The 70,472-nt window shown below is 40.2% G+C and overlaps 1 protein-coding gene across 2 annotated transcripts; it reads right to left on the bottom strand.

Annotated features, from left to right (window-relative positions):
• Positions 1-10,249: 10,249 nt before the first annotated feature.
• Positions 10,250-62,338, bottom strand: YWHAE (tyrosine 3-monooxygenase/tryptophan 5-monooxygenase activation protein epsilon). Of its 2 annotated transcripts, XM_034640605.1 has the most exons (7): positions 62,154-62,300; positions 40,745-40,842; positions 23,441-23,640; positions 19,212-19,318; positions 18,331-18,537; positions 15,698-15,834; positions 10,250-11,205 (listed from the first exon to the last, which is right to left on the bottom strand). In XM_034640605.1, the coding sequence occupies exons 2-7, from the start codon at positions 40,809-40,811 to the stop codon at positions 11,153-11,155; spliced, it is 771 nt and encodes a 256-aa protein (XP_034496496.1). In that variant the 5' UTR covers positions 40,812-40,842; positions 62,154-62,300; the 3' UTR covers positions 10,250-11,152. The 2 variants fall into 2 exon arrangements, with proteins under 2 accessions (XP_034496496.1, XP_002918088.2); XM_002918042.4 differs by lacking the exon at positions 40,745-40,842 and having other exon boundaries at positions 62,154-62,338.
• Between the last annotated feature and the right edge of the window lie 8,134 nt (positions 62,339-70,472).

The following is a 70,472-nucleotide window of genomic DNA, read 5'->3' as shown; positions in this document are numbered from 1 at the left end:
AGGAGCCTGATGTGGGGCTCGATCCCATAACGCCGGGATCACGCCCTGAGCCGAAGGCAGACGCTTTAACCGCTGTGCCACCCAGGCGCCCCAACATCTATATTTCTATCTGATATCATTTCTTCTCAGCCTGAAGAACTTTCTTCAGCACTCCCTATTGTGAAATCTGCTTACAACTAATTCTTCATTCTTTTATCTGAAAGTGTCTCTACTTCACCTTCATTCTTAAGGATGTTTTCACTATAGAATTCTGGACTGGCTGTTTTTCTTTGAACACTTTAATTTTGCCATTCCATTGTCTTCTGGCTTCAGTTATTTCTAATGAAAAGTCAATGATTTGAATCATTATTCCCTTGTATATAATTTGCCTGTCAATATGTATGCTATTTTCAAGTTTTTTAATTTTCAGCAGTTTCAGTATAATGTGCCTAAGTATTCATTTTCTTTAATTTTCACTGGGCTTCTTAAATTGTAAATCTGTCTTCTACAAAATGTAAACTTTAGTCATACTTCACATATTTTTTCCATCCCGTTTTGCTCTCTCCTTTCCTTCTGGAACTATACATATGCTAGACCTTTTCATATTATTTCACCAGGGCCCTAAAGCTGTGTTTTAAGATTTTATTTGAGAGCACACACACACGGGTGCACACACACACACGAATGGGGGGGGCAGAGGGAGAAGCCGACTCCTGGCTGAGCAGGCAGCCCAATGTGAGGCTCCATCCTAGAACCCTGGGATCATGACCTGAGCCACCCAGGCACCCCGCATTTTTTAAAAATTATTTTTCTCTCTCCTTCAGATTGGATAATTTCTATTGAGCTACCCTCAAGTTCAGTGATCTTTCCATCATTTAAGCCCCATCCAGTGAATTTTTATTTCAGATAAACAATTTTTCAGTTCCAAAATGTCCACTTGGTTAAGATTTTGAGAGAGCAAGAGAGCTCAAGTGGGGAGGGGGTGGCAGGGAGGGGCAGAGGGACAGGAAGAAGCAGACTCCCCACTGAGCAGGGCTCAATCCCAGGACCCTGGGATCATGACCTGAGCCGAAGGCAGACGCTTAACCAACTGAGCCACCCAGGTGCCCCTGGTTCTTTATCATAGTTTCAGTATCTCTGCAGGAATTTCATTGGTCACAAACACATTTTCCTTTCCTTCTTGAACATAATTATAATAATACATAACAGCTTTAAAATCCTTGTCTGCTACGGTGGGAAAACAATGACAATAAAACTCTGCTAATTTACATATCTGGCCATCTCAGGGATAATCTCCATCAGTTGTCTAGAGTATAGGTCACGTTTTTGTTACTTCATACGCAGTTTTGGATTGTGTCCAAGTTTATTGTAAGTGATGAGACTCTAGATTCTGTTATGCTCCTCTAAAGACTTAATTTTTATCAGGCAATTACTTGGCTGATGAACTATAAACTAAATAAACTATAAATTCTGTATCACCAGCAGTGGGTGGCAGCTGAAATGTCAGTTCAGTCAACAAAGAGATTTTTAGATGAGGAAATTACTTGGGTTTATCTTTTAATGTTGACTTTGTTTCAAAAAGCACAACATGGCATAATCTGTGGAACTGTTCTGTAATTTGCTCAGAGGATTCATTTCCAAATGTCAACACTGTTGAGAAGTTTCCAGCCATCAAAAAAACAAAGAACAAATGTTCCCAGCTGTCAAAGTTAGGTCTTAATTTCAATCTCTCCTTGAGAGAAGATTTGGCAGCACAAATGCTATTGTCTTCTCCTGCCTTCTTTTGGATTAATACTTTTTACAATTACATTTTAGTTTACATATTTTTTAGCTATACCTCTTTGCATTATTTTTATGTAGTGCTTGCCAAATATTACCATACATCCTCAATCTCCCAGGTCTTCACAGTTAATATTGCATCACTTCAAGTAAAATGTGAGAAACTAGCATTCAAAATGGATCCACTTACCACCCTCTGGCTGCCGTTTTATGCAACAGTAACCACATGTATGATGTACCTACATATGTTATAAACGTCACATTATAGTTACAATTTTTGTCTTAAACACTTATTTCTTAATTTCTTTAAAAATCTCCTAAGTCTTTTACATTACCTTCATATTTACCATAAATGTTCTTCCTTTCCTTCCTGCAGATCCATTGTGAATGCCAGCTGTTCTATACTGTCCACAGTGCCACAGAAGAAAAACTTTTGGTGCTATTAGCATTTCATCACCCCAGAACTTTCAGGTATGGACTCATGAACATGTAACACAAACAGTAAACAAATTTCTAGCAAATCAAATCTAAAAATATTTTTAAAGGATAATACGTAACAACTGGAGTTTATCCCAGGAATGGTTTAATATTCAAAAACCAATCCATTTAATTAATTATATTAACAAAGTAGGAAAGAAAACCCGTATGATCACCTCAATAAATACAGAAAAGGTATTTGACAAATCCAACTTCCATTCCTGATTAAAAAAAAAAAAAAAACTCTCAGCAAACTAAGTAAATTCCTCAAACTAATAAAGGGCATCTATGAAAAACTCAGAACTAACGTCATGCTTAATGGTGAAAGACCAAATGCTTTCCAGGAACAATACAAGGATGTTTATACCACTTCCATTCAGCATTGTAGTGGAGGTTCCAGCCAGGGCAATCAGGCAAAATAAAAAGTCTCCAGAATGGAGCAAAAAATAAGTGAAAACTTTATATTCACAGACAATATGATTGTCTATGAAGAAAATCTGATGAGATCTACAAACCCCCCCCCAAAAAACCCAAAACAAAACCAAAAAACCCTACTAGAGTGAGTTTAGCAAGGTTACAGTGTATAATATCAATACACAAATACCAAATTTATTCTATATACTAGCTATGAACAATCAGAAGTTGAATTTTAAAAAGCAGGAACTGGGACACCTAGGTGGCTCAGTCAGTTAAGCATCTGCCTTTGGCTCAGGGGCCCTGGGATTGAACCCCGCATCGGGTTCCCTGCTCAGTGGGGAGCCTGCTTCTCCCTCTCCCTCTATTGTGCCCCCTGCTTGTGTTCTCTTGCTATCAAATGAACAAAATCTTAAAAAAAAATAATGAAGTAGAAATTTACAAAAACATCAAAAATTATGAAATATTTAGAGATAAATCTGACAAAAGAAGTGAAAAGAGCTGTACACTGAACAGTACAAAATACTGCTGAAATTAAAGAATGCCTATACTATTAGATGTACCTTGTTCATGGATCAAGACTGTATTATTATTAAAAGACATTTCGCCAAAGATATACAGATGGCAAATAAGCACAACTTCATTAGTCATTAGGAAAATATAAATAAAAAACACAATGAGGGGTGCCTGGGAGGCTCAAATGGTTAATCTCAGCTCAATTCTTGATTTCAGGGTTGTGAGTTCAAGCCTCAAGTTGGGCTCCATGATAGGTGTGGAGCCTACTTACAACACACACACACACACACACACACACACACACACACACACACACACACGAGATGCTACTATACACCTGTAAGAATGGAAAAATCAAAGACTGACCGTATCAAGTGCTGGAGAGAATGTGGAAAAAGAAAAACAGCTTTCAGACGCTGCTGGTGGAAACATAAAATGGTACAATCACTTTGAAGAAGTTTGACAGTTCCTTTTAAAAAGCTAAATATACACCTACATACTATCCAACCATTCCACTTCTACTTACCCACAAAAAAGGGGAAATATATGCCCATATAAAGACTTGTACACAAACATTCACAGCAGCTTTATTTGTAACAGACAAAAACTGGAAACAACCAAATTGTCCATCAATAGGTGAATAAACAAACTGGGGTATATCGTAACAATGGAATACTTCTCAGCAAAAAAAGGAATGAACTGATACATGCAACATGTATGAATCTCAAAACAATTATGCTGAGTGAAAGAAGCCAGACACTCCCTCCAAAAACAAAAGAGAGTACATACTATATGATTCCATTTATATAAAACTCTAAAAAATGCAAACTAATATAACAGAAAGCAGATTAGTACTTGATCAGGAATGGAGGAGAGCAAACAACAAAGTACAACGGACACTTGGGAGGGCGAAGGCTATATTGACTCTCTTCATTATGATGGTTTACAGGTATATACACATGCCAAAACTTACCAAACTGTAGAGTCTAGTACATGCACTTTATATGTCAATTATACCTCAATAAAGCTGGACAGTTTTTTATTTTAAAAAGTTGTATCTTTCAGAAATTTTCTAAAGATAGGCAAGTACACATATAGAATATTTTTCCTGTTTTACATGCAAGATTACATATCTTATGTATCTTACTTTTCTCAGTTAACATATGCAGACATCTTTCTCTATTAGCAGAAATGGTTTAGCTCATTTTTTAAGCAACATGGTGTACAGAGCAAGGATGTACCATGATTGATGGGCTTTTAGGTTATTTCTAATTTGCTATAATGCTGAAATGGACATATTCTGAAATGGACAAATTTGTGAGCATGTGTCTAAAACTTTCATTTACATTGTCAGATAATCCTCTAAAAAATCTGTCTCAGGGCACCTGGCTGGCTTAGTTGGCGGACCACGCGACTCTTGATCTCAGGGTTAAGTTTGAGCCCCATGTTGGGTGTAGAGATTACTTAAAAATAAAATCTTAAAAAAAAAAAAAAAGAAAAGTCATAGAATCTACATCGAACTGTTGGAATTAATAAATTAACAAGGTCGTGGAATACAAGATAATATACAATAGTCAAAACTAAGTAGCAACAATACGAAAATGAAAAAATTCTCTTTAAAATAACATCAAAAAATTAAAAACACAGGAATAAGGCCAACAAAAGGCATCAGACCTCTACAATGAAAACTACAAAACATTGAAAAAAAATTAATGATCTAAAGAAATGGGAGAAATATACTATGTTCATAGATCAAAAAGATGTAATTGTGTAAAGATATTAATTCTTCTCAAATTAATGTCATAAAATGCTTATCAAAATCCCAGCAGGTTTTGCTGTTGCTGTTCTACTACTGAAATGGATAAGCCAATTCTAAAAAATATATGGAAATGCAAAGAGCCAAGAACAACCAATGCAATTCTGAAGAACAAAAAGCTGGAGGACTAGAATTACCAGATACTGAACATACAGAGCTGCAGTGGCACGAGGACAAATAGAGCAATGAAACAATATGTGGTGCTGGCTCTTCTGAACATCCATACGGGGAAGTATTATTTTTAACATCTCCCTACTACCGTATACAAAACAAATTCTAGATGACTCTAGATCTAGATATGCTAGGTCAAACAGTGCTTCCAGAAAAATAACATCTTGGGGTATGCAAGTATTTCCTAAATAAAATATATAAAACACTTACCTTAAAGGAAAATATGGATAAATTAGACATTAAAATTAAGATGTTTGTCAAAAGACACCAAGATCATGAAAAAGCAGGGCACAGAATACAGAAGATAATTGCAGTAACAACTCCAAAACCATACTCTATTCTTAATATATAAAGATTTCCTACAATCAGTAAGAAAATGGCAACTCAGGGTGCCTGGGTGGCTCAGTCATTAAGCGTCTGCTTTCGGCTCAGGGCGTGATCCCGGTGTTCTGGGATCGAGTCCCGCATCAGGCTCCTCCGCTGGGAGCCTGCTGCTTCCTCTTCCACTCCCCTTGCCTGTGTTCCCTCTCTCGCTGGCTGTCTCCGTCAAATAAATAAAATCTTAAAAAAAAAAATGACAACTCAACAGAAAAACAGGCAAAAGTGGGTATTTAACAAAAGAGCACATCCAAATGTCCAGCATATTTTAGTGTTCAGTCTCTTCAGTCATCAGGAAAATGCCAATTAAATCCAGAATGAGATTCCACAACATACCCACCAGAAGACTACAACTAAAAACAGTGACCATACCGAATGCCCATGAGGATGTGAAGCAACTAAAGATTCTCATACATTGCTGGCAGGACTGTAAAACTGCACAACTACTTTGGAAAACTATTTTGCAATTACCTACAAAAGCTGAACATTATTCCCCACGACCCAGTAATTCCATTCTCAGGTAAATATGCAACACCAATGCATATATGTATATGCCATAAGATATGTACAAGAATGTCCATAATATCGTTATTGGTAACATCCCCAAATGGAAAATAACCCAATGTCCATTGATAGAATACATAATGGTATACTAATACAACAGGATACTATATAACCATGAAAACCCACTATTATTACAGGCAACAACATGGAGTGATTGCACATAATTTTGAGGGGGGAAATGCTGTATGATTCGTTTTATATCAAGTTCAAAAACAGGCAAAACTAAATGTTGTCAATAATCGAGATACTGGTTTCAGGTGCAGGAGTAGGGTGGTAATTACATGACTGAGAAGGGAGCATGGGAGAGTCTTCTAGGATTCTGTTCTTGTTCTATTTCTTGATGTGAGTGATGGTTCAACAGTGTACTCCCTTTGTGGGAATTTACTAAGCTGTATGCTTTCGAAGTGTTTTCTTTATACTTGAATATAAAACTTAAATACCAACAGTATGAGAACGTTTCTCTACATCCTCACAACAGATTATTCTATAAACCAATTAATTGATTAATTGCCAATTAACGATTATAACTTTACCTAGGCAAAATTAGCATCTCTTAAATGTTCTGGCTTACATCTTCATGAGAACAAGGCTTACTGGGGGGAAAAATGCTCTTAAAGTTCTTCCTAGAATTCCATCAAAAGCAAATTCTGAAGGGACTCAGCAGTTACTATGGCCTGTTATCATGGCTACAAATATGCTATTAACAGGAAAGAAGCCTTAGGTGCGGTAATAAGCCCTATCCCAAACCTAGAAGCACCAGAATTTTAAATGGAAAAGGGTTTGGGAGAAGGAAGCACGAGTGCCAGGAGTTTCAGCACAACTGGAAGAATGGTCAATCGTAGCTTTGGAAGTAGCCCCTTGACAGAATACACACTGTGTACACACTCTTACTTCAATTATGAAAGAAGTAAATGTCCAAAAAGCAAGGCACTTCTTAAGGAAAACAAGCCCTCCCTTACACATAGCAGGCCTGTACATACAACCTGACACAGTGAGCTGATCCTACAAGAGTGCCACCCCACGGTCTTCCCCAAAGTAGTGTAACTGAGATAGCAGAGGGCCCGTTTCTTAAGGTGCATATTACAGCTTTCGAAAAGGAGCGTATCAGTTGTAAAACACATGATCTTAGAAATGTTAAAATACATATTTTAGTCACTTTAGAGAAACTATTTCAATGAAACATTGAGTTTTGATAAAGAGCAAAAAGGTAGAACGGCTTAACGGTTAAGAACACGGGCTCTGGGGGCGCCTGGGTGGCACAGAGGTTAGGCGTCTGCCTTCGGCTCAGGGCGTGATCCCGGCGTTATGGGATCGAGCCCCACATCAGGCTCCTCCGCTATGAGCCTGCTTCTTCCTCTCCCACTCCCCCTGCTTGTGTTCCCTCTCTCACTGGCTGTATCTATCTCTGTCAAATAAATAAATAAAATCTTAAAAAAAGAAAAAAAAAAAAAGAACACGGGCTCGTAGTCATACAAACCCAACTATGAATCCTGTTTGAATACAACTAGCTGTGTGGCTTTGGCCAAGTTCAACTTCTCCCTATCCACTATTCTATTTGTAAAATGCAGGTAACAACTCATTGAACTACTGACATTTACATGCTAGAGTAGACACTGCTTAATAATGAGCACAGTGCTGGGGCACCCAGGTGGCTCAGCCAGTTAAGTGCCTGACAATGGCTCACGTCATAGTCTTAGGGTCCTGGGATCGAGCCCCACGTCTAGCTCCATGCTCAGTGGGGAGGCTGCTTATCCCTCTCCTTCAGCCCCTCTCCCCTACGTGTTCGTGCTCTCTCAAATAAAAATCTTTAAAATTAAAAAAATTAGCACAGTGCCTGGTACACAGCCAACACTGAATGTTAGCTAAATATTAGTTATTCTATCAACTACAGGATTAGTAACTCAAATGATATATAAAACAAGATAGGGCTTGATATTGCTTAGCCGATTGGATCCAAAATCACTTCCTCTAAAAGCTCACAATTCCTTTAATGACCCATCCTAGAATTTCACCAGTGACCCTTATTACTTGTTACAATTTTCAAAACAAAGCAAGATTCATCTTTAAAATGCCATCTCAGCATTTTATACCCTGGCTTAATTAATCCTGGACAGATCCTACTGTCCTAGGATTAACAGCAATAGCAGCTGATTTAGGATCTTACTGAACTCTCAAGTGGCATTTGTCTGAGGCAGAAGCCAAGTTAGATGCTTACATTTATTCCATCAAATTCCCCTTACGATGATCTAACTTAAAGTTTATTCTCATCTTCCTTGAAGAAGTAAAACGTTAAGTTTGGATATTTGCTTTTCTGGCCACCAACCAGTTCCAGAACCCAAGCATGGGAACACACACATTTATTGGTGCTTCCAACATTTTAAAAAACCTCCAGGTTTAACACTTTTCAAAGCAAAACACTAAGAATTGTAACAAACATAAATTGCAAATTGTAATGACAACTTGAGTTTCTACTGAAACAAACTGATCCTCAGAACACTAAACAGAACCACCTTTTCAGACCACAGATAGAAGTGACACTGTTCTCATAGGTCTGTCACCTTTCTGCAGTCTTCCCTGGTTGCCTGTCTTCCAATTTTTTATAGGGACCAATCACCACAATCCTTCCCCAAGTGCCTTTAATGGTTCCTCTGGGCGGCAAGTTCTTTTCTCTCCATACTGAGACACTGCCACATTCTTGAGCACACTCATGGCATCCTAAGTTTGCTGAATACAGGAAGTCCAACCACAGAGCCAACTAGAGAACATTCACTAAACACGTGCCTGTAACAACATAACTTGACAGAAATCACCTCCACAAGCCAGACTATTTTGTAAAAACATTACGCATGTGTTTGACTCAAGTCCAGGCACTTGTGCCTTAGTGTTTAGTATGGGAGCGGACTGCAAAACCTTGAGTCCCATTATCTTTAAAAAATCTGAGAGAGTTTTAAGAATTCCTTCCTTCAGTTTTGGACCTTGATTTGGCCACTTTACTGTAAGAAAAAGAACAAATCAACCTGAAAATCTCTTGGACACAGCTCCACGTCTCTCCAACTATCTAATGGAATAGCAATACAAAACAAAACATAACAAAACCACCTTGTTTATTCTAATTATGGGCATACACTACTAAGGCACATCACTATTCTGTTAATTTCTTAAGTCTTTATTACTGAGAATTAAGCCAGGGTATACTTCTGGTATCAACATCTCATTTGGCAATGAGTCAAATGTGGTACCGGAGCTGATACTCTCAACACACTGCTGACTGGGGGTCGGGAGGACGACAGGATGCTATAAAAGTGGAACAACCCCTTTGGAAGGAAGGAAAAGGGCAGTATTTATCAGCTTAAAAGTTATATTCTCTCCCACAGGAAATCTAGAAACGTATCATATAAATACACGTGCAAATATTTAAGTGGAGACAGTTACAAGGATTTTTAATGCAGCACCATTTGTAATAGCAAGGCTGGAAACAATCTCAAAGTTCAAAAGGAGTCACCTAGTTTTAAAAAAAAATCAGAAGTACATCCATGTTACACAGTCACTCAAATTAGATCTAAATGCCTGATACAGAATGGTCTGTAGTAACTAAAACCTACACACACTGCGGTACACACTATTTCTGGAGGAAACTACTTAACAATGAGTGTCTCTAGTAAGGGGGTGGCTACATAGTTCTACCATGTGTACATGTACTACTGAGAATGAATGTAATTATTCTTTTCTGCTCCTGCCACTGACCTTTAGAAGTGGTGGTGGGGGGGTAAAGTAATTTTACTTCAGCCTAAGGAGGATTTTTCTGACACATTCAGCCTTATTGGGTTACACAATCCAAAATTCCATGCTAGAAAATGATCCATATTACGCCTTTTGTAAGTATGAATTTGTACTTTAATGATTAAAATAAATACCGTGTTGCTATCTGGTTGAAAAGACAGGATAGTAATGAATTGACTTGGGTGTTCTTACTCAGTGTTCTTCGACAACCAGGTTACAGGTTAAAGTTTTTTTCTAAAAATACACATCATCTTTGGGAAACACGAGTGACTGGTGGAAGAAGGGGGGAAATCTTTCCACATTCAGGCAAACAATACTGTCAATGTGTTTGGACTAGAGTTTATTTTAGAAAGATAAAGGATGGAGGCGCAGTAATATTTGGCATTTTTAATTTAGGTTTGTTTTATTTAAGTTTAATGTTAATTCCATGCTGTGTTTCAGTAAGAACAATACAGATTCTGTATCTGTGGCTCCAGTCAGATATCCAGTAGTACAAATTAGCTTCAAGTTACACATACTGAACAAAAGAGGTTGAGCGAGCGAAGGAGGGAAGGGGGGCCCCAAGGGGAAAGGGAAGGAGAAGAAACAAAGAATTGAACACGCATGCAGGCTTTTCCATACCACCTTCAATGCTAACCTGCTTTAGAGGGAGAGTAAAAGTAGGCAAGAATGAGCAGCCACGGATTGTTGAACTGTTACCAGCACCATGCTTTTCAGCAACATTTCAGCAGAGTTTGAAACACTTTTTACAGCAAAACCATTATAACTCTCCAAACAATCTTTAACCACTTCAAGCTAACACCCAATTAATTTTAAACATTGGTATAAAATTCAATTTAAACAATTAGAAAAAGGAAAAATGATACAACAATGCCTCTATAGTGTGATTAACCTCTCTCTTAGATGCTTGCATCACCTAGAAGTCTAATGGCTTTTGAATGTAATTTCCATTTCTAATGGTGATCTTGCCACATCTGGCAGGAGACAATACAGTAATGCTGAAAAAGCCTCTATGCAGTCCTGTTAGTGTCTTAAAGAACCTAAAAGCTGGGACCAGTAAAATCCACAGAAATTCACTCTTGCCTTTAAGAACTTTTGAAAACTGTTTTTAAAAAGGGAAAAAAAAAAAAAAACCAACAGGGCAGGAACCTAAATTCTGAGACCAAATGTAAAAGTCAGATTTGGTGGTTCTCAGTGACAACGGGGGAATTTCCAATGGGAGTGGGATGGGAAGGAATGGGGTGGTCAGAGATGGTTTCTCTTGTTGGCTTTTGTGTCTCACTGATTTTCATCTTCCACATCCTGCAGCGCTTCTTTATTCTGCTCTTCACCTGCAAAGAAGAATGAGTTAATTATTTTATACTGACTAAATGAGACTGTTGTGGTAACAAAGAAAGGTATCATTCCAAGCATAGACTCCTTATATGTGCTATAATTGGTATTACACACAGACAGCCAAAGACTTCTACCATCCTTGACACCCGAGATGCCTAAGCCAAGAAGTGCTGCTGGATCAAGGTCCTGAATGATCAATAGGATGAAAAAAACTGATGCACAGTAAAACTATTTTTATGCTAAATAAGCTCTTGAAAGTAGACAGCCAAGGTAACCATATTATTAAATGATTTTCAAGCTTTCATGTATATTTTGGGTCAAAATACTCTTTCTCAATAACCTCACCTCTTCAAGAATCAAGGGTACTTCATAGTTTTGTTTTGTTTTTTTTGCTAAAATCTACCCACAAGCTCCATGTGAAATGCTTCAGTAGAGAACTGAGCAGTAAAATGCTCCAAAGTAGTTCTATGGTTTTATAGGGAGGGTTCTGCTTTTTAAAGTGAGTTTACATTCTGTATCTTAGCCAGTCATACCAAACCATAAACCAGATTTCTTACTCCAGAGTGAAATGGCATGCTCAAAGTAAACCAGACCGCTGAGGTTATTAAAGAAGGGCATTTGGACCTGTTCTCTCATGCCATTTTTCTTTTCCCTTAAAACATGATGACTGGCCTGAGGAGTTTCAACTGCACTATGACATGCAACAGAAAGCCATCCTATTCACTGGAGAATCATCTACCTATTAATAAGCATTAAATAAGTCAGCCATAATAAAGAAAGCATGCAGGCTTTTGCTAAAAAACAATGAAACAGGTAAAAGTTACATTCTTTTGTGCTTTAACAAATCACTACAATTCCTATGTAGTTAATAGTTTGAATCAAAATAAATATCAATTAACTAATCCAACACCATTTCGACTCAGACAATCCATCCATTCATATTGCTTGTTAAATTACTTAATCAGAATGGACAAATGACACTAAGGCTGCCTACCAACATAAAGCATTTAACCCGAGGAGTGCTTTTTAAATAGTCTGAAAGACCTTGGTATGATAATGCTGTTATGGTAACAAGGATTAGGCAAACATAGTTTTAGACATTTTAAATTTTCTTCTCTGACAAAAATGTTTGATAGTGAAATGTGACTCTTAAAAAGTACTTAAGGTACATAAGGATTTTTGACATATATATATATATATATATGTGTGTGTGTATATTATATATATATATATATATATATATATAGAAAAAGACATGCAACGAAAGACAAAAAACCATTTACTGAGGAAAGAAATGATGCACCACCCAATGGTTCCCAAAATAATGTATTCAATCTTAGGAAATGATAGGAACATTCACGCTCATTTTTAACAGCAATACACTGCCAAAATATGGTTAACAAACAACAATAAAGCACACTCTAATTCACTTATAAGCAACCATTAGATTTGCCAAAAGTTCCAAGTAACTTTGGCATAGAATATTGTCAGATGAGTCACACCCAACTAGAGGTAGACAGGGGTAGCAGATCATAAATGTCTTACAGGTTTCACATCCTAGAATGTAGAACAGGCAGTTTTGTAAGCAAAAGGATGATGATATATGCAGGCATAATTAGTGAAGAACCAAAACTAAAAAGCAGAATTCGCTGTGCCATGATAATGACTTACAAAGTAGAGTTTTTAGGAAAGGAAGAGTTGGATTTTCCTTTAGGAATCTATATTGCAAGGAGAAAGGGAGGGAGAACAATCATATGAAAGCAACATTACAAGAAAAATAAACCGAGAGAGCAGGACAAAAGAAAACACCAATGATTTAGGGGAGTCGGATGTGGGTCTTTTTACTTTGTATAAACCTCACTCTACAAAGTATCTGTTCCTCTTACCTTTAAAAGGATGAAATAATATCCTCTTAAAAGGTATACAGAAGTGGGGAAAAAGGTTTCTTTGGATATGTATTTCTTTGCCCACTGTTTCCTGATTTGGGGGGGGGGAGGGAACAGGCAGAGAACACACATTTCCTTTCTATGGACTTGTGTATGAAACAGTCCTCTGAACACAGGTTAAGAGAAAAGGACTGAAATCAATTGATGAGAAAAAGTGGTAATGTTTATAAAGATGTTCCAACACAGAAGTGAACATACTCTGCAGTTAAAAAAAAGTAAAAACATCTCAGTAAAAGCTAGGGAATCACATACACACTTCTTCCTTTAGAAACCCCTAATTCAAGTGTTTTTTAACACCATTTTTCATAATAAAGTTAAAAAAGAGAAAACTATCTAAATGCTCAACTAAATCCAAACATCCTGGGAGACTGTCAATTTCATGACTGCAATTTTGCACAGATTCTAAGTCACAAAACCAATTTAATAAAGCATGTAATACTATACCTTTTAGGAAACCGGCAAATAAATTACTAGTACCCACAACAATTTGTAAATTCAGATAATTTAATTTTACTAAAATGTCCAGAAACTACTTAAATTTTTCACTGTTAAACCTATGTTTCATAATTTTACCATAAAGCTCTTAAATGAAAATTAGTCTGTTTCAACCAAATTTAATCAACTGTCCGATTTACAAAGTGATGAGAACTGAAGCAAGTGGATTTTACTACATTTAAATTAAACTGTTAACAGGATTAAAGAGAAATCTATAATGAAATGTAATAAAACATCTCTGTACAAAGAACCTTCACAACTATGTAAAGTAGTTTCAAGAAAATAGCCTACATTGTAAAAGGCAATGTATTTCACAATATGTTTGATAACCAAGAGAAAAAATTCTTCGGTTCTATGTAAAAACAAATGACATATAGTTTACTTTGATTCATCAATTATTGGTTACCAGTGATAATTTATAAGAGTAGCATTAGAAAATATAAACATTTAGTTTTATAATAATCTAGCAAGCTTAGTTATAGAAGTTGGCATGAAATGTCTAAAAAAAAGCAATGTTTCTACCCAGGTCACCTTCTTTGTTATTTTCACCCTCAGAAAAATGCTCCCAGAGGTCACAGGGGTATATACCTTAACTGAGGTCAATCCCGCTTACCAAACTCTCCACATGTTTTCCTTTTATCCCCTCAAATAGGCAGAGAGATACTAGTCTTCTCTGAGCTGAGGGTGACTGTGAAGAGTCCACAGCTGTTTGGCCATTCTTCTGAGCAGTTATTGTTTAGAATGCAAAAGAATGTTAAAGCTGGAAGGAACCTCAAGTCATTAGTTCAGACATGGTAAATTGGTTTTGAGTCCCACAGACTGGTAGCGATTGCCCAAAGTGCTGTGTTGGAAGTAATTTGTAGCTCCATCTGGCTTTGTTGGGTAAGTGTGCAAGTAGGTCACACGTGCCACATATCTCAAGCCAACCCTAGTCAAATACCTAAATATTTCATAATGCTAGTTAGCGCTAAAGCTAAGTCACCTAATTCTCACTTTAGTATCTAAGGAAGTCTAAAATCTGACTCTATCCTTCCAGAGTAAGGAAACTTACAACACACATGCCCGGAAAACCCACTTTCAGAGGTACATTTAAGAAGTACAATGCTTCCAAAGAGTCCAGCATGCTGGCTTGACCAACAGACATAGCTAGCCTCAAGCAACACAACATATGCTTCGGTTTGGGTAATATACTTTTAAAGGATCTGTAACTAAAACTGACAAACTTCTTACTTCCCATACCACCACCAACAACCGTAAAGCTATCTCATAAAATGGCCACATCACTAGTTTTTGCGCCCCGTGTCCTCCCCCCACCACTCAATGATCTATCATGGATTAAAAGGTTTCTTTGGAATACGTAGAATAAAACCTCCTTTAAAATCAACAATTATGACAAATTTGGGCATTCAGAATAAATATTAACCCCCATCACAAGACTGAGTTTTATAAAATACTATTTATAACTAAAAACAAACAATAACAACAAAACAGAGATTATACCAGACCTCTTAGGTAAGGACTAGGGGCAGGACATTCCATTTGCTCTATAAAATCGAGACAAACAAGTTCCTTCTTTAAAGATTTTCAGAGGAGGTGATTCATAAATATTTACTGACACCATCTAGTTTTAACCTGAGGTTACCAGTCAGCCAAAGCACTGATCATGACATTCAAATACAACTACTTAAATAAATCCCTAAAATTCAATCTGAGAAAGATAAAATGAGCTGCTTCCTGCCTCCACCATCCAAAACACAGTGAGAGAAGCAAACCAAGTTTAGCAAACATTAGAGACAAAACTTTTAAATCTTCGAATAAAAAAAGACCCCCTTTCCCAAAACAAGTCTTTTACATTATCATCATATAGCCCCAAATGGAAAATTGTACTTTGAGATCATTTGCTGTAAAGGTAATAATTAAAATTCAATAGTTTGGAGGATAGGCTGAGTCTAAACTGTAGCTTAATATGAAGAAATACCAAGGAATTCCTAAGAGTAAAAAGACTCAACAAATGAAAGAGATGCATTTAACTTCGGAGTTTCCTTACCATCACCCTGCATGTCTGAAGTCCATAGTGTCAGATTATCACGTAACAACTGCATGATAAGCGTAGAGTCCTTATAGCTTTCTTCACTCAGCGTATCCAGTTCTGCAATTGCATCATCAAAAGCTGCTTTTGCCAACCTAAAAGTATTTACATAAATATATTACAAAAACAAGCCCCAAAACAGAAATGACATGTTAGAAATCATTCTTTTTCTTCAGTTATCCTACAGTCTGTAATAGTGACACTGAGTATCTTGGCTTTAAATACTGAAATAAAGGAAAAACAGATATAACTGATGAAAATTAACTCTTTTATTTTGTAATCTAGCACATGAAGGCAGTAAAATTTTTAGAGCACTGTTTTTTGTTTTTTTTAACATTCTCCCCAAGGTAGAGCTCAAACTCATACCTAGAGATCAAGAGTCGCCATGCTCTACTGACCGAGTCAGCCAGGCATCCAAGAGCACCATTTCTTACTAAGCTTTTGACAAGACTATCAGGAAACAGAATATACAGACCAAATTTTATCCCGACCCACCACGAAAATCTATGCATAATAAAAGTATTACCAAGTTCCAGTCAACAGCTCACTTTTTTAATGTAAAAAGATGAAATGTTGGACAGCCCAGTTTAATTCCAAAGAATTTAATATTAACAGGGGAAAAAAAGGCAATACAGAACCCACAGAAATGTGATATATAAGCTATCTGCTAGAATTGAAAAGAAATAAAATCAACTTTTACTGGGTATGGTGTTGGTGTAGGATGAACACCAAGTGATGGCGGGACACCAGTGGAAAAACAGAACAAGGGAAAGAAACACTCCCGGTCCACAATGACATCTAGGAATAGAGAGGACTGATACATAAAACTATTATAAAACAAGTATGAAGTGCTACTCTGGAAAAAGTACTTAAAGAAACCCTAGAGGATGAGGAAGTCAAATACGAACTCATCTTAAAGGGGAGGAGAAAAGCATGAATGGAACACTAAAAATTAAAGCAAATGCATAGGGGCGCCTGGGTGGCTCAGTTAGTTAAGTGTCTGCCTTCGGCTCAGGTCCTTGGGATCATGGGATCAAGCCCCGTATCGGGCTCCCTGCTCAGTGCGGAGCCTGCTTCTCCCTCTCCCTGTGCTGCTCCCCCTGCTTACGTTCTGTCAAATAAATAAAATCTTTAAAAAAAAATAAAGCAGGGGCGCCTGGGTGGCAGAGCGGTTAGTCGTCTACCTTCGGCTCAGGGCGTGATCCCGGCATCATGGGATCGAGCCCCACATCAGGCTCCTCTGCTGTGGGCCTGCTTCTTCCTCTCACTCCCCCCTGCTTGTGTTCCCTCTCTCGCTGGCTGTCTCTATCTCTGTCGAATAAATAAACAAAATCTTAAAAAAAAAAATAAATAAATAAAAAATAAAGCAAACGCGTAAGAGCAAAGGCATGGAGAAGACTTAGATCGAAGTGATATGTGGGACAGCTGGACTGGAGAATGACAATGAAAGATCCAATCAATACTATCAGCTGAACAGATAGCTATTAACTTCTTCAGTTAAGACCTGTACCTGTTTAGAAAAACTCAACTGGGAATTTAGAATGTTTTTAGATGAATAAATAATGGTTTGCAGTAAACAAATCCACCTCCCATCAGGAAAAATCTCTCCTTTCATCTCTCCTTCCAATCTGACTCCTTTATACTCAAAGAAGACTCTAAGTTATTAACAACAAATACATTATTCCAATTATATGAGGCACCTAAAATAGGCAAATTCACAAAGACAAAGCAGAGATTAATGGGGGCAAGGGTGGGGATCTGGAGAATTACTGGGTTGTGGTTAATGTATTTCAGGTGATGAAAAAGTTTTGGAAATATCTTAGTGGTGACAGTTATACAATACTGTGGGTGTATTTAATGCCAATCAACTATAAAACTTAAAAATGGTTAGAATGAGGGGCGCCTGGGTGGCTCAGTCAATTAAGCATCTGATTCTTGATTTCAGCTCAGGTCATGATCTCAGGGTCATGAAATCAAGCCCCACGTCCAGTTCTACGCTGCTGGAGATTCTCTCCTCCTGTCCCCCCATTTACTCACTCTAATTATAATAATCTTTTTTTTTTTAAAAAGGTTAGAATGATAAACTTCATGTTGTATTTTATAATAATTTTTACAAGTACAAAGCTATGTACATAGAGCTAGCTAGCTCTTAAATTTCTATCTGTATCAAAAATTGGGAGCAATCTAAAATATATATAAATGCAGGAATTGTTAACATACGAAGACGGAGAACTGGTCATATTAAAATAGAAAATACAAAATACATATGCTAAGAGCATAGCTACATTAACATGCCTACAAAGACTAAAAGCTAATATAAAAAAAAATTCCATTATAATTCACTCTCCCACTAACAAGTTAAAAATTCTACCTACCACCAAAAATTTTCCCCATCAACATAATGCAAAACTGCTATCCTAGTGAACTGAGACAGGGTGTGTCTTAAAGTCAAACCAGTTTCATTAAGAGCCAAAAGAATTCTCTGTTACATGGCCAAGGCGGCAAAAGCAATCCCAGAAAACAAGACAATTTTCTTTTGTAACTTTTTCCACTTTCACAGTGAGAGTTTCTGTTTCTCTTCCATGACTTACCTGCAGGCACGGTCGGGGGAATTAAGAATTTCATAGTAGAATACGGAAAAGTTGAGAGCAAGACCTAAGCGAATTGGATGCGTGGGTGGAAGTTCTGTCATTGCAATATCACTAGCAGCTTTATAAGCCACTAGGCTGTTCTCCGCAGCCTCCTTCCTGTCATTTCCTGTGGCAAATTCAGCCAGATACCTGTGGTAGTCCCCTTTCCTAAAACAAAACAAATAAAACAAACAGAATTAGGAAAAATACTTTTTAAGTGAAAGTAAATGGTTAAAATTTTGTAATCTATAAAATGAAATATGTAACAAAAAATATATTTAATAATTAACACACATACTTCAATAATTTCACAGTGTCTTTCACCAAAGACGACTATTCACCAAAGACTGACTAGTCTATTCAGCTTTCCTCCTCAAAGGAGGAAGTATAAGCAAAATCCTAGAGAAATCAACTGGAAAGCCTAAAAAAAATCAACAAATTTTTCTTGATAGAATTAAACATACAAAAGTGGTTCTAAAAATGGCATGACAGTTTGTGAAGTAAAACTTCTACATAAAATGTTAAGATTGAACTATGTAATACTATTTATTACATTGCTACAGCTGATGGGTAACTCCACACAAAACCAAATGCAAACAGATAAAACCTAGTACTCTTAGTAAATAGTCTTACCATCTTAAATGCAACAATTGTTCATTAGCAGTGAATATGCAAAGGAGTACTCCAAAATTAAGTTTTAAAAATCATTCCTCCCATGTAACTACCCTTCTAACAATAAACAACTGTTCTTAAATAAAAGTTGAACACCTACACAAAAGAAGTGATAATTCTAAGGGGGCCAACATTTAATCTGACATTTTCCCTTCTAGTATAGAACCTACATTTTATAATAGAAAACCTTGGACTCGCCAGTGTTAGCTGCTGGAATGAGGTGTTTGTCCAGTACATCCAGAATGTCACAACAGATTAACTTTAGCTCAGTCTCAACCTGAAAAAAAAAAAGTCAAAAATTGTTTAAGTCTAAGAAATTACATAAATTATGACACATTCTCCTTCTAGTTTTGAGGAAGAGCCACAATAAACATAATACACATCTCTCTCCAAAACTTCTTCCCCACTCTTGATATAAAAGCAGAGAAAAGTTGTCTCCGGGTTATAGAAATTATCTTCTTTCTACATGCTGTTAGTTTAGTGCTTTAAGAAAAAAAAAAAAAAAAAAAGCCAAAAAAACCACCACCACACAGGGACACCTGGCTGGCTCAGTTGGTGGAGCATGTGACTCTTGGTCTCACAGCTGAGATCAAGCCCCGCACTGGGTGTAGAGATTACTTAAAAATAAAATCTTAAAAAGAAAAAAAAAAGGGAGAGAGAGAGAGAAATACCCCCAAACCAACAACCTCATGATGCAGCTACATAACAGAGTAATACTAATTACTACTAAGTGCTGTACATTTATATTAATTAGCATATTTAATGAGGTATATAAACTATGTCTACATTTACATGGGGAAACAAAGATTATGGTATTTGGCCAAAAATCACCAACTTAAACAACTTCAAGAGAGAGAGCTACGATTTGAACCCAGGCAAGCTTAGTCTAAAGCCTAAGGTCACAGTTTATAAGGGACAGAATAAAAATTCAAACCCAAGGTACAGTCTGCCTCCAATGCTCATGTTCCTAACCACTACTATACTCGATAGCCAATCACTCTAGTGGCTGAGATCCATAGGTTATGGCACCAAAAATCTGTATACTAAAGCAAATACTGCCACTTATCTAGAATTTATCACACTAAAAATGCATACCACCACCAAAGACACATACATATCTTGTTCTCCATTTTTCATTAATTCATGGTGACACTGCTGAACCTTTCCAAGTTCTTCTTATGCCCTCTGGAACCTTCTTTCCATTTTAAAGAATTGCCCCACTCCCTCTTCTCCTATCATCTCATCCTTATCCTACGTTAAACTAGCTCTTTCCTGAATAACTACCTCCCTTGTGGCTTTTCAAGTGGCAACTACTGTAGGACTAAGACAACTTTTTTTTTTTTAAGATTTTATTTATTTATTTGACAGAGAGAGAGAGACAGCCAGTGAGAGGAAACACAGGCAGGGGGAGGGGGAGAGGGAGTGGAAGAAGCAGGCTCCCAGTGGAGGAGCCTGATGTGGGGCTTGATCCCAGCACTCTGGGATCACGCCCTGAGAGCCGAAGGCAGACACTTAACGACTGAGCCACCCAGGCGCCCCTAAGACAACTTCTGAATTCTCCTAGCTCCCCACTGACTCAATATGACTGGCTACTATTACTCCAAATAGCTCCTTTGGAAGCTCATCCTCTATGTTCTAATTTCTAAGAATCTGTCATCAGTGGATCTCTACAGGCCTTTCATCCATATTCACGGCCTACCTCTCCAATTCCTAGTATCACAACCATGTTCCTTTCAACACAGTTCCTTGATCTCAACACTCCATGACCTTTTTTGTCAATATCCCTAACTGTGTTGTTCTATCCAAGAAGTCTTAAATTCTATTTCACTACTGGACTGTAACTTCCATTTTACTTTTTTTTTTTTAAGATTTTATTTATTTGACAGAGAGAGAGAGAGAGAGAGAGAGAGAGAGAGAGAGAGAGACGGTGGCGAGGGAACACAAGCAGAGGGAGCGGGAGAGGGAGAGGCAGGCTTCCCGCTAAGCAGGGAGCCCGACGCAAGGCTTGATCCCAGGACCCTGGGATCAGGACCTGAGCTGCCAGCCACTGCTTAATGACTGAGCCACCCAGGCACCCTCCTTTTTTACTTCCTTTATTCCTGTTATTCCTACTTAGGGACACATCAAGATACCAGCCTCTTGAATATTTCTTCTTCCCCCAATTTATCAGTCCCTCTCTTTGCTTGTTGCTTCCTTTCCTACTTAATCCAAATCCCACAATTCAGCACCAACTTCTCTCTCTTTAGCACTTTTTAGTTTTTTTTTTTTTTAAGATTTTATTTATTTGACAGAGAGAGAGAGACAGCAAGAGAGGGAACACAAGCAGGGGGAGTGGGAGAGGGAGAAGCAGGCTTCCCGCTGAGCAGGGAGCCTGATGCGGGGCTCAATCCTGGAACGCCAGGATCATGAACTGAGCCGAAGGCAGATGCTTAATGACTGAGCCACCCAGGCACCCCTAGCTTTCTCATTTCATCATCCTGCTGACACACCAAACTTTTCTACTGACAATCCATATTCTTATTCCAACATACTTGAGGTTAATGGACACACTGATATCCTTGTATGTGACCCCAGGTGTGTTAACCAATTACTCAGAACCTTAGTTTCCCCACCTATAGAGTAGAACAATAACCTATTCTTTACAGGGTCATTTAAATAAACACCCTACTTTGCACAATTATTTGTACTAATATCTCCCCATTCAAAACTGTGTGCAACAGAGGTAGAGATAATTAATAAATGTAGTTTCTGGAGACGCCTGGGTGGCTAATCGGTTAAGCATCCTGCCTTCGGCTCAGGTCATGATCCCAGGGTCCTGGGATTGAGTTCTGCATCAGGCTCCTTACTTGGCAGGGACCCTGCTTCTCCCTCTGCTTGCCACTTCCCCTGCTTGTGCTCTCTCTCACAAATAAATAAAATCCTTTAAAATAAAAATGTAGTTTGTTTTTCTTCTCCCTACCAATTTCATTCCCTGTGCTACTTCATGAGTCTTCCTGTAATTTCCCTCGCTGTATTCTAAATGTGTTTATATATGCCTATCTCTTCCACCAGGATGAGTTTCTCAGCAGTAGTCCTAATGACATTTTGGGCCAGACAATTCTTTGTTGTGTAGTGCTGCCCTATGCACAACAGGATATAGAGCAAGCAGCATTCCTGTCTCTAACCACTGGATGCCAGTAGCACCCTTCAAGTTGTGAAAGCCGAGAATGTCTTCAAAGGGGGCGCCTGGGTGGCTCAGTCATTAAGCATCTGCCTTCGGCTCAGGTCATGATCCCAGCATTCTGGGATCGAGCCCGCATCAGGCTCCCTCTCTCACCCCCCCTGCTTGTGTTCCCTCTCTCGCTGCCTCTCTGTCAAATAAATAAAATCTTAAAAAAGAAAAAAAAAAAAAAAAAAAGGAATGTCTTCAAAGATTGCCAAGTGTTCTCTGAGGAGCAAAATCACCTCTGGTTAGAAACCACTGACTAGTTCAATGGCTACTGTACTTTTCTGACCAAAACCCACAGTAAGAAAAATTACATATATTTATATACATATATAACAATAACATGAAACAATAACTTCATGAAATTTCCAATGCCCTCTAACATTTTCTATTCTGTTTAAAAAAAAAACAAAAAACAAAAAACGACAAGACTGAGCCTCCATACGGATAGTAACGTATATTTGTCTCATCTTTCCCCCCATAGCACTTAGCAAACCGTGTGGTTCATAAGAGGTACAAAAATACTTGCTAAGTTCTTTGCTAAATTCTCCTGAATGGTAATTTCAAGTCACTCAATGAAGCATTTTGCAGCTAACTACAACAAAAACAAAGATCAAATTAGTTCTCTACTTGTGTGGTGTTTAAAACTGAACGCCCTCTGCAGCTTCCAGGGAAAAATTCTTCACGTCTTTCCTGAAACATTGTATAGCCTGTATTTCCTAATACAGGTTAAGTAAAAAATGCAAATCCATTAAAATATAGAATATTATCACACATATATACAACACGTGTACTAGGCTGTGATCTAAAATGTCCAAAACCGGGGCAGCTGGGTAGCTCAGTCGGTCAAGCGTCTGCCTTCAGCTCGGGTCATGATCCCAGGGTCCCAGGATGGAGCCCCATGTCAGGTTCCCCGCTCAGTGGTGAGCCTGCTTCTCCCTTCCTCTCTGCCCCTCCCCTGCTCATGCGCTCTTGCTCTCAAATAAATAAATCTTACAAAACATAAAAAATGTCCAAAACCTAGGGCCCCTGGCTGGCTTAGTCAGAAAGAGCATGCGACTCCTGATCTTGGGGTCATGAGTTCAAGCCCCACACTGGGTGTAGAGATTAAATAAATAAAACTTTAAAATAAAATGTCCACCAACGCCAAGAAGGCATCTTTCTTTAAAGATGTCTAGGATATGTTAATCTCACCATTTGCCGATATTCCCGAATCATTTTTAGTTTGTCTTCTCCTCCCTTGTTTTCTTCTTTCTGTTCAATGCTGCTGATTATTCTCCAGGAAGCTCTTCTGGCTCCGATCACATTTTTATATGCAACAGATAGGAGGTTTCTTTCTTCAACTGTCAACTCCACATCCATCCCTGCCACTTTCTTCATTGATTCCACCATTTCTATAAAGGAAAAGAAAGATCAGACCTTACAAAGTAAGTTTTGTTACACAGTATCCCTTCACAGGTCTTTTTTTTCTGTCAAGCTAGTGTAAAAAGGCAAGAATTTTAACAAACATATAATCATCGAAAATAAGAATATGAGTAGGGGTGCCTCGGTAACTCAGCTGGTTGGGCATCTGCCTTTGGCTCTGGTCATGATCCCGAGGTCCTGGGATGGAGCCCCGTGCTGCTCCCCACTCAGTGGGGAGTCTGCTTGTCCCTCTCCCCCTGCCCCTTCTCTCAAACAAATAAATGAAACCTTTTAAAAAATGAGTAAAAAACTAAAAACATGTAAAAGAAAGTAAACTAAAAGCCTAGAACAGAGAATCTGTAATAAAAGATGTATGGAATCAAAACTTCATATAGTACCTACTGTAATTCACAGCATGGTTTGGAAGGATCTATCTCATTAAATAAGGGAACTGGGGGGCACCTGTGTGGCTCAGATAGTTAAGTGTCTGCCTTCAGCTCAGGTCATGATCCCAGGGTCCTGAGATCAAGCCCCGTGGCTTCAGCAGGGAGCCTGCTTCTCCCTCTCCCTCTCTGCTGCTCCCCTGCTTGTGCTCTCCCGCTCTGTCAAATAAATAGAATCTTAAAAAAAAAATTAAATAAAATAAAAAATAAGGGAACTAGGAAAGGACACCTGCCCATTTCTTGGTACAAATAACTGAGCTGGCAGTTTACACAAATATTAAAAAGTTACAGGCTCCAGGCACACCTAGGTGGCGCAGTTGGTCGGTTCTCCGACTCTTGGTTTCGGTTCAGGTTGTGACCTCAGGGTGGTAAGACCAAGCCCCGCACTAAGCAGGGGAGTCTGCTTGTTTCTCTTTCCCTCTCCTTCTGCCCCTTACCCCCGCCCCACCATTCTCTAAAATAAATAAATCTTAAAAAAAAAAAAAAAAGGTTACAGGCTCTAAAATGTATTTTCTTACAAATAAATCATTTCCCAAGTAAATACAAATAAACTGTATTACAAAGTCATGGGAGGAAAGAGCTATTCATACAGCAAACATACACATTTGAGCATTTGGTTAATCACAAACACAAACAAACTTACCTTTGGATGTTTCCATCCTTCCTCCTTTAGAAGGAAAACTGTCTACCCTCCTATGAATTCAATTCATGGGCAAAACTTTTGATGGTTCCTATTTATTACCACTAGGTGGCGACCAAAGAAAGGGACCCAGATAAATCTTAGGAGATCCCCAAGTAAAGGAAAAAATAGGTAACATAGGGGCACCTGGGTGGCACAGCGGTTAAGCGTCTGCCTTTGGCTCAGGGCGTGATCCCAGCGTTATGGGATCGAGTCCCACATCAGGCTCCTCTGCTATGAGCCTGCTTCTTCCCCCACTCCCCCTGCTTGTGTTCCCTCTCTCGCTGGCTGTCTCTACCTCTGTCAAATAAATAAATAAAAAATCTTAAAAAAAAAAAAAAAATAGGTAACATAATGCACGTGAGGGGACCCTGGGTGGCTCAGCTGGTTAAGCATCTGACTCTTGATCTCAGCTCAGGTTTTGATTTCAGGGCCATGAGTTCAAGCCCCACACTGGGTGTGGAGCCTACTTAAAACAAGGGGCACCTAGGTGGCTCAGTCAGTTAAGCGTCTGACTCTTGATTTCATCTCAGGGTCGTGCCCTGAGATCGAGGTCTCTCCCTCTGCACACGTGCTTGCTTGAGCGTGCTAATAAATAAATCTTTTAAAAAACCTTTAAAAAAAATAAAACAATGCATGTGAATGCAGAGGAAGAACCAAAAACAGCTCAATGAAAACCAACCTAATAAATATATTAATGAAAACTATGCTTTTAGAAAAGACTAAATGCCATACTGCCATATGGCTCTCCAACTTTACTGATTCAGAATCTGTGGTCATACATTAACACTCTAAACATAAGCAGTATCATCTTAAGGTATGATGCAGATGGTAACTTTATGAAACACTGCTTAATAGTTACATAATGTGTAATCCTAGGGAAGTATGTTTAAAAACATTATCCTTTTGGGAGTATCATGAAATCAACAGAAACATTAAGATGGTAATAAGATCTTTGGAAAACAGTTTGGTAGTTCTTAAACAGAACACCCTAAGACTCAACAATTCCACTACTAGGTGTTACCCAAGAGAAATGAAAATATATCTTCACAAAGACTTTTTACACAAATGTTCACAGCAACTTTTGAACAGCTAAGATGAAAACAACACAAAAGTCCATGTATACAATGGAATACTACTCAAGAACAAAAAATAAACCATGGATACAAGTAACAACATGGATGAGTTACAAAATCATGCTAACTGAAAAAAGCCAGACCAAAAAAGACTAATTCACTCTGAAATTACAGAAAATGCAAAACTATAAAGACAGCAAATAAGTGGTTACACCAAGGTATAGGGGTGAAGTGAGGGGAGCTTGTATGCAAAGGAAATTTGAGGAGTAACAGAATTGCTCTACTGCGGTGGTTATACAACTGGGTACATTTATCAAACACTGAATTGTACAGCTTAATTCTTGAATAACACAGGAGAGCAGAAGGGGCAGACCCACCAAGCAGTCACAGTAGTTGGAAATCTAAGTATACCTTCTGACTCCCCAAAAACTTTACTAACAGTCTACTGCTGACCAGAAGCCTTGCTGATAATTAACACGTTTTTGTATGTTGTATTATATACTGTATTCTACAATAAAGTAAGCTAGAGAGAATGTTATAAAGAAAATCGTAAGAGAAAAAATGTTCACAGTACTATATTGACTGAAAAAAAAATCCGCAGGTAAGTGAACCCACACGGTTCAAACCCATGTTGTTCAAGAATCAACTGTACATGTAAAAGAGATCTATTTTATCATATACAAATACTTCAATAAAGTGGATTTTTAAATGTAACTCTGGAACATTAAAAAAGAAGTATTAGGAGGCATCTGGGTGGCTCAGTCATTAGGCGTCTGCCTTTGGCTCGGGTCATGCATGATCTCAGGGTCCTGGGATCAAGCCCTGCATCAATCGGGCTCTCTGCTCAGTGGGAGGCCTGCTGTTTCTCCCTCTCCCACTCCCCCTGCTTGTGTTCCCTCTCTCACTGGCTGTCTCTCTGTCAAATAATTAAATAAAATCTTCAAAAAAAAATTTTTTTAAAGAGGTTTTACTTGACAGAGCGAGCAAGCACAAGCAGGGAGAGTGGCAGGCAGAGGAGAGGGAGAAGCAGGCTTCCCAAAGACAGAGCCACCCAGGCACCCCAAAATTTTTCAACATTTCAACAATATTTTTACAATAAGGGGGGAAGAATGGGGGATTGAAATATATTTAAAGCACTCGATGATATTCTATCCCAGATTCAATTAAATACAGCATTCTCATCATTTAGAAAGCCAAAACCAAGGCAAAGACGGCTGTGGTACAACTACAGAGGCAGCAGTTGTCCAGTTTTAGTAAATAACAGCTTTATTGATCTGTAATTCACATATACAATTCAACCATATAAATTTACAATTTAGTGGTAGTTTTAGTATATTCACAAAGTTGTGCAACCATTACCACAACCAATTTTACAATATTTTCATCACTTGAAAAAGAAATGCTCCATATCCATCAGCAAACACTCCCCACCTACCACCAACTCCCTCAACCCTAGGTAACCACGTACTTTCATCTCTATGCATTTACCATTCCGGACATTCCATATAAATGGAACCATATACAGGCATACCTTGTTTTAGTATGCTTCACAGAATTGTTTTTTACAAACAATGTTGGTGGCAACCCTGTGTAAATCAAGTCTATTGGCATCTTATTTCCAGTAGCATTTGTTCACTACATGTTTCTGTGTCACATTTCAGTAATTCTCTCAATATTTCGAACTTTTTCATTATTATATTTGTTATGGTGATTTGTTATGTTACCCCTGATGTTACTACTCTAATTGTTTTGGGGCACCACAAACCACACCCATATAAAATGGCAAACTTAATAAATGTGTTCTGACTGTTCCACTGACCTGCCTGCCATTCAGTGCCATGTCACGTCTCTCCACCCTCCGCCGTCTCTCCCTCTCCCCCGTCAGGCCTCCCTATTCTCGGAGACACGACAATACTGAAATTAGGTCAATTAATAACCCTAAAATGGCCCCTAAGTCAAGCGAAAGGAAGAGTCACACAGCTCTCACTATAAATCAAACGCTAGTAATGATTAAGCTTAGTAAGGAAGGCATCCTGAAAGCTGATACAAGCCAAAAACCCAAACCATCTTCCAAGTTGTAAATATAAAGTAAAAGTTCTTGAAGGAAATGAAAAGTGCTTTATCAGTGAACACAGGAGCAAAACAGCCCTATCACTGATAGTGAGCAAGTTTTAGTGGTCTGGATAGAAGATGACACCAGCCACAACACTCCTTTAAGCCAAAACCTAGACCAGAGCAAGGCCCTAACTTTGTTCTATTATATGAAGGCTGAGAGAGGTAAGGAAGCTGCAGAAGTTAAATTGCAGGACAGCAGAGGTTGGTTCATGAGGTTTAAGGGAAGAAGTCATCTCCGTAACAAGGTGAAGCAGCAAGCGCTGATACAGAAGCTACAGCAAGTTACTCAGAAGATCTAGCTAACATCATTAACAAAGGTTAAACTAAAGAACAGATTCTCAGCGTAGACGAAACAGGCTTATCTAACACTTTCACAGCCAAAGAAAAGCCAACGCCTGGATTCAAAATTTCAAAGGACAGGATGACTCTTGTTAAGTAGGGGCTAATGCAGCTGGTGATTTTAAGTTGAAGCCAATGTTCAATGACCATTCTGAAAATCCTGTGCCCTTAAAGATTATGCTAAATCCAGGTGTCTGGCTGGCTCAATCTATAGAACATGCAACTCTTGATCTCAGGGTTGTGAGTTTGAGCCCCACGGTGGATGTAGATTACTTAAAAATAAAATCTTAAAAAAAAGAAAACAGAATTAGGCTAAATCTACTCTGCCTGTGCTGTTTAAGGGAACAAAGGCTGAATGAGCACATCTGTTTACAACATGATTCACTGAGTATCTCTGAAGATTTATTTATTTATTTGAGGGGGGGCAGAGGGAGAAAGGGAATGCCAAGCAGACTCCCTACTAAGAGGGGAGCCAGATATGGGGCTCAATCCCATAACTGTGAAATCACGACCAGAGACGAAACCAAGGATCAGTTGGCTTAACTGACTAAGCCACCCAGACACCCTGGTTTATTGAGTTGAGACTTTACTAGTGTTGAGACATACTGCTCAGAAAAAAAGATTCCTTTCAAAATATTACTGCTCAAAGACAATGCACCTGGTCACCCAAGAGCTCTGATGGAGATGGACAAGATTAATGTTTTCACATGCCTGCTAACACAACATCCATTCTGCATCCCAAAGATCAAGGAATAATTTCGACTTTAAGTGTTATTATTTAAGAAATACATTTGAGGGGGCGCCTGGGTGGCACAGCGGTTAAGCGTCTGCCTTCGGCTCAGGGCGTGATCCCGGCGTTATGGGATCGAGCCCCACATCAGGCTCCTCTGCTATGAGCCTGCTTCTTCCTCTCCCACTCCCCTTGCTTGTGTTCCCTCTCTCGCTGGCTGTCTCTATCTCTGTCAAATAAATAAATAAAATCTTTAAAAAAAAAAAAAAAGAAATACATTTGAGGGGTGCCTGACTGGCTCAGTCAGGAGAGCATGTGAGGGGGCGCCTGGGTGGCACAGCGGTTAAGCATCTGCCTTCGGCTCAGGGAGTGATCCCGGCATTATGGGATCGAGCCCCACATTAGGCTCTTCCACTATGAGCCTGCTTCTTCCTCTCCCACTCCCCCTGCTTGTGTTCCGTCTCTCGCTGGCTGTCTCTATCTCTGTCGAATAAATAAATAAAATCTGTTAAAAAAAAAAAAAAAAGGAGAGCATGTGACTCTTGATCTTGGGGTCATGAGTTCAAGCCCCATGCTGGGTGTAGAGCTTACTAAGGAAGGAAAGGAGGGAGAAGGGAAAGGAAGGAAAGAATTTTGTAAGGGCACAGCTGCCGTAGATACTCATTCCTCTGATGGATCCAGGTAAAATAAATTGAAAAGCTTCTGGAAAGGAATCATCATTCTAGATGCTATTAACAACATTTATGATTGATGGGAGGAGATCAATACATTAGCATTAACAGGAGTTTGGAAGAAGTTGATTCCAACCCTCATACATGACTTTGAGGAGTTCAAGACTTCAGTGGAGGAAATTAACTGCAGATATGATATAGCAAAAGAATTAGAATTAGAAGCAGACCTAATCTGGGGCACCTGATGGCCCAGTCAGTACAGCATGAGGCTCTTGATCTCAGGGTCATGAGTTTGAGACCCAGAGTATAGACATTATTTAAATAAATCAACTTTAAAAAAACGTGGACCTGTGGGGTGCCTGGGTGGCTCAGTCGGTTAAGTGTCTGCCTTAGGCCTGGGATCGAGCCCCGCATGGGGCTCCCTGTTCAGCAGGGAGTCTGCTTCTCCCTCTCCCTCTGCTCCTTCTGTCAAATAAATAAATAAAATCTTTTAAAAATAAATAAATTTTTAAAAGTGGACCTACTCAAAACCAATATAGCTATATCACCTGTCAGAATGGCTAATATCAAAAAGACAAGAAATAACAAGTGTTCGTGAGCATGTGGAGAGAAAGGAATCCTAATGCACCTTTGGTGGGAAGGTAAACTGGTGTAGCCACTGTGGAAAACAGTATAGCGATTCCTCAAAAAATTAAAAACAAAATACCATATGATCCAGTAATTCCACGACTACTTACTCAAAAAAAAAAAAAGAAAGAAAGAAAGAAAACACTAATTTGAGAAGATATATGCACCCCTGTTTATTGCAGTATTATTTACAACAGCCAAGACAGAGAAGCAACTTAAGTGCCCATCAATAGACGGGTAAAGAAGATCCCTACAATGGAATAAAAAAGCCATAAAAAAGAATGAGCTCTTTTCATCTGCAACAACATGAATGGACACAGAGGATATTGTGCTATAGTAATAAGACAGAGAAAGACAAATACCATATGGTTTCACCTATATATGAAATCTAAAAAACAGGGGTGCCTGGGTGGCACAGCAGTTAAGCGTCTGCTTTCGGCTCAGGGCATAATCCCGGCGTTATAGGATCAAGCCCCACATCAGGCTCCTCCGCTATGGCCTGCTTCTTCCTCTCCCGCTCCTGCTGCTTGTGTTCCCTCTCTCGCTGGCTGTCTCTATCTCTGTCGAATGAATAAATTAAAATCTTAAAAACAAACAAAAAATAAATAAATAAAAAACAAAATAAATGAACCAAAAAAGCAGAAAGAGGCCCATAAATACAGAGAACAAACTAGTGGTTTCCAGAGGAAAGGAAAGTAGAGGGATGGGCAAAATGGTGAAGGAGAGTGGGAGGTACAGGCTACTCATTCCAGGGATGGAATGAGTAAGTCACAGGGATGAAAGGCACAGCATAGGGAATATAGTCAGTGTGCTGTAATAGTGTTGTACGGTGGGGCACCTGGATGGCTCAGTTGGTTAAGCATATGCCTTCAGCTCAGGTCATGATTCTAGGGTACTGGAATCAGGCCCCGCGCATCAGGCTCCCTGCTCAGCAGCGAGTCTGCTTCTCCCTCTCCCTCTGCCCCTCCCTCACTTGTGTCAGCACTCTCGAGCTCGAGCTTGTGCACATGCTCTCTCAAATAAATAAAATCTTTTTTTTAAAGATTTATTTATTTATCAGAGAAAGAGAGAGAGCACAAGCAGGGGGAAAAGCAGGCAGAGGAAGAACGGCAAGCAGAGGGAGAAGCCAACTCTCCGCAGGAGCAAGGAGCCTGATGCAGGACTCCATCCCAAGTCCCTGAGATCATGACCTGAGCTGAAGGCAGACGCCCAACTGACTTAGCCACCCAGGAATCCCAATAAATAAAATCTTAAAAAAAAAAAAAAAACACAAAAAACAAAAAGGTGTTGTATGCTGACAGATGATAGCTATACTTGTGGTGAGCACAGCATAATCCGCAGTCACTGAATCAGTATGCTGTAAACTGTAAACCTGAAACTAATGTTAATGTTGTAAGCTGTACCTCAATAAAAAAAATAACAAAATAAAGTGGGCCTGAAGGTTGACTCAATTGCTGTGATCTCATGATAAAACTAACAAAGAAGTTAGGTTGCTTCTTACAAATGCAGCAAAGAAAAGTTTCCTTTTTTTTTTTTTTTTAAAGATTTTATTTATTTGACAGAGAGAGGCAGCGAGAGAGGGAACACAAGCAGGGGGAGGGGGAGGGGGAGAAACAGGCTTCCGGCTGAGCAGGGAGCCCCATGCGGGGCTCGACTGCAAATCCTGGGATCATGACCTGAGCCGAAGGCAGATGCTTAACAACTGAGCCACCCAGGCACCCCAAGAAAATGGTTTCTTGAGATGAATAGTCTTAGACTTAGTTAATAAAGCAGTGGCAGGGTTTCAGAAGCTTGACTCCCAATTTTTAAAGAAATTCTACCATGTGTTGGGGCGCCTGGGTGGCTCAGCTATTAAGCATCTGTCTTCGGCTCAGGGCGTGATCCTGGCATTCTGGGATCGAGCCCCACATAAGGCTCCTCCATTGGGAGCCTGCTTCTTCCTCTCCCACTCCCCCTGCTTGTGTTCCCTCTCTCGCTGGCTGTCTCTCTCTCTGTCAAATAAATAAAATCTTTTAAAAAAAAAAAAAAGAAAAGAAATTCTACCATGTGTAATATGCCATCAAACAGCATCCCGTACTAGAGAGAAACTGCTCCCGAGAGGAAGTCAATCGATGCAGAAAAACTTCATTGTTGGCACACCTGCCCTTACCTTCAGCAACCACCACCCTAATCAGTCAGCAGCCATCAAACACAGAGGAAACACCTTCCACCAGCAAAAAGATGACTCACTGAAACTCAGATACAGTTAGCATTTTTAAGAAATAAAGTATTTTTAATTAAGGCATGTGATTTTTTTTTAGACATGATGTTATTCCATACTTAACAGACTACAATATATTGTAAACATAACTTTTACAGGCACTGGCAAACCAAAAAATTCATCTGACTCACTTTATTGTGATGTTCGCTTTATTGCGGTAGTCTGGAACCAAACCCTCAAAATCACCAAGTATGCCTGTAATATGTTGTCTTTTGTAACTGGCTCCTATCCCTTAGCATATCTCTAGGTTCACCCAGAGTGCAGCACCTAACAATATACTTTACATACTCCATGGGTATACCACATTTTATTTCTACATTTATCAGTTAATGGACATTTGAGTTGAATTTTCACTTTCTGGCTATTATGAACAATGCTGCTATGAACTTAAATTTATGCAAGTATGCTTTCAGGTCTCCTGCGTATATACCTAGGAGTGGAACTGCAGGGTGATCATAGTAACTTTTTGAAGAAGGAACTGCCAAACTCTTTTTCAGGAGGCATGCACTATTTTTACATTCCTACCAGCAATATGGGAAGATTCTAATTTCTCCGTACTCTCACCAACATTTGTTAATTTCTATAAAAAGGGGAGGGGGCACCTGGGTGGCTCAGTGGGTTAAGCCTTGGGCTCAGGTCATGATCTCCGGGTCCTGGGGTCAAGCCCCACATCGGGCTCCCTGCTAAACAGGGAGCCTGCTTCTCCCTCTCCCTCTGCTGCTCCCCCTGCTTGTGCTCTCTCACGCTCTCAAATTTTTTTTAAAAAAATCACCTTAGTGCATGTAAAGTTTTATCAGGTCATGACGTTGAGCATCTTTTCATGTGCTTAACTGGCCATTTGTGTGTTCCTTGGAAAATACTTTGGAGAATATTCAGATACCTTGCCAACCATTTTTTTAATGTATTTGAGAGAGAGGGTGTGTGCACACAAGCGGGGGAGGGGCAGAGGCAAAGAGAGAAGCACAAGCAGACTCCCCACAGAGCAAAACCTGACCTGAGCAAAAACCTAGAGTCAGACACTCAACTGATTGAGTCACCCAGGCCCCCTGCTTTATCAACCTTTTAACTGGCTTGTCTTTTTATTACTGAGTTGTAAAAGTTATTTACATACATACACACAAATATTTTTGAAGAGGGGGTACAGAGAAGGGGGAGAGAGAGAATCTCATGCAGGCTCCACTCCCAGCATGGAGCCTGACGCAGGACTCTTATCTCATGACCCCAAGATCATGACCTGAATGGAAATCAAGAGCCTGATGCTTAACCAGCTGAGCCGTCCAGGCACTCCAAGAGTTATTTACTTTATTTTTAAAGCCCTAACTACTCCTCTTAGCCCCACATCTTCAGAAATTTCTCCATTCCTGAAGGTAGCAGATTAACGGACAGTAGTAGCGTGAGTCAGGAAATGAAAGCACTTCCTACTACCCCTAGGAGTTCTATACCAGTGCTTTGTACCCATCTGCACAATTACTACAATGAAGCTCTAGAACACTGGTGCCATCCTTACCCCTTATAACACCAGCAACAGAAACATGATCCTGACTATAATGTATCCCAAAACTTTATGTGAAAGCTCAGATTTACCCAATATTGGCCACACCCTCAAACCACCACCAGCAGAGGATTAATTCAACTATATTCGCATAAAATTCTCAACATTAACTAGTATTTCATAAAATCTTTTTTTAAGATTTTACTTATTTGACAGAGAGAGAGCACAAGCAGGAGGAGCAGCAGGCAGAGGACGAAGCAGGCTTCCCACTGAGCAGGGAGCCCATGGTGGGGCTCAATCCCAGGATCTTGGGATCATGACCTGAGCCAAAGGCAGATGCTTAACTGATTGAGCCACCCAAGCACCCCTCTTAAAATCTTCTTTGCAGCAACTATTTTATCAATGTGATCTAAGCCATTTCTGGGATGGAGGATGCTGTCAAATCTGTTTGCAACATTTATGATCATAACTTACGAACCAGAAAAAGAAGCGTCAATGACTACATGTGGACGCACAGACAGTTTGGTACATAAAATCTGGGCCATAAAATTTTGGGGCCTTCCAGTTAGTTTGCGGACAATGGGTAGCTGACTGAAAATCACCAGTTACAAAAAAAATCTGAAATTTACAATATCCACAACTGAAAAGGCATCTTAATCAAACATACTAATAAGCCTGTTTTGGTTCCAGGTCATTTCCCCTTCACTGTGTAACAGCCTAGTTAGACATCCATTACATTAAACCAGCTTGCCTCTATTCATTACTGGAGTATCCTGCCAAAAGGAGAGTCCCGTTATTTTTCACCCTGACCTTAATTTAGCTTCAGTTCTTGGTTTTGCTCTTTTAAGTATTTGTGTAAATAGTTCGTTCAATAAACTCATTCACAAATAAAACACATCATGCCAGGCACTGTTCCAAATGCTTTGCACGCACTTATGTATTTAATCTTCTCAATAAACCTTTTTTTTAAAGATTTTATTTATTTATTCGACAGAGATAGAGACAGCCAGCGAGAGAGGGAACACAAGCAGGGGGAGTGGGAGAGGAAGAAGCAGGCTCATAGCGGAGGAGCCTGATGTGGGGCTCGATCCCATAACACCAGGATCACGCCCTGAGCCGAAGGCAGACGCTTAACCGCTGTGCCACCCAGGCGCCCCCTCAATAAACCTTTGAAGTAGGCAGCAGTATTATCCTCATTTTATGAGTAAACTGAATATGGAGGTTAAACTTGTTCAAAATCACAAATTCAGGAGATTACAAACCCAGACCATCTGACTCCAGAGCTATACTGTGATTTAATCATATTACCTCAAATCTGAATATTTATTTGAATCCATCTGAATAGGGATCTCTTTTTTTAATTAAAAGTTTAACTGACAGGATCCTTTGCTTTTATATTTTTTAAGATTTATTTATTTTTAGAGAGAGAGGGAGTGCACATGCAAGCGAGGGGAGGGGCAGAGGGAGAGGATCTCAAGCAGACTCCCCACTGAGCAAGGTGCCCACCATGGGGCTCCATCTCAGGACCCTGAGATCTGACCTGAGCCAAACCAAGAGTCAGACACTCAACCAACTAAGCCACCCACCCAGGCCACCCAGGATCCTTTGTTTTTTTAAGAACAGATGCAATAAATGCTTGTAATGATAAGAGACACAAGCTTAATACATTAAAACATGGTTTACTCCCATTTAAAACACATCTTTTTCCACCAAGTTAACCCTCCAGAACAATTATCTCCAAAAAGCTTAATGCCAATGCCTACCAGAACAGATACTCCCATGCCAATAGTATTTCTACATCAACATCCCAGTAAACATGATTCTCCCAAGACTGTCCCTGACAGCTGGTAAAGCAAGTCTGCTGAGATTCAATAGTCTTATAATCTTATAAAGCCAAAGTACAAATCTACAAGGGGGTGTGTTTTCACCTATTAGACTGACTACAAGTTACCACAAAGTCTAATTTCTACAGTTCCTAATGAGATCCAGGGTCAAGTCGCAAGCGAACTGTTCAGAATCAGTCATGGGAAAACGAGCAGGCACTGTACTAGCTGAAAGAATTAATATATCTTGTACTCAAGAAGCATACAGGGTCATAACCATAATTACTTCCAAACACAGAAAAAATACTGCCACTTTACAAAACGTAATTCTGACTTTAAAGACAAAAAAATGTAAAGCTGAATAACTTGCCTCAAGCCACATAGCTTGTAAGTTGTAAAACCAGAATTCAAACCCAAACAATCTAACTTAAGTGCCTCAACTCTTAACCATTACATTCAACTAACTTTCCAAGTAAAGTGCTCATGGAAACAAATTCCTAAGTCCAAAAACACTGAAAGTAATCACCCCAAGGGCCAAAAATCTTTAAAAAAAAAAAAAAGGGGGGGGGTGCCTGGGTGGCTCAGTCGTTAAGCATCTGCCTTCAGCTCAGGTCATGATCCCAGGATCCTGGGATCGAGTTCCGTGTCAGGCTCCCTGCTCAGCAGGAGCCTGCTTCTCCCTCTCCCACTCCCCCTGCTGGTGGTATTCCCTCTCTCGCTGTCTCTCTCTGTCCAATAAATAAAAATGTTAAAAAAATAAAATAAAAGGGCCAGAGTGTCAGACACTGCCTTAAAAAGGTTCTGTCACTCAAAGTCTGGAGAGATCTTTGGTTTGCTTTATGTGAAGATCCACCAGATGGCCAATGACCCTTCCTCTGTCTGGGAAACTATTCATCCCTCTGAATCAAACTCAAACATCTTTTCTGTAAAGCCTTCCTGTGCTTTCCAATCCATGTTCACATTTCTCTGTATTGAGGATCAGTGTTCTCCTTCACATCAAATATTACCTGGATAAAAATAATTAATGAATTACCTTCCTAAAAGGACATAAACTGTCTTCATCTGTATATTCCCAGAAGAGCACCGCATCTAATGCCACAAAAGGCACACAAACATTCGATGAAAGAATAAAGATGGTAAGACAAACTATGACAAATACATTCTGGTGAGCTTGACTGAATAGGTCAGAGGTAAATTAATCTTTAAGGATTCCCTCCCTAGGTAGGGTCCAGAGATTCTATGGTCCTTTCTTAGCCGTTTCAACAGAACTATTTCCCTGCACCCCGTATTATTTAGCAGAAAATTTAGGTATATCTGTCCCTAAAGAAGCCCCCTGAGATCCAAGGTATCACCCTGAAGGTCTGAGGTCTGTTCTTTGAATATGTAAGGGGGAATTTAACATAGTGTCCTATGTTAGTTCACTTCGGTAAAGTGCCCAAATATTATTTGAATATTCAAATAACATTCCCAATTAACAGGGCACCTGGGTGGCTCAGTCGGTTAACCATCTAACTTGTTTTCGGATCAGGTTATGGTCTCAGGATCGTGGGATGGAGCGCTGGGCACTGAGCCTGAGATTCTCTCTCTCCCCTTCTCCACCTGCCTCTCCCCCAACCTTGCTCTGTTAAAAAAAAAAGGGGGGGGGGACAATTAACAAGACTAAAGTATCTACAAGGGATCTGACCTTGCATACTATACACTGTATGACTAAAGGAAAACCAACACCATGTCGTAATTTACAAGAGTCAAAACATTTGGAGATATTCTGAGAACCTGGATTACCAATTCCTCTGCTATAGATAATCAAGAAAAGGCAGGCAGGAGGAGTAGGGCTGTAATTTGTCTTTTATAAAGAAAAGCAACTGGTTGAGGTAAAAAAGGGAGGTGGGTGGGAAATAAGTCCATCAAAGCAATCTATAACAGAGGGTTAAAATAAACACTTTTCCCAATCAAGAGCCCCCAGGGCTCATTTAGACCAAGAGAGTGAAGGAAAAATCCTAGCTCTTTCCTTTATCTATTTAAAAGACTAAGAATGCTAACTCTGGAAAACAATATGGAGGTTCCTCAAAAAAAGTTAAAAATAAGGGTGCCCGGGTGGCTCAGTCAGTTAAACAGTGGCCTTCAGCTCAGGTCATGATTTCAGGGTCCTGGGACAGAGCCCCACCTGGGCTCTCCGCTCGGTGGGAAGTCTGCTTCTCCCTCTCCCTCTGCCGTTCCCTCTGCTTGTACTCTCACACACTCTCTCAAATAAAATCTTAAAAAAAAAAAAAAGTTCTAAAAGTAGTTTTAAAAATAGAACTATCCTCCAATCCAGCAATCACACTACTAGGTATTTACCCAAAGAATACAAAAATACCAATTCAAAGGGATACCTGCACCCCGAAGTTTATAGCAGCATTATCTACAATAGCCAAATCATGGACACAGCCCGAGTGTCCATCAACTGATGAATGAATGAGATGTGGTATATATACACAATGGAACATTATTCAGCTATAAAAAAGACTGAAATCTTGCTATTTCCAACAACATAGATGGAGTTAAAGAATATTATGCCAAGCAAAATAAGTCAGAGAAAGAAAAATACCATATGATTTCACTCATATGTGTTATTTAAGAAACAAAACAAACGTGTAAAGGGGAAAGAGTCAGGCAACCCAAGAAACACACTCCTCTTAACTGTAGAAAATTGATGGTTATCAGAAGGGAGGTGGTTGGGGGATGGGTGAATAGGTGATAGGGATTAAGGAGTGCACCTGTGGCAAGCACCAGCTCGTGTATGGAATTATTCGATCACTATTTTGTACACCTGAAACTAGTATTACACTGTTTTAACTAACTGGAATTTAAATAAAAACTTTAAAAAAATAAAAGACTAAGGACGGCTACCACCCAAACAGAAAACAAGCACTGGTGGGGAAGTGGAGAAATTAAATTAGACCCTGTGCTGTTGGTGGGCAGGTAAAATGGTAAGCTGCTGTGTAATCAGTATGGTCGCTCCTCAGAAATTTTGTAAAACACAATTACCATCTGACCCAACAATTCCACTTCTGAGAATATACTGAAAAAACCTGAAAGCAGGGTCATGAAAACGTATTTGTACACCCACGTTCATAGCAGCATTATTCACAATAGCTAAAACATGGAAACAACCCAAGTGTCTATCAGTGGATAAATAGATAATCAAAATGTAATAAATACATACAATAAAATATTATTCAGCCTTAAAAAGGAAATTCCGCAATATGCTACAACATGGATGAACCTTGAAATTATGCCAACTGTAAGAAGCCAGTCGCAAAAAGACAAATATTGTATGACTCCACTTATATGAGGTACTTAGTCAAAATCATAAAGACAGATATTTTAAGAGCCTGGGGGTGGGAGGGACCACGGGGAGTTATTATTTAATGGGTATACAGTTTTGGTTTGACAACATGAAAAGAGATATGAGGATGGATGGTGATAATGGCTGCACAGAAATGTGATGTATTTAAATACCACTGAATTGTACATTTAAAAATCGTTAAGACAGAGATGCCCAGGTGGCTCAGTTGGCTCATCATTGGACTCCTTGATTTTGGCTCGGGTCATGATCACAGGTCCTGGGAGAGAGCCCCGTGTTGGCTCTGAGCTTGGCGTGAAAAGTCTGTTTGGGATTCTCTCTCTCCCTCTCCACATGCCCCTCCCCCAGCACGTGAGTGCTTGCTTTCTCTCAAATAAAGTCTTTGGGGGGAGGGGGCCTTTGTTGCGCAGTCAGTTAAGCCAACTGACTCCTGGTTTCAGCTCAGGTCACTTTCTCGGGGTCCTGGGATCAGGCCCCTCGTCAGGCTCTAGGCTCTGCGAGGAGTCTGGTTGGGATTCTCTCACCCTCTGCCGCTCCACCCAGCTTGCTCACTCTCTAAAATAAATAAATAAATCTTTAGAAGAAATAAATGACCTTTAAAAAACACAAAAATGGTTAAGATAGGGGCGCCTGGGTGGCACAGCGGTTAAGCGTCTGCCTTTGGCTCAGGGCGTGATCCCAGCGTTATGGGAGAGCCCCACATCAGGCTCCTCCGCTATGAGCCTGCTTCTTCCTCTCCCACTCCCCCTGCTTGTGTTCCCTCTCTCGGTGGCTGTCTCTATCTCTGTCAAATAAATAAAACCTTTAAAAAAAAATGGTTAAGATAAATTTTGTTGTGTATCTTAACACAATTAAAAAAAATAAACTAAGATGAATTAAGTAGCTATGTCCCAAACTCTAGTCCCCTTTTCAATGAAAAGTAACTTGGATGACAGACATGATGATAACAGTGGAATCTTCAGTTGACTGGACACTGTTGGAAAGAAACTCCTCCAAAGACTGGCTTGCATGAAGCAAGTTTCCCAAATCAGTATGTCAAATGGAAAGAATGCAAAGCTATCCTAGGGATGACGCAGAACTATCATTGAGGGAGGGGGTCAAGAAAAAAAGCAAGATACCTCTGTAAATTGAAAAACTGTAAAATTCACCTTGGTATAATTATAAAAAACATCTGAGTAAAAATCTCTCTAGACTAATTATTAGTTTTCAGGCCTGGCTGTTTGAAATTGCCTGAGATCTACCAGAATATATTTTATATGCATATACCAACAGAGAAGTCTTTACCTCCTGAGATAAAATATTTCTATGAAGAAAACTCCTACCAAAAAAGGAAAATCTACTGTACAATTTTATGTGGCACTCTAAGACCTGTACATCCCAATAAAATGCCATCATCTTGAGTTTTCCTTTATCACATGAGGGCTATAACTACCAGACATTTCACAAATAACTAAAACCTAAAAATAAGGACAAATACAATAAAGAAGACTTACCATCACAGAAAGCCATTTGCACTAGAAGAGAACAGCAAGAAGAAAGAGAAAAAACATCTTCCAGCATTTTCCCAGCTGCTGCAAAAAGGTATTTTATCCTTTGATGATAAAAAAAGAGGTGAACTTAGAAGGAGGAGTGTCAACAGCTTAAATTTCACAATGTTCCCATCTTGTGATTATCAGATACAATATTAACAACCAGAGCAGAGATCCTTGCATGATGATGAATGAGGTCTCCTGCACCTATGTAGGAAAAATATTTGTGTCTTCTGGGCTAAAAAGGGATTAAGCACAGCACCAAAGGAAAACCTGATGTCTGAATGGGGGGTGGAGTCCCAAATGAATAAAAAACATAAACCCAGACCTGCGCCAGCAAATGAATTCGGGGAACTGCAAGACTGAGGGCCAAAGGAAGAACTAAAAGACCTAAGAGAAAAGAGCTCTGGCTGGCCAGAGAACTTCAAAGTGAAGAACGTCTCCTTTTAAATCTCAGTACTTAGTTCTAAAAAGATATAGTTTAGAAATTAACAAATGAAAAGGAACTCTACCAGAGAAGCAGTCTACACAGAGACGTTAAGTGTCATGCTTCTATATGATTCATTCATGTTCTGAGGTTGCCACGGAAGTACAGTGTCCGTCATATGGCATGCACATATTTAACAGTCAAGGGACGATTTTCATCTTCAGAGAAGTTCCCACATAATTTTACACAATCCCCTAAGATTCTGGAAAGCAAAGTAGCCTGGATGTAATCTACTTAGCATCTCAAACTGAAAACACAGAACAGCTGTAAACATGTTTTAAACCTTTTCTAAAGAATTGATAAACCGGGGGGGGGGGGAAATATAACCCTAAATTGTGACTGCTAAGTCTGTATTCTCAAAGGATAGGATAGGAATGCTTGGGAACCAAATTACTCCCCAAATTTCAGAGATTTCACACAACAAAGGTTTCTTAAGTGAGGACCTATGCCTTTTGGTAGTTGAGGATTCCTGGTCAAACCAGAAGAGGGAAAAACAAAATAATCAGAAAAGGGGTTTTCACTGCTTCTACAATTACATAAGTTCTGCTCAAGTTTGAGAATAGCTCACAGGCCCCTTCCATCTAAGTACAGAAGTTGGGAAAAGAGGAGAGGAAGCACAGTGTGTTAAAAGAAAAGAAAAAGAAAAGCCAATGAAACCACACTAAAATAAAAAAGGCTGTCAAGTTAGGGAGCCTGGGTGGCACAGACAGTTGAGCTGCGGACTCCTGGGTTTCCGCCTGGGTAATGATTTGTGGGTTGTGAGATCCAGCCCTGAGCTGGGCTCTGCGCTCAGTGTGGCGCCTGCCTGCTTGAGATTCTCTCTCCCTCTCCCTCTGCCCCCTCACTCGTGCTCACTCCAGCTCTTCTCAAATAAAGAAATCTTAAAAAAAAAAAAAAAAAAAAAGGCTGTCAAGTCAGATCAGACATTATTTAAAAGAGATATACTAGAAATTATGAGCAATTAATTAATGAAGATCACAAATTTTGCCTATGGTTAACAACAATTAAAGCAACAACTTAAGATGTCCAAAGTTATGGGGTGTGGGTGTCTTAGTCAAGTAAGTAAGTGTCTTAGATTCAGGTCATGATCTCAGGGTCTTGGGTTTGATCCCTACAGCCTGCTCACTGCTCAGCGGGGAGTCTGCTTGTCCCTCTGCCCCTCCCCCTGCCTGTGTTCTTTCTCTCTAAAATAAATGAAATCTTAAAAAAATGTCTGAGGTTAAACTTTTTATTGCTATTTATAAAAAAGAACTATGCAAATTTATTGGGGGAAAATTTCCAATATACTTAGAAGAGAGACTTATACGAAAGTTTACTTAAAAAGGGAATAGTGACGGGAAATGTTTGACTAGATTTACATGAGAAGCAGTTTTCACTTGGATATTTCTGGTTTCATGAGGGCATTTCTTTTTCTTTTCTTTTAATTTTTTTTTTTTAAATGTAGGCTCCACGACATAGGGCTCAAACTCACAACCGTAAGAAAGACCCGAGCTGAGATCAAGAGTCAGACGCTTAACCGACTAAGCCACCTAGGAACCTCAGTTAAGCACCGGACTCTTGGTTTTGGCTCAAGCTGTGATCTCAGGGTTGTGAGGCTGAGCCCCAATTTAGGCTCCACGCTCAGCTTGGGAGTCTGCTTGGGATACTCTCCCCCGCTCTTCCTCTGCCCCTCCCCCTGCCCACACTCTCAATCTCTCTCTCAAATAAACCTATAATAAATAAATAAATAAATAATCTGCTTAGTATCTGCTTGAGTACACTCAAAGGTTGTGGTACCATTATTTTAAAGGCTATTTGCAGGGTGCGTGGGTTAAGCATCTGCCTCCGGCTCGGGTCATGATCCCAGGGTCCTGGGATCAAGTCAGGCTCACATATGTTTAGTTAAAACCCGCAAAATATTAGGATGGATGGATATATATATATTTTAAGTAAGCTCTACCCCCAATCTCAGATCAACAGTCACAAGCTCTACCAACTGAGCAAGCCAGGTGCCCCAGGATATGTATGGCAAGAGTCAGTCAAGAAGAATTATAAAGGTGCGCCTAGCTGGCTTAGTCAGTAGAGCAAAGGACTCCTGATCTTAGGGTCACAAGTTTGAACCCCACACTGGATGTAAAAATTACCTTAAAAAAAAGAAGACTTACAAAGGAAGAATTTGAACCGAATAATTTGAACTAAACTATTTGGCAAGATTTGGAAACTGCTCCTGGGATTTTTTCTTTAACCAGATTTTTTGGGAAGATACTACTTGTCAAGAGAGCAAGAGAGTGAGAAAAGCAGGGGGAGCTACAGGCAGAGGGAGGAGGAGAAGCAAGCTCCCCGATGAGCAGGAAGCCTATGATATGGGGCTTGATCCCAGGCAAATGCCCAACTGAATGAGCCACCCAGGCAACCCGCTAAGCAAATGTTTAAATGGCTTACAGTGGACAGGATTACAAATTCATTTAGAAGTACACTTTGTGGGGGCACAAGGGTGGCCCAGTCAGTTAGGCACCTGATTCTTTCAGCTCAGGTTCATGGAATCAAGCCCCATGTCCCGCTCAGCGCTCAGCTCATAGTCAGCTTCGGTTTCTTTCTTCCTCTCTTTCTGCCCCTCCCCTCCACAGGCACATGTGCTCTCTAAAATAAATAAAATCTTCACAAATAAAGAAGTACACTTTGTGTTGAGTACTATAAAACAGGATTTTTGAAACAGAAAATAGGAAGACCGGGAAGCCTCTCTAAAGAGGTCTTATTCTAACAACACTTCACTGTTCCTGCCAAATATACATTACCACTTGTACCCTTACTAGGTGGACCAAAAGAAACACTCTGAGAAACATAGCATGCTAGGAAAACACCACCTTTATAGCCAGATTTAGATGAGACTTTCATTCTGGCTTAGGTATTTACATACATGCTATTTGACCTATGTCACATAACCTCCATGAGACTGTTTCCTGTTCCCTCATCTACAACCCTCACTGGGTTCTGAGAATTAAAATGAAGAGTGCATAGGCACATTCTCTGGCACATAACAAAACTCAACGATATGTTAAAATGCTTTTCTTTGCTTGCCTGTCTTCCAAGATTTAAAAAAGGGGGAGGGAAGAATCCAGGAGGATATAAGCCCTTTAGAGGAATGTTAAAACAATGTGCTTGATGTAGTAATGAGCTAAATAAAGAACAGAGTTTAGAATCTAAACATAATAAATACAACCTTTTGAATAATCTGACTCCATTTCTTTTTTCTAGCCCAGATATTTCATTCTTAAGCCTCACATGCTTAATTCCAATACTGCACTTTTTTTTTCTAAGATTTTATTTATTTATTTGACAGAGAGAGGCAGTGAGAGAGGGAACACAAGCAGGGGGAGAGGGAGAAGCAGGCTTCCCGCTGAGCAGGGAGCCGGATGCGACGTGAGCCAAAGGCAGACGCTTAACGACTGAGCCACCCAGGCGCCCCCCAATACTGTACTTTTGATAATATATCTGAAAGAACCTCCCTCTCCCACCACCAGAATCTTACCCACCCCAATGCATTCTATCTATTCAGTTCTACTACTCAAACTTTCCCTGATAACCACAGTCCATAATGCCGTCAGTTCCCCTTTTCTGAAATTCCCGCATCACAGCAGTTAGCAAGAATCATTCTTGTTTTTAAGATTTTATTAATTTATTTAAGAGCAAGAACACAAGCAGGGGGAGAGAGAGCAGGAGAGGGAGATGCAGACTCCCCACTCAGCAGGCAGCCCCACGTGGGGCCTGACCCCAGGACCCTGTGATCATGACCTTAGCCAAAGGCAGACGCTTAACCAACTGAGCCACCCAGGTGGCCCTCATTCTTGTTTTTAGACACAATTTTCCTTAAACTAGACTGTAAGCTCTTCTGAATTAGGTATAATGATAAATTCTTTGATCATTCACAAGGGGAAACTCATTCCCAAAACTCACTAAATAAATACCTATTGATTAAAAAGACCAAGAATGGGGGCACCTTGTTGGCTCAGTAGGTTGAGCATCCGATTTTTTATTTCGACTGAGGTCCCACATATGGCTGCACTCAGCAAGGAGTTTGCTTCTTCCTCTTCCTCTGTTCCTCCCCCAGCTTGTGTGTACAGGCTCCAACACACTCTCTCAAATAAATAAAGTCTTCTAAAAAAATACAACAGACGCCAACACAGGGAAAAATGACAGAAATCAACAAGCTACAGTAAATGAAGGGAAGAAACATTAAGGAGACCCTAAGGCATGCGGTGTAACCCCAAAACAAGATCAATAATATTTTTAAAGTCAAGTTAAATTTGATTAGCATTTATAGCCAAATTTAAACCTAAACTTATATGGAGAGCATGGCTAGCTCAGTCAGTAGAGCACCCAACTCTCAATCTCAAGGTTGTGAGTTCAAACCCCGCACTGGGCATGGCGCCTATTTAAATAAATTTTTAAAAATAAAAAAAGTAAAGCTAAAGTTATGTTAAGTATTCCATCATTTGAAAGGCAGTAACTAACCCTGTAATACCACTCTTGGGCAACTATATCCATAACCATTAACCACTGTCTGTTAAAAGTTTAACAGACAAAAATTAGACAAAAAGCTATGCAGTACTGCTACACAGCTTCAAGTATTCTAAAACTCAATCCGTGGCAATTACCTAATTGCTGAAAAAACAGCTGAGAGCGCCTGCAGAAGGAAACACTACAAGGTCATCTAGTCAAACCCAGCTGTATTATACCCAGATATGCATTAAATTTAGAGTACAGACCAAACGCTTACATTTTTAATAAGCACACTCAGGGAGGCATATGAAAAACGATTGATTCCAGTGGTTCTCAACCCTGGCTGCACACTAAAATTCCGTTTCTTTTCTAGAGATTAGACTGACCTAGATTAACACACCTTTTGTTAAGTTTTCATGTTAGTCTGTCCAAAACCATCCAACTTGTTTTTAAAGTTTTTTTTTTTTAAGAGGGGAGAGGTGCAGAGAGAATCTTAAGCAGACTCCACGCCAAGAGTAGATCTCACAACCCTGAGATCATGGCTTGAGCCAAAATCAAGAGTCGGATGCTTAACCAACTGAGCCACCCAGGTGCCCCAAAGTATAATTTTTATAGTCACAATGTTTTGTTGAGGGAAAAGAGCATGTTGCTAAATAATATATATGTTCCCACGAAAAAATACGATACAGATGTGTACATCAGCTGTTTTAGGAAACATTTTTTCCATTAACATCAATGAAATCCAGATTTTTCTTAGTGATGTGTCTGTCAATGGAGCAACTGGCAGCATTTTTCTTTACTGGTGTTATTTAAAATAATTATGCATGTTAAATCAATAGCACGTTGGTGTCTACAAAATGATGTGTGTTTCTGCATTTATACTGCATTGGCAAACTGAGCAAAAAGAAAGTTCTCAAAGTATATTCAAACCATTAACAATAACAATAGTAACTACTGGCAGGGCAGAGTAGCTATCAGTATTTATTTTGTGGGGCTGTACAATTTAACTTTCTTTTTCTTTTTTAAAGATTTTATTTATTTATTTGACAGAGAGAGAGACAGCCAGCAAGAGAGGGAACACAAGCAGGGGGAGTGGGAGAGGAAGAAGCAGGCTCCCAGTGGAGGAGCCCGATGTGGGGCTCGATCCCAGCACCCTGGGATCACGCCCTGAGCCGAAGGCAGACGCTTAACGACTGAGCCACCCAGGAGCCCCACAATTTAACTTTCTTACACTTTATTTTAGATTTTGTAGTTCACAAATTAAAGTATGCATTTCACATTTTAATTAACATTTAAAATACTTAAATACATTAAGTTTTGCAGTGAAAAAATTATGCACTGCACATTCATAAACTGGTGGTACTGTAAAATGAAAAAAATCCTTTCGGAGAATAATGAGAGCACAGAAGCCAAAAGCTTTAGGTTCATTTACTTTGACCAGTAAATTCCACTATTCAGAATCTCTCCTAAACAAATAACCCAAATTACAGAAAATTCTATTTTGGATAGAAGTATTTCACTGCAGTTATCACTAGCAAAATACTAGCCAAAAACTTAACAGTAATTTGTCAGCGGACAGGTATATAGCCAATAAAAAATATTTATAAATAGGGGCACCTGGGTGGTTCAGCTGGTTAAACGTCCAGCTCTTGACAGCTCTTGATTCGGGTAAGGTCACCCGGAGATGGAGCATTGGGCTCTGCGCTCAGCTAGGAGTCTGCTTGAGATTCCCTTTCCCTCTCCCTCCACCCCTCCCATCTCACATAGGCACTCAGCGCACAAACTCTAAAATAATAAATTCTTTTTAAAAAATAATTACAGGGGCGCCTGGGTGGCACAGTGGTTAAGTGTCTGCCTTTGGCTCAGGGCGTGATCCCAGCGTTACGGGATCGAGCCCCACATCAGGCTCCTCCGCTGTGAGCCTGCTTCTTCCTCTCCCACTCCCCCTGCTTGTGTTCCCTCTCTCGCTGGCTGTCTCTATCTCTGTCGAATAAATAAATAAAATCTTTAAAAAAAATAAATAAATAAAAAATAAAAAATAATTACAAACAGTTCATGATGAAATAAAAATGTCCACGATACAAAATTAAGTAAAACTAGGGGCATCTGGGTGGCTCAGTCAGTNAATAATTACAAACAATTCATGATGAAATAAAAATGTCCACGATACAAAATTAAGTAAAACTAGGGGCATCTGGGTGGCTCAGTCAGTTTAGTGGCTGGCTGCCTTTGGCTCAGGTCATGATCCCAGGGTCCTAGGATCAAGGCCCACGTCTGGCTCCTTGCTCAGAGGGGAGCCTGCTTCTCCCCTGCCTGCCGCTTGTGCTTGCTCTCTGTGTCAAATAAATAAAAATAAAAAAATACTTATTGCTAATATGTAAACAATAACTCCTTACTTAAAAAAAATTAAGTAAAACCAGTGGCACCTGGCCGGTTCAGTTGGTGGAACATAAACTCTTGACCTCAGGATTGTGAAGTCAAGCCCCACACTGGGCATACAACTTACTTTAAATAAATAAATATTTTCAGGTGTTAAAAAAAAAAAAGTGCAAAATTAAGTAAAACTGGATATAGAGATATATAAAAACAATTAAAAAAACCCCAAAATGAAACAGCAGAACAAAAAACTACTGCACAGAAAACACCAGTTAATACAAGTTTTCTTCCCACCTTTGATTTTTTCAAATTTTTCACAAATACATAAATACATCTAAGCTGGAAAAAAATACAGAAAATATACTGAATAGATACTTTAACTGGAAAATATCCAAGTTGCTCAAGTTAATTTTAATGCAATTTAGCCAGCTACTATTTTTAGTAATGACTGACCTCCTAATTCCTCTGCTTTGCAAGTGTCATAAACTTAAAAAATCAGTTTCAGGGGTGTCTGGGTGGTTCAGTCAATTGAGTGTCTGACTTCGGCTCAGGTCATGATCACAGGGTCCTGGAATAGAGCCCCACGCCAGGCTCCTTGCTCAGCAGGGAGCTTGCTTCTCCCTCTCCCTCTGCCTGCTACTCCCCTACTTGTGCTCTCTGTCAACTAAATAAAAAAAAAAAAAAACTTAAAAAAAAAAGTTTCAGATTTTTAAGCTTAAAAACCTGAGTATCAAATAAAAGTAAGAGAAAAAAGTAAATCACTTCTTGATTAGTGAAATAAATCTACCTGATCCAGACTTGACCTGAAGGTCCCTAAAACAGGCACAAAGCATTCTCTTAATCTAATTATCTTCAAAGCCATAAAGAACTAAAACAAAATAGACTGCTATACATATACTAGTGTTTCAAAACTTTCAGCTTTTAGAAGTGGAGGAAATAAAATTGGAAAACAGTATTAACGCAGTGTGATAGACAAGAATAAAAGGTAAAAACAAAATGACTTAAGAAATGTTGGCAAACCAGCATTCTGAAATGCGAAAAGCTAAAAGTCAAGAAAGTCCTAACCAAGCTGCAGCAAAGATGAATAAAAGATGAAGGCATAAAGAACCATGTTAATGGCAGAAAAACTTAACAGCATCTAGTCTAGTAAAAATCCAAGATCCCCTGTGACCATTCCCCAGTGCCCCAAATTACATGCTTTAAAAGTCACATATTAGGGGTGCCTGGGTGGCTCCGTTGGTTCAACATCTGCCTTCGGCTCAGGTCTTGATCCCAGGGTCCTGGGATCCAGCCCCGCACTGGGCTCCCTATTCAGCAGGAAGTCTGCTTCTCCCTCTCCCTCTGCCTGCCACTCCCCCTAACTGTGCTCTCTGTCAAATAAATAAAATCTTTAAAAAAAAAAAAAAAAACCAAGACACATTGAAAAGGTACATAAAGAGAAGGGAGAAGGCCAGGGGGACCCGGCTCAGTCGGAACAGCACGCGACTCTTGATCTCGGGGTCATATATTCAGGCCCCACTTTGGGTGTAGAGATTACTTAAATAAAGAAAACTTAGAAAAAAAAGTAGAGGGCCACACTGCTGTATCGTTAAGTTCCCAGAGCTACTTTCCTATCCAGCCCTTTATAAAGCTTTAGTCTCACATCAAGAAGTTACAAAAAATGGTATTTTTCTTATGCTCAACATTGTTTTTAACTTCTCTCTTCCTTGGTTAAATAACATATGAACATATTCAGTAGCCATGTTAAAAGCTAGAAAGCTGAGAAATAAGTCAAGGATTTCTTAGAATTCAAAGCTAGAAAGAAACAAAGAATCTCACAATGGGGGAGGAGAAAGAAAGAAGATATCAGTTCTTTAAAAAAAAGTGGGGGCGCTAGGTGGCTCAGTTGGTTGAACAGCTGCCTTCGGTTCAGGTCATGGTCTCAGGGTCCTGGGACTGAGCCCCACATCAGGATCCCTGCTCAAGTGGGGGAGGCCTGCTTCTTCCTCTCCCTCTGCTCCTCACCGTGCTTGTGCACGCTCCCTCTAATAAATAAAATCTTTTAAATAAATAAAAAGAATAGAATAGGAAGAAAACTTCCACATTTATAAATGAGATTCTACTGGTTACGATTAAGGAAGCATATTACCACTGCATAATCTAATAAATCCAAACTTTTTTTTACAACTGCAGTTCATCAACTGTATCAGAGTCCAATTTTCTTCTGGAAAGAAAAGTGAGCATAGTGGTCTTTTCCATTCTCTTTAGTCTGACAACTAATCAAAAAGGATAAATTCTGGGCTGCCTAGCTGGTTCAGCTGGTGGAGTGTACAACTCTTGATCTCAGGGTTGTTGAATTCTAGTCCCTTCTTGGGTGCAGAGATTACTTAAAAATAAAATCTTTATGGGCACCTGGGTGGCTCAGTCAGTTCAGCATCTAACTCTTGATTTTGGCTCAGATCATGATCTCAGGGATGTGAGATCCAACCCCACATCAGGCTCCCTGATTAGAGGGGAATCTGTTACTCTCCCTCTGTCCCTACCCTCGCTTGTGCACTCGCTCTCTTTCTCAAAAAAATCTAAATAAACAAACAAAAATAAAATCTTCTTTTAAAAAAGATTCATTTTGAGGGAAAAAAAATGTATGTGCCACCTTTTCTCCAAAATTTTCAAAATATACCTGCAGTACCTGTTAAAACAATTCCAGAAGCTATACTACACAGTGACCCTAAAAGTGCTTCATTAAGAGAACTGTACAGGCATCTGGGTGGCTCAGTTAAAGGTCTGCCTTCAGCTCACGTCATCATCTCAGGGTCCTGGGATCAAGTCCCATATAGGGCTCTCTGCTCAGCAGGGAGTCTGCTGCTCCCTCTCACTCTTCCTTTGTGTTCTCTCTCAAAAAATAAAATCTTAAAAAAAAAAAAAAACCAAAAAACTGCAAACAGGGGTGCCTGAGTGGCTTAGTGGGTTAAGTGTCCAACTCAGGATTTTGGCTCAGGTTAATGACCTCATGGGTTGTGAGATGGAGCCCCATAGTGGGGAGTCTGCTTGGGATTCTCCTCTCTCCCTCCCCCTCCCTCTGCCCCATCCCCACTTGCACACATGCTCAGTCTCTTTCTCAAATATATAAATAAATCTTTAAGAAAAGAAAAACCTGGGCCCCTGGGTGGCTCAGTCAGTTAAGCTACTGCCTTCAGCTCAGGTCATGATCCTGAAGTCCCAAGATCAAGTCCTTCATCAGGATCCCTGCTCAGTGGGAAGTCTCCTTCTCCCTCTGACCCTCCCCCTCTCGTGCTCTCTAATAAAATCCTTAAAAAAAAAAAAAAACCTGCAAAAGAGCAAATTTAATCTGTTATCCTGAGGGGAAAAAGACAATAGACCTAGAAAATGAAAATAGGTAAAATCAGTTAGGTACAAAAAGCAAAACCAACCTCAGAAAATATTCATGTACAGTACCTCAATGACCCTGGTACTTCCTTAAAAGCCTAATGCCTTTTTGAGTATACTGAGGCCTCACCTTCCAGACCTTTCAACCATCACTTAACTTAGGTTGTACCATAGAAAATGATCATTTTTGTAGGTCAAAAATGAATGAAACTGAGGTACAAACTTCCAGTTATAAATCACAATGATAAAAAGTACATAAAGCATAGGGAATACAGTCAATAATACTGTAATAACTTGGTATGGTGACAGACAGTAACTACACCTATTGTGCTGAGCACTGTACAATGTATAGAATTATTGAATCACTACGTTATACACCTGTACATCAAATGCTAACTACATTTCAAAAAATGACAAACTGGAAATTTCATATAGTTTGACCTTGTAATTCATTCAACACAAATAGAAACATAAATGCAAATTTGGAGAATGGGAGTTTTCTATTCAACAAACCAGTAGCTAAGTTGGTTGGAGTAGAAACCAAAGTGGTAGATGTAATCCAGAGCTGAATTTAGATTTCACAGCTCTCCATCCACTGCCCACAAGGCAAATATTAAAAAAATAATAATTTTTAAAAATCAGCCTGCAAATTCATAAAATAACTTTCATACATCTATCATTACAGATGCGAAAAAGGCCCTGAAAGTAACATGTCTAAAAGGAAAGTAACTGAGATAAAATCTGGACATGACAGGCCTCCCCTAAATTTAATGACTTCTGGTCCAGTCTTTGTTCCTGCTATCTCTTGTTGCCTCTCCACTGGAAACTACACTCAATTTATATACCCTTCTGTCTCCTTCATATGAAAGAAAATGCTAAACAAAGAGACATTAAGTCAAAAGACTCTTCAAAGCAACTTTTAAATTATAAAATTAAAATCTAAGGAACAGAAATAGAGCTTCAAGCAGTTTAGACTAAGGTTTACATTCAAATATGAAGTCTTAATCAGCCTGGGCGTAAAAGAGATCCATCCTAGTGATGTTATCTATTACCTGTCAACTTTCTTACAGTTCTTGATCCTTACCTGTAAAATGGGTGGTATATCTACTTTGCAGGTTGTTTTGTTTTTTGTTTTTTTTGAGGACTGAGAGACTGATAAGCACCTGGCATATAGTTGTTAATAGTAAATGGTATTTATAATTATGGAGTTTTAGAACTACAGAGTCAATGAAAAATTTTTAAAGCTTTTCAATTTGTTAGCACCACTTGACAAGCAGCAGTCAAGAAAGCAAGCACATTTAAGGGGCTTCTGGGTGCCTCAGTCAATTAAGTATCCAACTCTTCATCTCTGCTTAGTTCAAGCCCCATGCTGGGCTCCATGCTGAGCATGGAGCCTACTGGAAGGGAGGGAGGGAGGGAAGAAAGGAAGGACACTTGTAGTTTTCTACAGTCTTTGATATGGGACAGGGATCAGCATTGTCTATATAGTGAATGTATGTGTAACTGAGTTAATCTGAATTAGTAACAACAGTTACTAAGAATAATTCTAAAAGTATTTATACATTCACTACAATATAAGCTCCTTGAAGAGTCCCTTTGTCCATTTTGTTTAATGATGAAGTGTCTAGAACAGTGCCTGGTACATAGTTGGATCTCAATATGCATTTGTCAAATGCCTTTGGAACTTAACTTTTAATACTCCAAATAAAAAGGCTTTTCAAAACACAATGATCTTGACATTCACGCACATACAATTTTTTTCTTCTGGTACCAGCCTCAACAGAAGTACCTCTCACTGTAAAATTAACTCCTGTCTTCCCTAGAAATGGGAAAATTTTTGTTTAAGCCTTCTAAAGAACTTCCAATTAGTTTGTTAGGCAGAAAAGAAGACAACCTTCTACCCAGATTCTGTAATTTTGACAGCAAAAAAGTACCTCTCCCATCAGTCTCAATATTGAGGGAGGTGGAGAACTGTCTCGTACTCCATCAAAACAGGAGATTTCTCCTTTCAGAGTTTAAGAGGATATTCCCTCAGGCAGCCAAACATGTTTAGCTGTGGTAGAACCAGAAAGATGAGGTGCAAAGAAAATAGAGGTAGAAAGTAACAGATTGGCAAGGTAAGTGACCTAAGACACTGATGTATGGGGAAAAAGGAAAAAGAGAGCTCAAGGTCTAAATTTCTTCTCATCATTTCTGTAGAATTAGAAGACACAAACAAGAAACACTAAAATTTTGTTCTGGAATACATCAGGGCAAAAAAATGACCAGAAATAACCCTTATACGGATACAGTTTAAGACGGAGGTTATAGGGGCGCCTGGGTGGCACAGCGGTTGAGCGTCTGCCTTCGGCTCAGGGCGTGATCCCGGCATTATGGGATCGAGCCCCATATCAGGCTCCTCTGCTATGAGCCTGCTTCTTCCTCTCCCACTCCCCCTGCTTGTGTTCCCTCTCTCGTTGGCTGTCTCTATCTCTGTTGCATAAATAAATAAAGTCTTTAAAAAAAAAAAAAAGAGGGAGGTTATAATATTCATTCAGATTTATTACCAATTTGACTTTTTCTAAGTCTCTGAGCAGACCAAGAAACCCTCATCAAAATTTCAGCAGTTTTAAAGTTGTGAGAAAGAAGTCTATACTGCACCAAAAAAAATTTCATTAATGAATTCCTTCTGGAAAATCTAAAAACAGTATCACAACTGTCAGTGATATTTTCTAGTCAAGAGCACACAAAGTTTTGAAATTTTCATGGTAATACTCTCATGAAGCTTTACTACATAACTTAAAATTTAACCTATTACCAAAAAAATCAATTAAGGGGTGCCTGGGTGGCTTAGTCAGTTAAGCATCTGACTTCAGCTCAGGTCACGATCTCAAGGGGATCTCAGGGGTCGGGCTCCTCCTCAATGGGGAGTCTTCCTGTCCCTCTGCCCCCCCCTTCTCTCTCAAAATCTTTTTTAAAAAATCAATTAATCAAAAAAATCAATCACAAATTCTTAAGTAGGACACATTTCTGCAACACAAAGGTGTTCACAATAACCATTTCAAGTTCCTACAAAGACCTCAAACGACTAACCACCAAGGATTAAGTAGTATTAACTGGTAACGTACTATTAATTAGAACCCATTCACTGCCCAAGACTTACCCTAAGCCTTTAGAATCACAATTCACGAAATTGGTTATACGTAGTATCATTATGTTCCTGGTCAGTAATCTGAGAATGCTAACAAAAATATTTTAACCCTGAATTACTTTATATTTTTATTCTATGGAACCTTTCATTCCAAATCCATATACAACAAGTGTTATATTTGCCAGGGAGATAAACATATTCTCCTGAATATTAACCTGAAATTAATATCAAAAGAACTATGTAGCAGCTCAACACGGCCAAACTACAGATTATACTGCTTGGGAATATAGCCACTTCACTTTCAGGATATGCAAATTTTCAGATCTGAGTTACAATTAAGGATTTTATTGTGAGAACTAATTTTTCTTTATGCAAATGTAACTCGGAAACTAAAACCACAGAGTACGCTTGCTAGAAATAACTGAAAAAAGGTAGGTCATCTTCTAATATGACCACAGTATATCAGCAACAAAAATATTTTGTGCGTCCTTCACACTAGAAAAAAGGAACTTTTCACAATAAATATTATTACCTGGCAAGTATTAAACTCTGCCCTTTACTAAACCATATAATTGAGTAACAACCCTGTAAATTAGCAGGCAAGACAGGTATCTTCATTGCCCTTCTATAAGACAGGGAATCCAGATGATTCCAAGGCCTTTGCACTACACTGCATCTGCCGAAGTATGAAATAGTCATAACCCTTAGTACAAAGTGTCTCATTCAAATTTTATATATAAAGAAATATTTCGTATCACTTTAGCTGGATAAAACCCTGACCTGATCACAAATCAAGCCTACCAATGACAGATCTGCCCAGCTATTGTGCTAGATCACTCAAAGAAGGGCAATAAATTCAAGATTAAATTTCAAACAAGATAAACCAGGATCATGGCCAAGTTTCTAAACTAAACAGAATTCAGTATTAGTGAACAGAATAGTCCTAACAAGGTATGGGTGAGACTATAAAAACGTATTTGGGGAAAAAAAGCTCTGAGCTTAGGGACAAACACTGCTGCTAACACCTAAGTATTTTTAAACACTGATCTAGCTCAAGGTAGACATACATAAAACCAACATACTTGGCTCTGACACTATCAGTCAGGTTGACTAGTTGGTATGCCAGCAAGCTCTATTTTCAGCAACTACCATATCCTTGACTTTTCAAGTTCCCAATTGGGGTAGAAGGGAGGAGGAAATCTTTCATTTTGCCTTTGATTTCTTTTATTTTCTGCCAAACATTAACTTCATTTCAGAAAGAACAGGACTTAAGTCTAAGATACCTCTGTGGTAGAGGTGATGGACAAAGCTTAAGAACTTTTGTATGAATCTAGGGTGCCTGGGTGGCTCAGTTGTTAAGCATCTGCCTTCAGCTCAGGTCATGATCCCAGGGTCTGGGATCAAGCCCCGCATCGGGCTCCCTGCTCAGCAGGGAGCCTGCTTCTCCCTCTCTCTCTCCACCTGCGTTCCCTCTCTCACGGTGTCTGTCAAATAAATAAAATCTTAAAAAAAAAAAAAAGAACTTTTGTATGAATCTAAATAAGATGAGTAGAACAAATGGTCTTAAGTATGATAACCATTAGGCAAGTTTGCAGCTCAAGACAATCCTAGTTTATGCTTACTGTCCCAGCACTACTATGAATTGGTACCCCTTAGTTTCAAGGTATCCTGATTTGAATGATAAATTACGATGACCCTTTATTATGGCAGTTATTATGACCCAGTTATTATTATGTAACCTCATTAACGTGAATAGTTAATGAGCTCAAACCTTAGAATTATGTTGGTAAACCAATTTGTCAACTGGGGTACATTGGTATTTAACTGTATCAAAACTGGTAACTGACCATTTCAGAAATAGACGTAACTTTTTGTTGCTGTTTCTCACTACCCCTTATTGGGTTGTTTGACGACTAGGCTATTATTTGCCAACATTTCGCCCTCCTAAAAGTGTTATGACTGCATCATTAACTAAAAGGCTGCATCCATCAAGACAAAAGTGGAGGTGGGGCGATTGCTTTTAAAAAAGCAATTTGCAGAAATGCATGGCATTAGCCATACCCCAGCACAGACATCATGACCAACCAAGGGAACAGTATGCAAACACACATTTTGAGATTACCTAAAATCCCTCATTCTAACTTCATTCACTGTGCCTTGAGATCGGATTTTTTTAAGATTTTTTTTTTAGTTAATCTCTACAGTTGGGGCTCCAACTCAGGACCTCAAGATCAAGAGTCACATGCTCTTCTGAGCCAGCCAGGTGCCCCAAGATGGGACTGTTTCGAAAGCACAAGGTTTCTTTAAAAAAGCATGAAGATATTTTATCTACTATTTATGATGGATACCAGTCATAAACACCAAGACATACTGCTAAAGAAATAAGCACACCCCCCCCCCAAGGTGGGTGTAAGTAAGGTATAACCTTACTTAGTTATACGTAAGTCTTTTGCGAGTGGCTTAGGAGAAATAAAGTACTGGTCTAAAGGTCAGAAGACAAGTTCTGGCTTTGCCATTTACTGGCCAACCAGTCATGTGACAGAGGGAAAAAAAATCTTTAAATCTCAAATTCACTTTCCTGAACCATAAAATGGAAGTAACATCTAGTTCACTGATATGTGAAATAAGTAAAAATGTCTGTGAAAGTGGTTTGTGAGTGAAGTTCTATGTAAATGTGGCATTAAATAGTTTAGAAATTTAACCTTTACCCTACTCCTATCATTACTGCTTAAACACACAATTAAATATAAGGTAAAAAAAAATGCTGCAGGGGCGCCTGGGTGGCACAGCGGTTAAGCGTCTGCCTTAGGCTCAGGGCGTGATCCCGGCGTTATGGGATCGAGCCCCACATCAGGCTCCTCCTCTATGAGCTTGCTTCTTCCTCTCCCACTCCCCCTGCTTGTGTTCCCTCTCTCGCTGGGCTGTCTCTATCTCTGTCGAATAAATGAATAAAATCTTTAAAAAAAAAAAAAACTGCTGCAAAATCAGCTTTTACAGGCCTCTTTTTGAAAAATTACGCTTTCAGGTACGCCTGGGTGGCTCAGTTGGTTTAAACATCTGCCTTCAGCTCGGGTCATGATCCCAGAGTCCTGGGTCAGATCTCCCTCTGCCTGCCGCTCCCCCTGCTCGAGCTGACAAATAAAGTCTTTAAAAAAAAATAAAAAAATAAAATAATGCTTTCAGCAACTTCTTAAAGTATTGGTAATTCATCTATAAAATTAGGTACATTAAGTTACCAGACTGAAAATTCACTTGCTATACCAGGTGAAAGTCAGGAAATTTTTTAAATATTTCATATTCCCTTGACCAAGCTATTAAGACAATTATGAAAAGCCTGCTTGTTTGTATAAACTTTTGATGTGTTTTCTTGTACTTACCTAATCTAAATTTTGTTCAGACTATGTGTTCTATTTCATACTAGAATTCAAATTGAGACCTTTTCATATAAAGGTGAAAAGGATGCCTGGGAATGTCCACAGTAGTAAGAATTTACTCCCATCATCTCAGATTACAATGATTTCATTATATTCCATAGTTTGGGAAGCCAACAAAATGAACTAAAATTTGCCCACTACGCACAATACTGTATAAAAGTCTAAAGTAGGGGTGCCTGGCTGGTTCCGGTGGTGGATCACATGACTCTCGATCTTGGGGTCGGTGAGTTCAAGCCCCAGGTGGTGTAGTTTATTCAAAAAAAATTTTTTTGAAGTGCTAGGAAAAAAAACCCTCTAAACACAACAGAGCATCTGCTTTAAATATGAAGACTAAAAGCTACCTATTGCATTATTCAATTCTGCTCATGTTTAGGCAGGAGAAAAAATATATACAAAAAAGTTAACTTCATTAACTGAAAAAGCAATAATAAAAATTACTGGCCTAAGGAAAAGAATTGATAGCAACCTCTTTTAAACTCATTACTAAAGTTAATTTGCTGGGGTGCCTGGGTGGGTCAGTCGCAGTTAAGCATCGGGCTCTTGGTTTCGGGTCAGGTCACTATCTCAGGGTTATTGAGATCGAGTCCTGCACCAGGCTTCTCCGAGGGCGTGGAGCCTGCTTAGGATGCTCTCTCCCCCTTGCCTTCTGCCCCTCCCCCGACTCATGCCACTCTCTAAAATAAATAAATCTATAATTAATTTTCTATAACTAACATGTATTAAGGAGTTATTTCAAAACATGCCCCCACCCTTGACTACCATAATAAGCTAGAAATGAGGTTCTGGTGTTTTAAAATGACAGCTCTCAAGAAAGTGACTCAGAAAAGATTCATTCCTAGTACTGCTGCATTCACAGAGAGAATGAATAATCAAAAGGGACCAACAAAACTTTACTCTTACCCCACATGGAGTCAATCATCACAGGGAAAAGGTAAGGAAACAACAGAGCCAGCAACTACCTCACAAACCCAGATGTACTTTACGCTGACCCCTCTACCCTGAAAAATGTGAAATCTTCTCTTTTCTTTATTAGTGTGGTTCATATATATGTGGGAGGGTAAGACTTGGTTCAGAAATGCTAAAAAGTAATGGATTTGACTCATACAACTACAAATGTTATAAAAACTATTCCTTAGACTTCAGACTTCCTAAATGATGAGAGGCTAGATTTAATCTTCAACGTGAACAGTCCTAGCCCCAAACTTCAGTATTTCCTATCTGAAACCCACAAGTGTCCTTTTCCTGAACACAGCTTAGCTCTTCCTCTAATACCATTAAATAATCCATATAAATTGATTACAATTCCCCAGGATATAACTAAATAATGCTACAAGTACGAGGTTCAACAGAGTATGCAAAATAAAAGATACTGCAATAACAAGAAAAGCCAGTATTTACATCCAAATACCCAAAACCAAATCATTCAAACTCATTTTTCCTTTCTTCCACTCCCCACACCACATACTGTTCGGCAACTAAAACTATGGGGGGGGGGCGCCTGGGTGGCACAGCGGTTAAGCGTCTGCCTTCAGCTCAGGGCGTGATCCCGGCGTTGTGGGATCGAGCCCCACATCAGGCTCCTCCGCTATGAGCCTGCTTCTTCCTTTCCCACTCCCCTTGCTTGTGTTCCCTCTCTCGCTGGCTGTCTCTCTGTAGAATAAATAAATAAAATCTTTAAAAAAATAAAAATAAAAAAATAAAAATAAAATAAAACTATGGGGAATTTTAGTCACATTTAGTCACCACAAACAAAATTGAACTATTGTACCCAATAAGGAATGGACACAGGTAGAGGCTGATTCCTGATGACTGCCTTCCTTTTCCTTTCCAATAATTCCTATCTTGCGCCCAAAAGTCACTGGAGTTCCTCCCCACCTGGTAGATCCTACTTCCCTCCCCCTTTCTATCCTGAAGGAGACACGACGTTTAAATAACTTAATGATGAGGCTCTCTCTAGACAGTGCTATGCTGAATAACCGATATGGGCTTTCATTAAAAATCCTCAGCACCCAAATCCAAAATACTAGTACTAGACCGTCACTTACCTGGAAGCTACAACCATGAGCTTCCAAATTGTTTTTAAAACAAATTTTAAAAAAGAAAAAAAAAACCTTCCTCCACATCCTTTTCGGTTATCACATCAAGCTTACTCAGAGCCTAAATTCTTACAGACCAGAAACCATTCAAATGTAATTTCAAGTTTCCTACCAAGGACATTAATAGATTAAGAAAGAAAACCATTGGGTGCGTACCAGGACAGAAGAAAAACTTCCACTACTAGCACACCTACATTGTTTCACTTTTAAACACTGAAATAAAGACAAATCTGACCTTGAACTGTACTTCCCCATCTTATTTCCCTTCCCCTCCCAAGAATCTTGTTCAATACAAACAGACATTTAAGGATTTACAAAACGATATTTAGTGCACTACACCTTTCTTCAATTTGAGTTCCCGGCCTTTTTTCCTAATTTTCAAATTCCTGAATCCTAACGTATGATGCCTAACACATGATGATACACTGGGACTACCCAAGGCTACTCACAAGACCAACCTGGCATTCAAGGAGAGCAAGGGCCCTACAAAACACTTTGCAAAGTAAGTGGCTTCAGTAATTACGAAAAAATCTGAAGATCGATGGCACTGGATTCCAACCTTCTCTCACCCTAGAGAGCATAAAAAGCACAGAAGCCACATTTAAGAATTTTTGTTTTTATAACACTACAATTTAACGGATATGGGGGTAATTCAAGTACCTAGGTCCAAAATGAAGGGAGTGGGGGGCAATTTTAAAAAGCAGCTGCCTGAGGATGACTAAACAGACACAATGGACATTTCGATCAAGTTCTGAAAAAATGACTGAAGAACCTTGAGGGGCAAAGCAGCAATGAACAAAGAACTGTTCGTATCTGTACACAAAGCCATTTATTTAAAATAGAAAAAAGAAAATAGGATCTACCGGGATGCCCTATGTTCAAAATCCAAGAACACAAACGTCGGGTGAGTGCTTGGGATAGGTTAAGATCCCCAGTGAAGTACAAACACGCATTCCAATCCCGGGGAGTCGACCAAAATACAGTTACTAAACGTTATTTGAAATAACTTTATTTTCCCACAGGTCTTTCCATCTGTCATAATGGTGCACGTGAACCGGAAAATCAACATTTTTACAAACTGGTAAACTGAGGCACGGGCTTCTGAGTAACTGAGAGTCATGGTCTGTTTCCTGTTCAAAGCTCTAGCCAAAAGAACCCCCAGATAACGGTGCCAGAAAATGATTACAAGAACTTCGAGCTCTTCAGGATAAGTCCGAGGGAAGGGACGGTGAGTGAGGTTTTGCGAGACCTCCCCAGAAGACGACGAGGTTGAACGTAAAGCCTAAAAAACCCTCAACACAAGGTGTGCCGGCCTATAGAAAGGAAATCCGATCGCAGCATCTCAGCTGGCCTCCGCTCAAGGATGAACTGCAGTGATTCCCACTCTGTCCTTCCCCAACCCTCAGCCAAGACTGCCCTGCACCACAAACCCAAAGAGCCCTCCGCTCGCAAGAATTCTCCTTTGTGAGACTCCACAGCCACCGCCCCACATCGGGCCTCCGGGGAAAAGCCACCGCCCCCACCCGCCATATNNNNGCCATATTTCCCTGAAAGGCGCCCGCGCTGCAGCTCCTGGTGCTACTCTCCCCCATGTGGCGGGTGTTTCTTCCCCCATCACCCCACCCAATTGTTCTCCACATCCCAAGATGGCCCAGAAGCTCCCCTGGGGATCGCTCGCCCGGAGATAGCACCCGCCATCTCCTCCCCCTCCCCCGCCCCGGGACTCGCCCTCCCCCCAGCCGCCATTTTACAATCAACTCCTCCACCCTTTCGCCTCGGCCTCCTGGCCAGCTAGTGTCTGCAGGAGAGGACGCCAAAGGGGTCAAATTCCCGGGCCTGGGGCCTCCCACCGCTCCGGGAGCCCACAGGAAATTTCCTACTTCCCGAATCCACGTCCCCGGCCAGGCTCGGAGACGATGCCGCCATTTTGTCTCCTGTTCCCGGCCTCTGTGGGCGGCGGCAGAGGGTCCGAGAATTCCAGCCCCCTGTTGCCCCCCCAACTCACCGTCGTATCGCTCAGCCTGCTCGGCCAGCTTCGCCTGGTACACCAGATCCTCCCGATCATCCATAGCGGCAGCGGCTCCGGCAGGGTCTGCGCGACGGATGGAAGCGGATAGCGTCTCCGACTCTCTCAGCCTCTCGCTCCGTGTCCGGGCAGCAAAAATGGCGGCGCCTCAATCCGGGACTTCCGCCTGCGCACGCGGACAACTGCTCAGCTCTATGGCAACCGCTCCCTGGCAACTGGCGCGGGGGGCGGGTCGGGGAGCTCAGAGCCCGAAGAGGCTGGAACCAGCTAAACGTCCCTCCTCCATGGGCTCCGAGGGCGTTGGAGGGCTGAGGCGGGAACTGCGACCGCTGCGAGGGAGAGCAGCCCCGGGGTGGGGCGGGGGCGGGGAGCCGCCTGGACCGCTCCTGAAGAAAGTGAGCGAGGGATCCTGGGCTGTGACGGACGGCCCACGCCTAGACCTGCGGGCAAAGAAAGCTGTAACGGTTTTTGTAATGGCAAGCCTTCCTCACTGAAACCAACTTCTCTCCTACCTTGCCCGTTTTCTTAGCCAATCCCAATCCTGGGCTTTTTTCACAACCTTTTGACACGGTGTAAAGAATGGGGGACTGCTATAAATGGTAGGGGAAAGGGGCCTCGCAGTTTTCACACCTCAACTCACCCTCGCATTTTGCAATCTTTTTCTTCTCCTTTTATCCTTTTTTTTCACCCTAGGCCCACCATGGATAGGAACAAGGAAGTTGTTAGAGAAGTCTAGGTGAAGTGCAAGCTATGGAAGAGTGGGACCAAGATTAATCGAGATTGAGTCAGAACTGGGGAAGAACCTGGCCTGGTTTGCTTCCCAATGTATTCCCAGCACCTTGTACTCAATAAAGTATTGGTCGCAAGACTGAAGCTCAGGTTAGAATACAAACTATGTGGTGGAGTGTGCAATACACGCAGAATAAAAAGTAGATTGGAGGCTTCTGGTTGGCTCAGTCTGTACAGCATGCAGCTCTCGATCCCAAGTCTTGAGTTCAAGCCCCACCTTGGGCACGGAGCCTACTTTTAAAAAAGCGAACAAACAAACTAGGTTGGAACCAATTTATGAAGATGGATGGTAAGCTAGGAAGTTTGCACTTTATTCCGTGGGCACAAAGGAGTTATGTCTCTATGATTTTTCATGGAGGATGCCATCATAGATATACTCTGAAAAGATTAATAAAGATTACACAGGGAGCCTTGTGGAGCCGCTGCCCTGGAGCCACCAGTGCTGCCCAGCCCTGGACAATGCCTCCGCGTTCTTCGACAACGCTCTGGATGGGGAGCCCTTGGCCCCCTCTCCTTCAAACTGTTTGCAGACAAAATTCCAAAGACAGCAGAAAACTTTCGTGCTCTCAGCACTGGGGAGAAAGGATTTAGTTATAAAGATTCCTGCCTTCATAGGATTATTTGGGTTGTATGTGCGAGGGTGGTGACTTCACACTCCCTCAGTGGCAGTGGTGGCAAGTCCATCTATGGGGAGAAGTTTGATGACGAGAATTTCATCCTGAAGCATATGGGGTCTGGCCTCTGGCATCAAATGCAGGACCCAACACAAAGTTTTTCTTCTGCACTGCCAAGATTAAGAGATTGGATGGATGGCAAACATGTGGTCTTTTGCCAGGTGAAAGAAGGCATGAATATCGTGGAAGCCATGGAGAGCTTTGGGTACAGAAATGGCAAGGTCAGCAAGAAGATCACCATTGCTGACTGTGGACAAATCTAATAAATTTGACTTGTGGTGGGTTTTTTTGTTTTTTTGTTTGTTTGAGATTTTATTCATTTGACAGAGACAGCTAGAGAGGGAACACAAGCAAGGGGGGGTGGGAGAGGGAGAAGAAGGCTCCCCACTAAGCAGGGAACCCGACTTGATCCCAGGACCCTGGGATCATGACCTGAGCCAAAGGCAGACGCTTAACGACAGAGCCACCCAGGCATCCCTGACTTGTGTTTTAACTACCACGCCAATCCTTCTGTAGCTCAGGAGAGCACCTCTTCCACACCCATCTGGTTGAAATATCCTGTAATCTTTGTGCTCTCACTGCAGTTCTAGGGATTATATTTTCCTTACTCCCCTCCAAGTCTAGCTGGATTGCAGAGTTACATTTATGATATTATGAAATAAAAATTAAACAAAAAAGATTGCATAGCCATGATCAAAGAAGAGATTAAACTATCAGGCTACAATAATACAGGTAAAAGGTAATACGTGGTTGCAGTGAAAATGGGAAGGAAAGGACAAATAGGAGTAATACTGCAGAGAAAAGCAAGAGTTTGTAGCTGGGGGCACCTAGGTGGCTCAGTTGGACAGCACGTGACTCTTGATCTCAGGATTGTGAGTTCGAGCCCCACACTGGGTGGAGGGATTACTTAAAAAGTAACATCTTAAAAGAAAAAAAAAAAGCTTACACTTGATCAGATGTGTAGATTTTGTGAGGAGGAACAAAAATCAAATTGACTTTCCATCTTCCCACCCTGAGTCACTGGGATAAAGAGTGGTAGTACCATTAACAAAAAATAGGATTGGTAGGGAAAGTTGCTGATGGACTGCACAGAAAGACATGAATTCCTTTTAGCACATGTTAGTTCTAAGGTTCTAATGGATTACCCACATAGAAATTACCAGCATGGAATTGGAAAAGGGGACTGGCATTCCAAACTGAAAGGACGCCGCCATGAAAGCAACTGGAGAATGTCTGCAGGTAGAAGACCAAACAAACCTTGAAGAATACCTACTTTTAAGAGATATGTGAAAGCAAAAGAGCCAGCGAAGGAGACTCGGTGGCTCCTTATTGCATTTTGAACTAAGACCCTTTACACTTTAAACATACTTATCAAATTTTAATGGTACAAGTGAGAAAGGATCTGGGTTCCAGTCCTAATTCTATAAGTAAATATGTGACCTTCAGCAAACATGTTCCTCTGTAAGTTAAGGAACTGGAGACTGTATTATAGGCTACAAAACAAGTTTTAATAAATGTTAAAAGACTGAAATCATACAAAATATAATTTCCTATCACAACGTATTGAAACTAAAAAAACCAGAAAGAAAACTGGAAAATTATCAAATATGTGGAAATTAAATAATGCTGTAAAATAACTAATAGGGCAAGAAGAAATCACAAGAGAGATTAAAAAATACCTTGAGATGAATAAAAGCAAAACCACAATATACCAAAACTTCTGAGATGCAGCAAAAATAGTGCTTAGAGGGAAATTTATAGCTGTAAAAGCCTACACTAGAAAAGAAAGATCTCAAATTAATAACCTAATTGTACACCTTAAGAAACTACAAAAAGAACAAACTAATCAGAAATTAGCAGAAGGAAATAAAAATTAAAGTGGAGATTAAATAAAATAGAGAATAGAAAAAACTCAACCAACCAAAAGCTAGTTCGTTGAAAACATCAACAAAATTGAAAAACCTTTAATTAGATTGACTAAGAAGAAAAAAAGAGTTCAAAATTAAATCAAACGAGGGGCACCTGGTGGCTCAGTAGTTGAGCATCCGACTCTTGATTTCAGATCAGGTCATGATCTCGGGGTGGTGGGATCAAGCCCTGTGTCAGGCTCCATACTGGGTGCGGAGTCTGCTTGGGATTCTCTCTCTCTCTCCCTCTGCCCCCTGCACTTACTCTCGCTCGCTCTCTCTAAAGTAAAATCTTTAAAAAAAAAAAAGAAAAAAAGAAAGAGTAGGGGCAGTGGGGGTGGGGGGCTCAGTCGGTTAAGCATCTGACTCTTGGTTTTGGCTCATGTCATGATCTCATGGGTCGTTAGATGGAGCCTCATGTAGAGCTCTGCACTCAGCCAGAAGTCCGCTTAAAGATTCCCTCTGTCCTTCACCCTGCTCATGCTCTCTTTCTCTCTCTCTCTCAAATTAATAAGTAAATCTTAAAAAAAAAAAGTATAAAATCAGAAATGAAAGTGGTGACAGTACTACAAACCTTACAGAAATAAGTATTATGAGTATTATGAACAATGGTATGCCAATAAACAGGATAATAAATGGACAAATTCCTAGAAACATACTGTGAAATCGTGATATAGTAAAAAAACATATTTGGCCTTTGTCCACGGTTCCTGGCACAGAGCTCCTAAAACTCCTGAAAACTTCCCAAGTGATAGTGGTGAGGAGCTTCTTTTGTTATTTATAATAAAAACCTTTCTATTTTTTTTTAAGATTTTATTTATTTGAGGGGCACCTGGGTGGCTCAGTCGGTTGGGCATCTGCCTTTGGCTCAGGTCATGGTCCCAGGGTCCTGGGCTTGAGTCCCATACTGGGCTTCCTCCTCCGTGGGGAGTCTGCTTCTATCTCTCCCTGCTGCTCCCCCTGCTTGTGCTCTCTCTCTCTTTGTCAAATAAATTAAAAATCTTTAAAAAAAATAAAAGATTTTATTTATTTGAGAGAGAGAGAGAACACGAGTGGAGGGGAGGGGCAGAGGGAGAAGCAAACTCCCCGCTGAGCAGACGGCCGGCATGGGGCTCGATCCCAGGACCCTGAGATCATGACCTGCACTGAAAGCAGACACTTAACGGATTGAGCCACCCAGTGCCCCTATATTAAGCCCCTTTCAAACTTATCCAAGTTTGTGCTAATCAAGTGAATCTTTTTTTTTTTAAAGATTTTATTTATTTATTCGACAGAGATAGAGACAGCCAGCGAGAGAGGGAACACAAGCAGGGGGAGTGGGAGAAGAAGGAAGCAGGCTCATAGAGGAGGAGCCTGACGTGGGGCTCGATCCCATAACGCCGGGATCACGCCCTGAGCCGAAGGCAGACGCTTAACCGCTGTGCCACCCAGGCGCCCCCAAGTGAATCTTTTTTTAAATTTAAGATTTCATTTATTTATTTGACAGAGAGACAGCAAGAGAGGGAACACAAGCAGGGGGAGTAGGAGAGGGAGAAGCAGGGAGCGCAATGCAGGGCTCCGTCCTAGGACCCTGGGATCATGACCTGAGCCGAAGGCAGATGCTTAACGACTGAGCCACCCAGGCGCCCTAATGAAGTGAATCTTATGGATCCTCTAGATTGATTGCCAGAGAAACCAATCATGTAGAGGATTGGAATTTTTTTTTAAGATTTATTTTATTTTAGAGAGAGAGACAGACAGAGAACACGAGCCGGGGGAGGAGCAGAGGGAGAGGGAGAGAGAGAATCCCAAGCAGACTCTGCACTGAGTGCAGAGCCTGACAGGGGCTTCTCATGATCCTGAGATCATGACCTGACCCAAAATCAAGAGTCGGCCGCTTAAGTGACAGAGCCACCCAGGCACACCTGGAATTTTTTTAAAGATTTTATTTACTCATTTGAGAGAAAGAGAGAGACAGAGCACAAGGAGGGGGGAGAGGCAGAGGGAGAGGGAGAAGCAGACTCCCGCTGAGCTGGGAGTCTGACATGGGGCTCGATCCCAGGACCCTGAGATCATGACCCCAGCTGAAGACAAATGCTCAACCATCTGAGCCACCAGATGCCCCTGGAATTTTTTTTTTTTTTTAAGATTTATTTATTTGAGGGTCTCCCGGATGGCTCAGTCAGTTACGCGTCTGCTTTCAACTCTGGTCGTGGTCTCAGTGTCCCAGGATCAAGGCCTGCACTGAGCAGGGAGTCTGCTTCTCCCTCCCCCTCTGCCCCTCCCCCAGCTTGTGCTTTCTCTCTCTCTCTCTCCCACAGAAATAAATAAAATCTTTAAAAAATAAAAATATATAAAAGGTGTATTTATTTGAGAGAGAGGGAACACACACGTGCACCCACGAGAGCGCAAGCAGGGGAGGGACTGAGGGCGAAGAATGAGAGAAGCCGACTCCCTGCTGAGTGAGCAGGGATTGAGCCCCACCTCTGGCTCCGTACTTGGCATGGAATCTATTTGAGATTCTCTCTCTCCCCCTCTCTCTGCCCCTCCGCCTCCCCCTGTTGGCTCTCTAAATAAAGAAATAAATACATAAAATCTTTTTAAAAAGTTAAATCTTCAAATAAATCAATAAATTCAGCAGCATAGTAAAAGGATTATACACCATGACCAAGTGGGAGTTAACCAGGAATGCAAAGATGTTTTAAGAAAATCAATGTAATTAATATCCTACATTAATAGAATGAAGGTGGGAAAATAACATGATCAGCTCAACTGGTACCAAAAAAAAAGCATTTAACAGGGTGCCTGGCTGGCTCAGTTGGTAGAGCATACAACTCTTGAGCCCTGTCTTGTAGGTTCGAGCCCCACACTGGGTGTAGAGATTACTTAAAAATAAAATCTTTAGAAAAAAATTTTTTTAAAAAATTGGACCTTTCGTGGTAAATATAATAAACTAGGAATAGAAGGGAACTTCCTCAACATGATAAAGGCCATATATGGAAAACCCACAGTTAACATCATACTCAATGGTAAAAGACTGAAAGCTTTACCCCTAAGATTGTGAACAAGATAAAATGGCCCCTTTTCCCAGCTATTCAGTCAGTACAGTACTAGAAGTTCTAGCCAGCACAGTTAGGAAATACAAAGAATTAAAAGGCACTCAGATTTTAAAGAAGTAAAATGATTTCTGTTTGCAGGCTTGACCCTACAAGTAGAAAAGCATAAAGTTTACAACAAAAAGCAAAACAAAACCTGTTAATTCGGTAAAGTTGAAAGATACACAACCAACACACAAAATTAGTTTTTTCTAATAAGACTTTAAATGAGAAACTTAATACTTTTTTNTTAATACTTTTTTTTAAAATATTTTATTTATTTATTTGACAGAGATAGAGACAGCCAGCGAGAGAAGGAACACAAGCAGGGGGAGTGNTAATACTTTTTTTTAAATATTTTATTTATTTATTTGACAGAGATAGAGACAGCCAGCGAGAGAAGGAACACAAGCAGGGGGAGTGAGAGAGGAAGAAGCAGGCTCACAGCGGAGGAGCCTGATGTGGGGCTCGATCCCATAATGCCGGGATCACGCCCTGAGCCGAAGGCAGACGCTTAACCGCTGTGCCACCCAGGCACCCCTTAATACTTTTTTAAGTAGGCTTTGCACCCAACGTGGAGCTTGAACTCAAGAGTCACATACCCTACCAACTGAGCCAGCCAAACGCCCCAAAACTTGTAATTTTTAAATATACGTCTATAATGTTTGAACATAAAAAAGCAACTTATGTTACTTTTATAATGAAAAAGATAACTAACAGCTAAACAAAATATTTTTCTAGTTTCTTTTAATGTTTGCACCTGCAAGGCTTTTTCTTTCTCGTTTGTCAACTCCTGAGAACGACAATCGTGCTGTGTGTGATGCCCGCTGAATCTCTAATTTACCCAGTTCTTGGATTTTTTCTGACAATGACTATATTAGAGTTCAATACAAAGTATTTAGCCAAAAAAGTCATTTTTTATACATTTTTATACAAGTATTTTTGTACATGAGCGGTACAAAACAGTTCAAATGAATAGCCGGGCACCCTGGAAGAGTCAATATTACTAAGACAATGATACTACAGATTTAATCCAATCCCTATCAAAATCCCAAAGGCTGGGGCACCTGGGTGGCACAGCGGTTAAGCATCTGCCTTTGGCTCAGGGCGTGATCCTGGCGTTATGAGATCGAGCCCCACATCAGGCTCCTCCGCTATGAGACTGCTTCTTCCTCTCCCACTCCGCCTCCTTGTGTTCCCTCTCTCGCTGCTGTCTCTATCTCTGTCAAATTAAAAAAAAAAAACTCTTAAAAAAAAAAAAAGAACCTGATACTCAATGAAGTTTAGCTGTATTTATTAATGTTTCTGTGGGTCAAGCTTGAGCAAGAATCAGGAGAAGTTAGTGTCATAAAACATGAAGGAGAAGAGTTCAAAAACAAGGAGGTCGTCAGCCATACTAAATTCTGCAGAGACATCAAGAAAAGCCATGAGGAAAAGCCACTGGATATAGCAATTAGGTCACGAGCGACCTTCAAGAGCGGTTTTGAAGGGATGTTGGAGGCCAGACTGCATTTGACTAAAGCACAAAGGAGGCAAGAACGTGGGGGCTACGTATGGACTTCTCTAGAGAAGAAAAGCAGTGAAGAGGGAGAGAGTGGTCATTTCAGAGAAATGAGTGGCCTCCGGAGGTGGCCAAGCTGGCCCACATTTTCACGAAACGTCCCTCACCCCGCAAAGCCAGCTCTGCTGGCGTGATGACGACAAGGCTGTCACGGACATGCAGAGATTTGAGGTGACCTCCTTTCAACCACTTGGTATTCTCTCCCGAGCCCCATCTCCTGAGACCAGCTGAGGTCTGTCTGAAGGTGCTTCTTCCTAAGAAACTGCTGAGAAGGCAGAAATCTTAAACCGAGA

This window comes from Ailuropoda melanoleuca, chromosome 13, assembly GCF_002007445.2.
Source record: "Ailuropoda melanoleuca isolate Jingjing chromosome 13, ASM200744v2, whole genome shotgun sequence".
In the NCBI taxonomy this organism is placed as follows: Eukaryota; Metazoa; Chordata; class Mammalia; order Carnivora; family Ursidae; genus Ailuropoda; species Ailuropoda melanoleuca.
This window is presented reverse-complemented; position numbering and strand designations above follow the sequence as displayed.

Excerpts from the sequence above, each read along its gene's own strand:
- YWHAE (XM_034640605.1), bottom strand. The coding sequence starts at position 40,811 with ATGCTGGAAGATGTTTTTTCTCTTTCTTCTTGCTGTTCTCTTCTAGTG. Across the intron at positions 23,641-40,744 it reads GCAAATGGCTTTCTGTGATG|AAATGGTGGAATCAATGAAG; the intron begins GTAAGTCTTCTT and ends TTTCCTTTATAG. Across the intron at positions 15,835-18,330 it reads TCCCCCGACCGTGCCTGCAG|GTTGGCAAAAGCAGCTTTTG; the intron begins GTAAGTCATGGA and ends AAATACTTTTAG.